The sequence below is a fragment of the Pecten maximus genome, chromosome 19 (genome assembly GCF_902652985.1).
Source record: "Pecten maximus chromosome 19, xPecMax1.1, whole genome shotgun sequence".
Lineage (NCBI taxonomy): Eukaryota > Metazoa > Mollusca > Bivalvia > Pectinida > Pectinidae > Pecten > Pecten maximus.
The window spans coordinates 20,191,932-20,251,070 of NC_047033.1; the positions used below are offsets into that span (position 1 = coordinate 20,191,932).

General features: G+C 34.7%; 1 protein-coding gene across 1 annotated transcript; it reads left to right on the plus strand.

Annotated features, from left to right (window-relative positions):
* Window positions 1-17,106: 17,106 nt before the first annotated feature.
* On the plus strand, window positions 17,107-57,093 carry LOC117317770 (A disintegrin and metalloproteinase with thrombospondin motifs adt-2-like). The gene is made up of 17 exons (XM_033872702.1): window positions 17,107-17,666; window positions 27,785-27,978; window positions 29,072-29,155; window positions 29,451-29,571; window positions 37,731-37,881; window positions 40,211-40,289; window positions 40,602-40,679; window positions 40,950-41,101; window positions 41,920-41,954; window positions 42,836-42,941; window positions 45,508-45,690; window positions 46,092-46,233; window positions 49,765-49,884; window positions 51,613-51,664; window positions 52,663-52,779; window positions 53,470-53,619; window positions 54,488-57,093. Exons 1-17 carry the CDS (start codon window positions 17,570-17,572, stop codon window positions 54,676-54,678), a joined length of 2,052 nt encoding a protein of 683 aa, XP_033728593.1. The 5' UTR covers window positions 17,107-17,569; the 3' UTR covers window positions 54,679-57,093.
* Window positions 57,094-59,139: the final 2,046 nt, after the last annotated feature.

A 59,139-nucleotide genomic window follows, 5' to 3' on the forward strand; every position in this document is an offset into this window, starting at 1 on the left:
CATGGATTTTGAATGTTCGCAGTAGTACATCTAATTACATGGTATACGGTAAATTGGACAGATTCCATCTAAAAATTGAAGTTGGAGTAAAAAAAAGAATGGGGAATAGACTTAGAACAGGTGAAATTCAATTATTTACTAAATTGTAGAAATAAATGTATAAGTTGCACCAGGATTCAGTTTTTAGCTCTAAGTAGTTATTATGTATCCAACACATGTTGAATGATACTGGATTTAATGATAAATGGGAATTCCGGTTACCTTGTACAATTGATAGAGAATACATTAAAACCATTATTCAGCAAAGACTACAAGATGGATTTATTCTAAAATGGTTTCATGATATTGAAAGTTCGTCGCGAGGACAAGTCGATTCTTTATGTAAATCTCAGTTTAACTTTAAACCATACCTGTTGAAACAATGATAACGAGATGCCTTTTTATGTAAATTTATCTAATTTAGAAGTCTCCTATATTATAGAAACAGGAAGATGGAATAACGTCCCTCGCGAGGAAAGTTTATGTCCTTTATGCACAAACTGTGTTGGAGATGAATACCATTACATGTCTCTATATGACTGTAATAACAAATCTGTCCTAGCATTACAGCTATTACTATGTTAATCCTAATTTTATCAAAATAAAATGAATGTAGAGTAATGCGGGGCCGCGGTGGCCAAGTGGTTAAGGTGTCCCGACACTTTATCACTAGCCCTCCACCACTGGGTTGCGAGTTCGAAACCTACGTGGGGCAGTTGCCAGGTACTGACCGTAGGCCGGTGGTTTTTCTCCGGGTACCTCCGGCTTTCCTCCACCTCCAAAACCTGGCACGTCCTTAAATGACCCTGGCTGTTAATAGGACGTTAAACAAAAACAAACCAAAACAAACCAAAAGAGTAATGCTTTGTGCAGTTCAGTAAGTCGTTATATACAGAGATTAATTAAGCTACTTAGTACATAAAGAAATGAACCTTTAACAGAACTATTCTAATATGTAGATGATACAAATGTATTATATTTGCCAATTTTTAAAGTTGGGGAATAAATCAAATGTTTGGCGATTTAATGGGAATAGAAGACGAAACCCGCAGAGAACCCCCATTCCATCTTACATTGTATTTCCAACAATGGTGTACATACATGTATGTAATTAACAAGGAAATGAGACCAATAATTGAAGGTTTTGCGGGAAACATTGTACGGCAAATGCCATGTGAAGAGTTTCCCAGACATTTTCGGGCGAGTCGGAAAGTTCACAGTCATCTTCTCGAAAATATGAATGGACAGTTGACAAAAAAGTCATCGTGGAGGATATAAACCAATTACTTATGATAAATACTTTTCTAAGATAACCAGAGGGTGATAGCAATGCTATTTGGAGTTGGCGAATGGGCCGTAAGTTACACAACTATCAAACATGCAGCAGTCGTATTGAGCTAGTTCAGAAGCAAGTGCATTATATTAGTTGGCCCAACAACGACCGCGAGGCGTAAATTGCTACTGTTTTTTAAGATATGTGCAGGATTAAATAGCGGTGCGATAGATGGGACACACATAACAATATTCCTTTAGGCCCTGGTCCGTATACTCATAATAAAACACATCAATAATTTCAATATAAATATGTATAATGTTTATTGTAACCTAGCGATGGGTATACACGGCAATGTAACCTAGCGATGACTATACACGGCAATGTAACCTAGCGATGGGTATACACGGCGATGTAACCTAGCGATGGGTATACACGGCAATGTAACCTAGCGATGAGTATACACGGTAATGTAACCTAACGATGGGTATACACAGTAATTACAATGCAACCTAGCGATGGGTATACACGGCAATGTAACCTAGCGATGGGTATACACGACAATGTAACCTAGCGATGGGTATACATGGCAATGGAACCTAGCGATGGGTATACACGGCAATGTAACCTAGCGATGGGTATACACGGCAATGTAACCTAGCGATGGGTATACACGGCGATGTAACCTAGCGATCGGTATACACGGCAATGGAACCTAGCGATGAGTATACACGGTAATGTAACCTAGCGATGGGTATACACGGCAATGTAATCTAGGGATGGGTATACACGGCAAGGTAACCTAGCGATGGGTATACACGGCAATGTAACCTAGCGATGGGTATACACGGTAATGTAACCTAGCGATGGGTATACACGCTAATGTAACCTAGCGATGGGTATACACGGTAATGTACCTAGCGATGGGTATACACGGCAATGTAACCTAGCAACGGGTATACACGGCGATGTAACCTAGCAATGGGTATACACGGCGATGTAACCTAGCGATGGGTATACACGGCGATGTAACCTAGCGATGGGTATACATGGCGATGTAACCTAGCGATGGGTATACACGGCAATGTAACCTAGCGATGGGTATACACGACGATGTCACCTAGCGATGGGTATACACGGTAATGTAACCTAGCGATGGGTATACACGGCAATGTACCTAGCGATGGGTATACATGGCAATGTAACCTGGCGATGGGTATACATGGCAATGTAACCTAGTGATGGGTATACACGGCAATGTAACCTAGCGATGGGTATACACGGCAATGTACCTAGCGATGGGTATACATGGCAATGTTACCTAGCGATGGTATACATGGCAATGTAACCTAGCGATGGGTATACACGGCGATGTCACCTAGCGATGGGTATACACGGTAATGTAACCTAGCGATGGGTATACACGGCAATGTAACCTAGCGATGGGTATACACGGCAATGTAACCTAGCGATGGGTATACACGGCAATGTAACCTAGCGATGGGTATACACGGCAATGTAACCTAGCGATGGGTATACACGGCAATGTAACCTAGCGATGGGTATACACGGCAATGTAACCTAGCGATGGGTATACACGGTAATGTAACCTAGCGATGGGTATACACGGCAATGTAACCTAGCGATGGGTATACACGGCAATGTAACCTAGCGATGGTATACACGGCAATGTAACCTAGCGATGGGTATACCCGGTAATGCAACCTAGCGATGGGTATACACGGCAATGTAACCTAGCGATGGGTATACACGGCAATGTAACCTAGCGATGGGTATACACGGTAATGTAACCTAGCGATGGGTATACACGGCAATGTAACCTAGCGATGGGTATACACGGCAATAACACCTAGCGATAGGTATACACGGCAATGTAACCTAGCGATGGGTATACACGGTAATGTAACCTAGCGATGGGTATACACAGTAATTATAATGTAACCTAGCGATGTGTATACACGGCAATGTAACCTAGCGATGGGTATACACGGTAATGTAACCTAACGATGGGTATACACAGTAATTACAATGTAACCTAGCGATGGGTATACACGGCAATGTAACCTAGCGATGGGTATACACGACAATGTAACCTAGCGATGGGTATACATGGCAATGGAACCTAGCGATGGGTATACACGGCAATGTAACCTAGCGATGGGTATACACGGCAATGTAACCTAGCGATGGGTATACACGGCGATGTAACCTAGCGATCGGTATACACGGCAATGGAACATAGCGATGAGTATACACGGTAATGTAACCTAGCGATGGGTATACACGGCAATGTAATCTAGGGATGGGTATACACGGCAAGGTAACCTAGCGATGGGTATACACGGCAATGTAACCTAGCGATGGGTATACACGGTAATGTAACCTAGCGATGGGTATACACGCTAATGTAACCTAGCGATGGGTATACACGGTAATGTACCTAGCGATGGGTATACACGGCAATGTAACCTAGCGACGGGTATACACGGCGATGTAACCTAGCAATGGGTATACACGGCGATGTAACCTAGCGATGGGTATACACGGCGATGTAACCTAGCGATGGGTATACATGGCGATGTAACCTAGCGATGGGTATACACGGCAATGTAACCTAGCGATGGGTATACACGACGATGTCACCTAGCGATGGGTATACACGGTAATGTAACCTAGCGATGGGTATACACGGCAATGTACCTAGCGATGGGTATACATGGCAATGTAACCTGGCGATGGGTATACATGGCAATGTAACCTAGTGATGGGTATACACGGCAATGTAACCTAGCGATGGGTATACACGGCAATGTACCTAGCGATGGGTATACATGGCAATGTTACCTAGCGATGGTATACATGGCAATGTTACCTAGCGATGGGTATACACGGCGATGTCACCTAGCGATGGGTATACACGGTAATGTAACCTAGCGATGGGTATACACGGCAATGTAACCTAGCGATGGGTATACACGGCAATGTAACCTAGCGATGGGTATACACGGCAATGTAACCTAGCGATGGGTATACACGGTAATGTAACCTAGCGATGGGTATACACGGCAATGTAACCTAGCGATGGGTATACACGGCAATGTAACCTAGCGATGGTATACACGGCAATGTAACCTAGCGATGGGTATACCCGGTAATGCAACCTAGCGATGGGTATACACGGTAATGTAACCTAGCGATGGGTATACACGGCAATGTAACCTAGCGATGGGTATACAAGGTAATGTAACCTAGCGATGGGTATACACGATAATGTAACCTAGAGATGGGTATACACGGCGATGTAACCTAGCGATGGGTATACACGGTAATGTAACCTAGCGATGGGTATACACGGCAATGTAACCTAGCGATGGATATACACGGCATTGTAACCTAGCGATGGGTATACACGGCGATGTAACCTAGCGATGGGTATACATGGCAATACAGTTCATGATCATCATCATACACATCACCTCTCACTCTATTACACATTATACACATTACTACACTCTTAACTACAATAACCGTCAACTAACAACACTTAACCTGAAAAACAGACGGGTTCGTATATCATTTAGTTACTTTTCGTCACAAACATAACATGTTTATATAAAAATAAACACGTGTGAACCTGCTGGTCTCCCCTCGCTGAATGACCACGTACTCCAATCTCCAACCTGCACGTGCAAAAGCGCATAACTGCACCACCTATGAAAAACTCGCCACCTAAGGGAAAATAATTTACGTATAATTCACTTCGCTCAAACTACGGAAATTGCATGTGAATTGTCCAGTGGGAGACAATGGTTACAACAACAGGAAAGGTTCCACTCAGTACAGTTACAACTTATAATTGATTGCATGGGTAATTAACAATGCGTATGTGGGTTGGCCTGGATGCACATATGACGCGAGGGTTCCGGGAAATCTTTCAAGTTACGAAGATATTGAAAATGAAAGAATTGGCTCTCCCGGGAAGATATTGCGATGTGACGGTCCATATCCTCAGCGCAGGTAAATGATAACACCTTTAAGAGACAACGGAAAATCAAAAAAAAAAAAAAAAAAAAAAACATCAGCAAGCAAATATGTTAAAAGAGCAAAACCCACCTTAAACTACGATTCCGAAGATTGCAGAAAGTATACTGTAAATGCGTGGAGGACGTCTGCAAGATCGCCATGTCCTGTTGTGTTTTACCAAGCTGTGCATTTTGTTTTCAGATTAGTGTGAAGATTTTAACGACATGGATTTGGAAGATGATGCTAACAACTACCACGACCTCTTCAATAATTTTCCACCAGGACAACGTTTAAGACAAAACATTTCAGCCAATTTATAAAAAAAAGTTGGTCAGTTTTTCTACATAACGAAAGAACACATCATATCCAGATGATCTTTTATGAACCTGATATAAACGCAATTTTTGTCAGAAGTTTATATCAATTTTATATAATTTCGGTACATGTACATGATTAACCATATTAGTCATATACTGGAAAGTGCTCTGTTAGTAATGAAAGTAAAATAAAACACAAATGTTAATTATTCTTTTATTCGTAATTGACGCATTATAAATGTGGTTTTATCAAAACCATTTAAATTCATCAATTGAATAATGTATGCCGACTTCAAAACAAAATTTGCCATCTAACGGCAGAAAATTTCAACATATCACTTATGTTTTATGATAATGATATGTAAGGATTGCATCATTTCCAACATTGCATATTTAATAATTATCCCCACAAACCGCAAAAATATATATCTGTACTTCCAGAAACACCATTTAATTCAAATAGCAACTTTACATAAACCAAAAACCACAGTCTTTCTCGTTCATTTTGAATTTGCGTTGATTTTTTATCGACAAATTATAAATACATGAACTGAATCATGTATACCAAATTCAGAAGACTTTTTGCCATCTCATGGCAAAAAAAAATTAACACATGACTTAGTTATTAGTTTCATGAGAGTAACACGGAAGTATTCTATCAAGATAATACATGTAACATTAACAAAAATAAATATTTCCCGTCTTCCAGTAATAACATTAAATTAGAATAAGAACTTTACACAAAGCAAAGATATTGATCTGAAAGATATCACAGTGTTTTTTGTTCATTGTTATCGAACGTTGAAGGAACTAAGGTCTTTATTTTGGCTTTTACCTAAAAATAGTAAAAAATGAGAGAAAAAAAACCCAACCCAAAACCCCGAAAAACAACAATGTACATACAATTGAGGAAATGTTGCCATTATTGTGTAGGCTAATTATTGGTGAACAAGGTGATTGCAGGTTTTAATTTAGTACAAGGTCACTAATGCTTTTTGACCGCCTTCTTAATGATATAATGATTCACATCATTTTCTTCATCACTATTTCCCTAAAAGTACGTATGGGTTTCGGCCAGACGGACATTGCACCTTTTAAAATCTTTGCTTCTCTCACAGTCTATTAATGAACTCATTTATCAGAAGCATATGTACGTTCATGGGACATGGACTACATGTAAATAATGACGTTCATGGCTATCACTTCCTTAAGAATCAAATATCAATTAAATTATAGAAATACATTTTCTGTGGTTTTTTTTAATAATAATTTTATTTGTATACACATGTGGTGTTTTAACTAAATTCCAGTATTAATTCCAACTTAATCTGATGGTAATATTTACTTTTCTCCGTGTTAAGCGGACTAGTAAGTAAGATGGGAACACACATGGACCTAGGAAATAGATAGATGTGAATGCATGGTCTGAACTCATTTATAATTTGCATACTGACACAACGTATGTGTCACATCCCTCGCACCTGTACTGTCTTAACCCCGCTAACCTGAAGCATACAGTCGTTTTAAGATTTACAAAGTTCATCATGAACATCATAAACTTTGTGCTAAGGTCATGGAAGAACGTTCGCTTGTACGATCAAAGGTAGCTATATATATATATATATATATATATATATATATATATATATTAGTTTTAAAATTAGTATAGTCACTGTATAGAAAAATTACCTATTTTCAAAATTATCTATACAAATTTATATTTAAATATGTGTTTAATGTTGAAAATATCTTTAAAATACCACCAAACAAATCAAATTGCATAAGGAAACAAAAATGATGAAAAAACACATCTTCGTGATCGAACCCCGAAACTTTGATAAATATTTATGCTTTAAATATTGAAACTATCTATCAAATACCACAAAGAAAAATTAAATAGCATTAGGAAACAAAACAAAATATGTAAAAATATATCTTCGTGATCGAACTCCGAACTTATGATTTGCTAAGCGGTGGTTGTACCATATGAGATATGCGTACTTATTGAACTGTGAAGTTTATGTTATCAGTTATAGTCAGTCTGGTTAATGCTAAATAAAAATATTTCATTACATTTTTTTTTTCAATTCTTTGATATCAGCACATCGGAAGACCACCTGTTTTTGGAATAAAATTTTAGGTTTCTTTTGGTTCATAGATAAAATGAGACATTGTAAATGTTGATTTTCCAATGCGCTCTATGTCAAAATATGATTCGAATGCGGGCAAAATCCCCCTCGAAAGTTGCAAATAGTCTAGACGGAGCAATTTTGAAAGGACTGATCAACGCAATTTAAGCGTTTTCTCTTGTTATCCGATGATCTCTGTTCAAAAAGTTAACGTCAAGTAAGTATTTTGTCAAAAACTAAATTGCATATAGCGAAATCGGTGCATATTTGACTTTTCCACGAGGTAGGCTAACAATAGATGACTAAAGCGTACAGCTCTTACGAAACATTCGACCACGTCACTACTAAATCAGTGTCAATACACGCTGTGCTTGACAACCATAGTTAAATATTCACATTTCCACTGTGTGTTCTCTATATGAAGGTACTAACAAAATTAGCGTTCATTCCTAGGTGAACAATTAACCTGCCGCGTATGAATACATACAGTACATTGTTGACGGTGCCAATGCCGAAGTGTGAATATAAAATCGCGTTTGATTACACATGAAATAATGTTTTATCAACTTTAAAACTTGTTAATAATTGTAAAATTGAAGACAACATTTCAATATTTTTCTTTCATGATGATTAAAATTGTGAATTTGTGTGGAACTATATCTTGTGTACTTGTGTACTTGATTACCTTTCCCGCCAAATAGGAACTATCTGTTACGCTGTTACATCGATCATTCAGCTGTTTCGTCACTTACGTATAACGAACGTAGAATACTGTTTCTTATGATTTTTTTCAAAGATTACGTTGAAAAATAGTTTTGAAATATAAATATAAGAAATAATTCGTATTTTTTGTTGTTCACTGGTGTATGAACGGCATTTTTTGACAGATATTTCAACATGACGCGCTGACAGCGCGTCATTTAAAATATCTGTCAAAAAATGCCGTTCATACACCAGTGAACAACAAAAAATAACAATTATTTCTTAATTCGAGACGCAAAACTGTGGATTATGAATATCACAATTTACTAAAAACGCAACAGGTATTTGAAATGTTAAGTTGTTTCTTTTAATTCTATTAACAATACTGGTGTCTTTACGTAGATTCAATGGAACTATATTATCTAAGAGACCACAGCTGCCGTAGTTACCAACGTCGCAACACATCCCGACTTGCATGTTCTTCGTATGGTATTTCAACGGTTAGTTTGATGTAAATATATGCATTGAACGGTGTTTCTATTGCGTTTACGGTGGTATGAACGCAATGGAATACAGACATATTCAAAAGATAGCTCTATCGTGCTCTATATAATATATATGTATTCCACTGCGTTCATACCACCGTAAAAATACAACAGAAACACCGTTCATGTATACCTATATCAATAACCATAGGTATTGCTATTGACATTTAATTTGTTAAGATGTTTGTTTATTTTGGCAAAACATGCGAAAAAACATGTTACATGAGAAAACAATTAGATCATGTGGATCACATATATTGAACAAAATATCCATGCTGATATGCTAACCGCGGTGGCCGAGTGGTTAAGGTGTCCCGACACTTTATCACTAGCCCTCCACCTCTGGGTTGCGAGTTCGAAACCTACGTGGGGCAGTTGCCAGGTACTGACTGTAGTCCGGTGGTTTTTCTCCGGGTACTCCGGCTTTCCTCCACCTCCAAAACCTGGCACGTCCTTAAAATGACCCTGGCTGTTAATAGGACGTTTAACAAAAACAAACCAATAGGGACATTTGTTTGACCGGATATGACGTTCTTCACAAATAAACATTGATGTTCTTATGACGTTAGGTGAAAATGGTTGTTGTTATTCTGCACCAGAGTAGTGATTTATAGGCTTGTGGAAATATTATTGGATATGCTATTCAGATGACCCTTCAGTATAGCATTTAAAAGTGATTAGATTGTCTTCAAATTAAGGAAAGTGATATACATAGATAAATGCTGAATACATTTTAATGTCATACTACCAGTACCCATTTTATTTGTGACGTTATTATCTATATGATGTTGAAGATATTAAACTTAATTTCTCATCAAATATAAGAGATGAATCAGTAAAACACCGGTCCAGTTAACGGACACGTTTCTATTGCTTCATCTGGCCACCACGTGGTTTACTTGTGGACTTTATTAATTACATGGGACAGTTTTCTTAGAGAAAATCTATGTCAGTAGGTTGATAGGATGCCAAAATGTTTTACTGAAATCAGTCCCCCGGGGGTGTAGGTTCCCTGTGTACACACGGTTGTGTATTTAACATATAAACTTCTGAGTGCATCACGCCTCGCTTTCAAGGAATAAGTTGTCCGCCGCATGATTAGCTTCCCAAATCATGAATAAAAATGTCTATAACGGACCTAACAAATGCCTTTTTGTCCTATCCTTCTTATGCATAATTTGCCTTGTAGCTATTTTGGTTGAAATCTTATAGATATGACTTTTTTTTCTGAATTTCAATATTTCTGAAGAATTTAGATGGAATATATTATCATTATGACGTCATCTTGAGTTAACAAGGCTTTGAACTGCAGAACGGAGGGCTAGGATATCTGATGCGGAAACTAAATTGTCGCGTGAATCATGGATGAACCGAGTGGTTGGAATTTTGTCGAATGTTTTTTTTTTTTTATTTGCCTCGCACCACTATGGCCAGATGAGATGTCCAGCCTTAAGCTCTCCTTCTATGAGTAAGTTGGCGTCTAGGGACTTTCCCTTGTAATTCTAAAAGATGCATTAGACATCGGGAAAACCATTTCGAACCTTAACCACTACTTTATGATTCAATATAAGATGAATCCTGATGATGATGCTGATTCGGCGAAACTGATAAAAACAAACACCAAATCAGACGTAGAGCACCGTCATGCGTATTGTGATAAAATATGAGCTGATCGGAAAAGTTGAGCATGACTTACAAATCGATCGTAGCTAGTATATATGTAATGGGGGTGGGGTGGGGGGATTGTCAAATATGCGAATCTCATAGTATGCATAAGGTACGTCAGGTTTTTACTTTTGGAAACCTGTAAAGTTTTGTTTGTTTGTTTGTTTTTGTTTAACGTCCTATTAACAGCCAGGGTCATTTAAGGACGTGCCAGGTTTTGGAGGTGGAGGAAAGCCGGAGTACCCGGAGAAAAACCACCGGCCTACGGTCAGTACCTGGCAATTGCCCCTAACCCAGAGGTGGAGGGCTAGTGATAAAGTGTTGGGACACCTTAACCACCCGGCCACCGCGGCCCCTACCTGTAAAGAGGTAGAGATTAATATCAACGACATAATTTTAAATCCCTATTGAAAGCAGTATATCAATTTTAGATACACCAGTTAGACGGCTTATAACCTGTATATAAAATGATACGTAGATAATATTGGATAAGAACGGCAAAGCAAAGGAAATATTCATCGCGGTTAACCGTTGGCCTGCATGTCACAACTAACCTTCTATTCCTATCTAGTGGAGTGTTAATATGCCTTTCATCAAGGCGGCCGGGGTTCGATTCCCAGATCGTACATGAGAAGATATGGTGCTTCCTGACCAACCACGTTTGTTTTCTCGAACACAGAGAGAACACTGACTACAGTCGTTGAGACGAAACGGTAGTGTGCCACCAAATAAAATTGTTCTTTTGGGATCAATATTTACTTAGTCCGTGTTTTAATTGTTTTCTTTACTTGTTTACATATGTCCCTGGCTTCTGTTATTGTTTTTTTCCCTTCGCCTACTCCTAATTCTGCCTTTCCTTTTGTTTTAATATTCTCACAATGCTTTTGTTACTTTTGTTTTGAAATTCCGTCTTTTTCTGTTTTTATGTTTCCCTTTGTTTTGCTATATCATCAACTGCTGTTGTCGTCTTTCCTATTGTTTTAAATATGTCCTCGGCTCCAATTGTTGTCTACCCTCTTGTTTTAAATATATCCTCGGCTCTTGTTGTAGTCTTCTCTATTGTTAAGATATGTCCTTGACTCCCATTGTTGTCTTCCCTATTGTTTAAAAATGTCCTCGACTCCCATTGTTGCCTTCCCTATTGTTAAGATATGTCCTCGACTCCTGTTGTAGCCTTTCCTATTGTTTAAATATGTCCTCGACTACTATTGTAGTCTTCCCTGTTGTTTTAAATATGTCCCCGGCCTCCCTCCTTCTCATTAATTTTGTTCTTACATAATTTCGGTTCCTCCTCTTTTTCTCTTGGTATCTTTCTGCTTCCGTATTTTGTCTTTCTTTTGTTTTTGCGTTTCAACGGTTTCCCGGCGATTTTGTTTTTAATTTCCATTTTGTCAGCTTTAAGCTGAAACTGGATTGTGTTTATCGAGATAAAGACAGGAAGGGGACGACAAAATATAACCATGACATACAATTTCTTAACACGATAAAATAATAATCATAAAGGGTATGATTTAAATCAAATGTCAACATTTATCTTCTTTTCCTATTTAGAACACATCTCCATATTTTCGCCGTATGCCTTACTATGACACCATATAACTCTGCTGTCTCTCAGATGTAGTTACATGTATACAGGTGTTCACATCAGTCGTTAAGTGGGGGTGTACGTCAAACAGGACTGGACGAATATATAGATAGGTACGGACAGCGTGACTTATGTGTATTTTGACTGGAGACAGCCATGATGGACGGACACAGATGTAAAGGTGTTATACCGTCTAACTTAGTACATAAATACATATGCATGCTATCATCCTGCATATTTCTATATCTTTATATACGCGATTGGTACCAAGGCTTTAACACTAAACGACAATAATCAATACATCGCCATTTGAATCACTGTTTTTATCCTATGTGTGTAAAAACGGTTTTTTTCCCAACTGAGTCAAGAAACTATATTTTTATCATTTTTATAAATTTGTGATGTGTTACATCACGGATCTGTAGAATATTGATATCTATCGTATCGTTTCGTCATGACAAATTTTCTTTCTTAAAAAAATAACTGTTTAAATTAGTTTAGTGAGTTACCTAATTTAAAATGGTGTAATTGTGATATGGTTTTCCTTTTAGTTTTGTTTTTCCATTTCATCATAGGATAATTCCTTTTGTTTTGGTATATTCTAATTCTTTTACTAGTTTATCCTGACGGTTTTGGCAACACTCCGACATCCCTTCCAGATCATTTTTCCTGGTGTTTTTCTTTTTTGTTTGTCATCTTTTTTACTTTTCAATATGATTTATTATGACCTGTTGTTATGCTTCATTTTTGTTTGATATTTTACTGTTATTGTTTCGTTAGAACATTCCTATTGTCGTTTTTTATGAGTGAATTCCGTTGTTGTCTGTCGTTTTAGCTGGTTAGTTTTTGTTGTGGGTCGTTTTAGCTGGTTTCATCCAGTTGTTTATACTTTTAGCTGGGTAGTCAGGGTAGTTTTCGGTGCTGTCTTTCAGTTTAGCTAGGTAGTTTTCCTTGTGGTCATTCCATTTGACATTTGTTGTCGTTTTGTTTTGATATCCCCTGTTGATTTTGTCCATTTCAGTTTTTTTTTTGAATCTCCCCAGTATTTTGCTCTCGTATTGAGATTGTCTATACTTTAAAGTAACATAGCATTCAAGAACGACTAGCCTCAGATTTCGAGAGTCGCTGACTTCTTTCTTTTTGTTTACTTTGGTCGATTCACAGTTGTTGGTGTTGTTTGCTTTTGCGTATTTATCTCGAGGTAAGGCATACTTTAGTGACAGAATCGCCACAATAATTATCCTGACTGACTCCATGGGTCGATGACTTCTTGCGTTTTATTTTAGTAGATCCCCAGTTATCGTTAATGTTTTTGCTTTTTTTGTGTATTGATGTCGAGGTAAGCAATACTTTAGAGGGAGACTCACCACAATAACGGTCCGGATTGGATTAATGGGTCGATGACTTCTTTCTTTTTTATTCTATTAGATCACCAGATGCAGTTATTGCTTTTGCTTTCGTGTATCGATGTCGAGGTTAGTAATACTTTAGAGAAATACTCGCTGCAATAATAGTTTTGGCTGACTCCCTAGGTCGTCGATGTCTTTCCTTCTATTTGATGTTCCTACGATTGATACTGATCGATTTTTTATTGACGGCACTCTCCAGCGTCCTTGTATGTAAGTAAGGTGACTATATGCTTTATGGTGGTCTTTGTTGATATGTGTACTTGTATTAACAATGCACGATACTTGTCAACAGGTGGTAAACAGAAACATGTAGAAGGAATCCTAACAATGGAATTCAGATTTCAAATCTAAAAGTGAACAAAGAAATTCAGTAACGAAAAAAAAGATCAGTAAAAATTGGCTTAAATTTTCTTTTCTGGAATGTTGACGATTAGTGATCATTTTGTAATGAATTGTATATTGGTGCTGTATTTAATGCCGTTTTTGAATGGAATATTGAACATTTTAAAATTTATTAAAAATAATATTATAAAAAAAAAATATATAAAAAATATGGATATTTTGCACCTCATCATCCCGATTTGTGATATTTTTATCGAATTATTTCGAGTTTTATTTTGGTGGACACCACCTTCCATCCATACTTTTAGTATCACTAACGAGACAGCTGTATGATGAAGTATAATTCATTTTTACTCTACAATATCTATCTCCCGCTATGTTTCCATATGTGATACTATTTTAAGTGACTTTTGTACAAAACTTGTAGTAAGTGTATATATGTGTACTTAATATACATACTGCATTTTTGTTCTCTTTAATTTATTTTATGGTACATTGTACGTAATTGTTTTTTTGTTTTTTTGTTTAACGTCCTATTAACAGCCAGGGTCATTTAAGGACGTGCTAGGTTTGGAGGTGGAGGAAAGCCGGAGAACCCGGAGAAAAACCACCGGCATACGGTCAGTACCTGGCAACTGCCCCACGTAGGTTTCGAACTCGCAACCCAGAGGTGGAAGGCTAGCGTTAAAGTGTCGGACACCTTAACCACTCGGCCACCGCGGCCCCTTAGTACGTAATTCCTCTACATGGAATCTGATAATGTTGTATATTCTTAATGTCTTTTTCAGATAATATTATCGACATTGAGAATTATATTTATATATCTTTAGCGTTTGTAGTGTGTTATATCGCTATTTTGTCTATACAAGTTGATATTGTTGTTTATTTGAATTCCTGTCCTTGAGAGTTAAGACATTATATATCATTTAATAACTGTGTATTATTATAAATCGTGTGTGCGGGTATTATACTGGTTCATGTGAATTGATAAGATGATTAATTACTTTTCTATGGTGAGATGAATTAGAATTAAGTTTATTTCATTTAATGTGATATTGCATGAAACGAGTCTTAAAAGTTCATATTCGCGGGCTTTTGCGAGCAAAATTTAACATTTCGAGTCTTGTTTCATATTATCGCATATACAATAAAAACAAATTTATATACATTTTATCACACAACTTAGAAAACATGCATTTTGAAAGGTTTTCATGTCAAAATCAAACACAAGCAGCCATTTAGTTTTGCCTTTACAATTTATTGTTGAGGGTACAATTAATTTACCAATGAAATGCTTCAGACTATATTACACTAGTAACTGATGTTAAAATATTTCATGGGCAAATTCACTGGATAACAAGTCAATTATATGATCAAAGTATTATTGATAATGTTTTTTCTGTTTTGGTACTATGATGAAAATATAAACATTCTCCTCAAATTAAAATAAAACGAACTGATTATGTAAGAATTGTTTAACTTTAAAAATATTTCGATCGGTCGGTCCGCTCTTCTTTTGTAGAATTTACAAAAATTGTTAAAAGAAACATTTACATAATTATATTAAAAGAAATAATGTATTGCCTAATGTAATGTATATGTAATGTAATATGGAAGAGGATAAGCGTGGGGACTGTAAAGAATGGAGTTAATATTTCAAACAACGCATTTAAATCAGGCATTATATCATCCGGGATGGGAATTAGAAGACGGAATTCTAAAGTGAGAAAAACAGGACAGAACAAGTATATTCTTCATCATTGTGACCAATCAACATTCAGAACAATAAAAACAAACTTTTCTGTCACATAATACTATCTACGTCGCTGTTATTGATAAATATTCTCAAAGATGGGAGTGTTTTTCCTTGTTTTTTATACAGGCGCGATTTTATTGGACAATGGTTAAAAAATTCAAAACAATAGGGAACGCACCTCAGAAGGATGGTGTCGGAGTAACTTTGTTATTTACAAAGTACAGATGTTTAACGGCCTCTGCTTTCACATATGATGATATAGTACGAAGACGGCCATTTTATCAAATCATTATTTTTGGCACTGTGTGCTTATGCAACAGAGGTATTATCTATCTAAATAGAAGCGTAAAACGCTTGTATATTTGATGACAAACGATAAAAAAAGTTAAATAAAACTCATCAGCTGTTGCTGTCCCTAGGCCATTGGAAAGCTTTCCGCATCAATTAAACGCTTATATCATCAACTAATTAATGAAAACGTACTGTCCTTATTTCCGGAATTACATCGCTACTGTCATCAGCGCTTATATTGCTATTTACAGAAACGTTTGTTGTATTAAATGTATCCGTGCCTACTACGAACACCTCAGACTGACAATACTTATACATAACTTGCCCTAGTGAAACAAATACAGAAGATATGTTTTGTGGAGGTTGTTAGCAAAGGTGTAGGTCTGGACAATATCTTATCACACCTTTATGAACGAGTGACCTAGGGTTAATTTCTTGTCTCTGCCCCGCTAGGCACACGTCAATCCGGGTCCCTTCGTGTCTATATAGCGCGCTCTTTCTGATGGAGAGGCAGATCCAAAGTAGACTCTTTGCTACTTACATTTACCTGTGAGAGGCCTATACGGGGAAACTTACCTGTAATGATATTCATTACTTCATTTGATGTATCTCTGAGTTTTTATTTAAGAAAGCGTTTATATTTCCTTATTTATACATATAACAAATAATGATACCTTTTCATTTCTCACTTTTATTCCTCAACCATACAATTTGTTTCGTTTTACATCCGCTGCCAATTAAACTAATATTGTTTTAATGTTGATTATGTAAAAAAAAATATTTTAACAAGTCATAAAACATTTAAATTTATATATTTTGCCTCGTTCATATCTATATTTATAACTAATTATAGATCTGTTATTTGTTCTGGTGATTCTGAACAAATAATCCGTTAATGACAAGTCCGCGACAATAAACCTGTCATTCCCCTGATGTTCCCAGCTCCCCTCGCCGTGCGTTTTGTCATTCTACCTTTGCCCATAGTACAAAGCCTATATACATCTCTCTACTATATTACAGGGCGCAGTGTACGGCCATCGGACTAGCTGACCAGGCGGACTTTCTATGTCGCAAGGATCCTCCAGACCTTCGGACAGGAAATAAGACCAATTGACCACCATTTATATGGAACTATCAGACACTGGACAGTAGTTTTATTTTTTTAATTGCCTAGCTAAATTTTCAATCAAAGTTTTGGATATAAAAAAAGGAAAAAAAAAGAACGAGCGAATTTTAGACAAAAAGTCCTGGACAGGGATGTATCAGAAAGACAAGTTCCAAAAGTATGTAATAGTCAGCTGAAAACAGTCCGAACAAATGAATGGACCATTTGAAAAGTGCCAAATGCCACCATCACAGCAAAACGTATACTCCTTAAGGATTACCACAGGCTAAAGGATTGCTGAGGAATTCACTTAGCATCTAACCAAGATTTACAGATTTTTATTTATACAACCTCCGAATACTTAACTATGACACGCGCAGCAGCTTTATCATTAACATTGTCAATATTTCTACAACTTCTGGGATATTCGAGGACATCAGGATCTAGGGGAGATAATCAGGAAGGTAAGTCTCATTGTGTGAAGATTATTTAGATGTACTGGATCTACCTGCAGTCAAATATGAAAAATATTAGTAAGAATTTTCGGCAACAATATATATTTGATGAATATAGTGTTTCTTGTGAAAATTGGTGTTTTTGATGGCTTTGTTGCTTGTCTGTACCATGGTTCTCTCTTTGAGGACGTGACGCTTCAAAGACTTGACCTAGTTTCGGTTATGTCGTTCTGATTCGTTAATCTCCTCTTACATCTAGCATAATTCTTTGTTTCACGTTGTTATTGTCTCACTGATTTGAGGATTGACAATTTGCCTTTTTAATTGAATGTATTGCATGTCTTTTGTACAAACCGTTAAGAGTGAAGGTGGTAGACCTTGCTGTTGGATCTTTATTCCCGAGGTCTATCATAATCTGCTTGTCACTCTTTAATTAATTTAGATAGCGACACGGTTCAAAAAGATACACATGCACTTAACATTACTTTGAATGTAATGAAATATGTTGAAATTATTGACTTTTTGCATCCCCTCTCCCATTCTGAGTTTGACATATCTATTGACATATTTTGAGACTTTTGGTCGCTCCTTATGATCATTTTTGGCCCTTAGCATCATAGAGTAGTTCTAGAAGGGCGAAACAACAACATATATCCTTGTCCAAACATCATTAAGATATTTCCCTTGTATGTCCTCTGTCGACATTACGGGCATATATCATACATGACGAAAAGGAACACCACCGAATGACAAATTTATGCGTGTTCAACACAATTAAGTCTGCAGAAGAAAATTCGGATGAGACAATACCACATATTTTCCATACAACGGCGATTGTATAATGCCAATTCTTTAGCATTGTCAACTTGTTTCATAAGATGTTAATTATATATGTTACTGGGTCCTATTTTGATGCAAATAATTGCCTATTACAAGCATGTATTTCCTGTTTTCATGCAAAACCTACATGTAAAGTTGATATTGTATCCACATATTAGCTAGTTACAAATTCATTATTATATCGGGGTCATTCGGGTTGTATTAACAGTTTACTGATAATTAATGTACATGTATGTATGCAATAAGCGTGTGTCCACGTGTTTGGTGTAATAACAATATACATAACAATGTTTTATGTACATTCCTTACACAGACATATGTGTGGATATATTGCTCCATTTCGTCGAGCCTTTCTGGTCGATACTGTGGTTCATATCACACAAGAAACATCAACCCTGATCTTTGCTTACTCTATATCCGTTCCGATACATTTAAGAGGTTGAGTAACCTTACATTGTGCCAGGCCTTATCTTCATTGTTTATCATTGTTTTTGTTCCATGTTCTATGTTTGATGTCGTCTTTTGCTTACTTCTTTGGTTTTGTGTATTCGGTAGTGTTTTATTTCATGCTAAGTCCGTTAACACGGTATCTTTATATAATAAAATTACTATGTTGTGTTTTACTATTAATCAAGTCTTGGACGACAGCAATCTCTTAACTTCAGCTTGGTAGCACTTTGCATTTCATCTGTATATATACTCGTGTGATTCATGTACGTAAACAGGGCACTTATGTACATTCCCATCATTTGTATTGTGTATACAGGTGACATGCTATTGTTCATTGTGTAACTTCATTGTCTTGTAAACTACTAATTTCATTGCCACATGCTATGTATAACATGCTGTAGTATGACTTCATTAGTTTTTATTTCGAGAAAGGTCACTGTTTACAAGTTGTACTATGTATCATCTAATTAATATTATTTCCCCCTCATGCCATTAACTTATAAACTTCCTAGCCATATCTATTACACATGTCTTTTGAGAGTGTTTTTAGAAGAGTAGAAGAACTATTTCATTTCCTCAAGTCATTAACTAATACACCTCCTCATCATATTTATTACATATTTATTTTAAGAGTGCTTTGAGTAGAGTAAAACTATTTCACATGTCTCTATGGAAGACGTTGAACAGTATGGTAACTAATTACGCCTAGAACCAATAGATTTCAATGCAGGAGGGACTCAGTTTAGCCATTTCTATTAAAACCGTCAAGCTCTTGTTTATTACTCTGATGTTTGTATTAATTTGTATGAGTCAGTCATTATTAGAATATATGTACATCTTATAATTAATTGGGCACATTGGTGCCATATCGGGCCACAGTGATTCATTCAATTACGAGAGAAGCTTATTGCAGATTATCGACTAATCTGACACGACGATTGTCTACCTGTCTCGAGCTGACAAACTGTCGCTCTCTTTTGATCGATGCATTATTACCTATATAGTGTTGACGTCACAAGGCGAACAGGAACAATGCATTATGTATACCAGCGACCAATACTAGGCACGTATACCATGTTGTAAATGTGTATTGAAAATAGATAAATATCATGTGGTCAAAAAGTGTTTCACAATCATTTCATTGACATTTTCAGATTTCAAAGACTATAACACAATTATTTGTGACGTTTTCCCACATTAATATTGATAACCGTTGATATTGCGTTTAATATCCTTACTTATCAGATGTTGGTTGTCTTCGGCTGTGCGTTGCAGTGAGGTAGCACTATAAAGACGGCATCAGTTCTGCGCTATCACATGAAGACAAACAAAAACATATCGCAGTTTTTCTCAAACACACACACACACACACACACACACACACACACACACCACTCACATGTATTCTCTTGCACACACGGCAGGCCGTCCTAAAATGACAATAGCTGTTGGTAGGACATTCAACAATACAAACACAACATTAGATCTTTTGAGAATATTTTTTATTGATGTCGCCTGCTTCTAGTCATCTATATCTAACTTCCTGTCTGTGAAATGCTTTAAAATATATATATAAGCATACATTCAATGTTTGGGGGAAATCCGTTATAAGTTTTAACATAATTTAGATAGGTTTCATATCAATCATACTGTACCGAAACATCTTTTTGAAATGAATATATCTGTTTTTTTTCGGAGGATCCATAGTTTGTCGTTCGTCAAAGCTTTCAGTCAAAGCAAGTATTTTAACAAGTAAGCTTTCTTTCGAAATTATTGAAAATGCACCCCCCCCCCCCCCTCCCCCCTTGTTCACTTTTGACTTTTGTTGCTTTTGTTTGTTTGTTTTTGTTTAACGTCCTAATAACAGCCAGGGTCATTTAAGGACGAACCAGGCAACTGCCCCACGTAAATTTCGAACTCGTTACCCAGAGGGCTAGTGATAAAATTTCGGGACACTTTTGTTGCTAATCTGAGATCCTGTACCGTGTAGATCTTTATATTACCTATGAATGTCGCATTAATGTCACTATTTATATCATCGCATAAAGAAAAATGACAAATGGATTAATTTGCATGTGAAAGCTTTATTTTAAGATAAATTTGTGAAATCCTGATATAATGCTTGCATTCCAATACATAGATTATGAGTCATGTCAAATATATATATATATATAATTATTACATTACGAAGCCAAACTTTTCTTTAATAAGATATCACAAGTTGATGAATATTTGAAAATTATATATGAATAAAGTGAAAGGGAATTTGACCACAAAAGTTTTTATTGGATTTTATTTCTGTTATAATTGAAATGCACTACATGTTTAGCTGTGATTTATGCTAGGGCAATTCACCACATCACACACTATGACAGTGATTTTTATAAGACTTAAGTTTATATTTCACTTTTTTTGTCAACACCAGGTATTCGTGATAGAGTTAAGTTATTTTCTGTGTTACACCATTATCTCAGATCTGTGGTATATACGTATACTTCCGTACATTGATATCTGATATGGATGACATGACGACATGTTGTATATTTAATGACGCATTTAATATGTTTTTTTTGGGAGAGAAAAATATTTTTGCTACTGACCTATATCAGAGATAACAATACAATATATCTTAATTGCAACATGCCTATCAATACATATAATTGTTATCAAGTATGACAATGTCTTATCAACCATGTCTTAATGATCACCAACTAAATATGTTTTTGCTGTTGTTTTATTGAGGAACTCTTTCACAAGGAGATAGTAATGTACATTGTAGCAAGCATCGTTAGGTGATTGTTGGACAGTGAAGGATAACTATAGCCCCGTAGGACTGGCCAAGTTATGCACGATGCGCAATGGGGAAATTTTTGCACATTCATCATTTTCTTATATATGGCATATATATTAGAGACAAATCACAATGCCCTTGACCAATATTTTATAGGTGACTATTACTGACCGCAAGCAAGGGGGAGTGAGGTCACCAATACAGGATATACATCGGACATGATACAGCATTGTATGATTATGAGGTCGTTATTCAAGAATTAAACATACCAAATAAAATATGTTAATGTCAGTATTATCTGCTGTTTTAGTATACCGGAAGTGCTTTCCGATCTAAAACTATACAATTTTTCAATTTCGTTTGTTTAATCGATAACGTCAATAGCTCATGCGTAAGAAATAACCATATTTTTCATACCCTCAATTGCATTCTTTATTTGTATGTGCGTGGTTTACCTCTTCGGAGCAACAATAAATATTCCAAATAAAGTAATCAAAATTCTACTCAAATCTTTAGGATTTTCGGCGGATGTAAAGGACCAAAGGTATGGTAATTTAGAGGATAGAGTAGAGAAATCAAAATCGCCCTTAACAATCATGAAAATATAGAAGGAACTATGCGCAGCCACAAAACTATGAAATTGATTGCACAATACTTGACTTCGAATAGCTTGAAAACAAGACATCAAAGACTTGTGTATAGTTTGCATAGGTGTAACAATTTTGTCCAAGAACTTAGGATAAGTATGTCAAAAATACGATGAAATCATGATAAAACATATTTCTTATTCGGCATCATATCAATTAATGATCACGCATTTCCGGTTCTGTTCATGCCCATATACAGAAAGGCCTTGGCATGTTCACGGATCATTGAACGCATGATCAATCAGGCACGAATAAACACAAGTAGATGGTACATAATACACACAGAGCGTAGACAACAGTTTTTTGTATACGTATGTACATACATAAGTGTTATGATACCACCGTGCGCTATGATTAATAGACTTTATAATTGATTAAGAACAATAGTTCGGGAACAATATCGCAAAACATTTATGAGATTAAGTCTTCTTCGCCTCCATTAGTGTTAATGAATCTTATTGGTTTAGGTCTACATATTAGGGGGCAGTGGCATCATTCAAGAGATCTGACTCTCTTGAAATTTAGATCTACACTAATTTCTCCTTACGAAAACCCCGGAAATCAGGAAGTTCACTCATAGAGTTATACTTATTGATAAGACATCGATTCAGAACACGGACATTCGATTTTAATCTACTCATGTAAAAAATAAATGTATGTAGTTTATCCAACATATTAGCCAATTGCCCAGCACCGACACGTTTGCTCACTTGTAAATAGGCACCTTTCATAGATCTCGCGAGAGTTTTCGTAACGATTAATAAATTTATACCAAGTATACGGTAAGCTGGCTTAAAAAACTATAAATAACCTGATTAAGTGTTTTGCTGGCCTCTTTCCCTTTCACTGTGCTTCTGTTGCATTTCAAGCCAACTTTGGTATATCCCTTAGATTGACGATTTGGTTTGGTTTGTTTTGTTTAACGTCCTATTAACAGCCAGGTTCATTTAAGGACGTGACAGGTTTTGGAGGTGGAGGAAAGCCGGAGTATCCGGAGAAATACCACCGACCTACAGTCAGTACCTGGCAACTGTCCCACGTAGGTTTCGAACTCGCAACCCAGAGGTGGAGGGCTAGTGATAAAGTGTCGGGACACCTTTACTACTCAGCCACCGCGGTTAGCATATCAGCATGGATATTTTGTTCAATATATGTGATCCACATGATCTAATTGTTTTCTCATGTAACATGTTTTTTCGCATGCTTAGCCAAAATTAACAAACATCTTAACAAATTAAATACCAATAGCAATACCTATGGTTATTCATATAGGTATACATTGAAATGTGTTTCTGTTGTGTTCTTACGGTGTTATGAACCCAGTGGAATACATATATATTATATACAGCACGATAGAGCTGTCTTTTGAATATGTCTGTATTCCACTGTGTTCATACCACCGTAAACGCAATAGAAACACCGTCCAATGCATACATTTACATCAAACTAACCGTTGATATACCATACGAAGAACATGCAAGTCGAGATTGACGAAATCACTAAATGACATTTTGTGAGGCCTTCAGTTTTAAAGTAACAAATTCAGAGTAGTTTATGCAAAATTTGAGCTATATACGTTTCCATTATCCTATAATTGATATAATGTTGATGTGATTCTGCGAAATGTCGGAAATGTTAACATTTCTCGCGCGCTATAGAGTCGGGTGTGTTTGGTACTCGTTTATAAATTTCCGATGGTTTCGTTATCGCTACCCTTGTTTTCATTTTGAGGAGGTGGCATTATTTTGATTTGACCTAGGTTTGTTTTTTATAAAGCAGAATACGCTTACCCGTTCGAAACAAAGATCTGATTGTTGTATACTTTTCAATGGTCTCCATGTCAGAATTGCCATCGTGTCATCCATTTTGAATTAGAATTACTCTTTTGGTTCCATATCGATGTTCTTATCTATATATTTGTTTATAGATAATTTTGTTTCACATACATAGTATTAGGATCTTCATAGAGTCCACAATTATGTGTATCGAGCGAGCGCGTATGTTATTACAGCGCTTAATACACAAACGTGGATCTAGCCTAGCGTGTGACGTCATCATGTTGTTAGTCCAGTCGTCAAGGCAATAATTGTCACCGACTATGACGAGTATTGGCACTAGCTATGGCCGTGAGCTATTTTTATCACACTTATTTCTGTCTGATGGACGTCAGTCTGTATAGGTCTGGTGTATCATGGCGTAACTCTCACTTCCTGTGATTCTCGTCATCTGAAGTACTTGTGTCTGCATGTCTCGTAAACAGAGCCAAAAATAAATATTATACAATATACTTTAGTCCAAAATTAAATTTGATTCCAGCAGTTGATCATACGATGCTAGAGTGTTAATTTATCAGGGAAGTTACGATATACATTACTTTGCAATATAGTAAGATTGTGCAATACAATAACACACATTATCCGAAGCCAGAAAAAAAGCAAAACAAAACAATAATACCCCCCCCCCCCCCCCCCCCCCAAAAAAAAACCAACAACAACTTCGCATTACTTCACTTTTACACGGAGCAACAGCAGTGCATCATCGTGGTTTTGGAGTGCAATTAGTGGACAAGCAATTTAAAAGAATTATATGAAATAGATAAATGAATTAAAAATTTATATTATAATAATCTAATTGATAAAGAATGAGCAACTAAATAAGATAAAAAAAAAGTACAAAAAAAAAAAAATAAAACAAACAAACCAAAACCAAAACCAAAAAAAAATTCCTCAAACACACAAAAGAAACAAAATACAAAATCGCTTAATACATTTCCTTTAAATATTTAGAATCGATATATAATGTTTTTATGTTGAATATGGTAAACATAAGTCTTTAAAATGAATATTACGTATCTGGTATATATATAATAAAAATGATAAATGATAAAACTTTTTAAAAATATTATCTTAATATTGTCAATAACCTTACAGGGTCCATTGATTTGCTTCTACAAGCTGTCGAAGTACTGATATTTTAAGTTCGGTGAAGTTAACCAGTAATCTATTGTGAGGCAACATACCAATCACATGACGCGAGATACAATTATAATAATATTCAGATTCCATACAGAGAACAATATTAATCATATTGATAAAAAAATTTGATAACCAATAAAATACAGTATTCCACAAGATAATTATTCAATATACAAATGCCATAATTATACCAATTAATCAAACATGTCTGTCTGTTTTTACGGTATTAAGACACAATAGAAAGCATAGCCAATCCTATATAGAAAACATTCTGAAGATTTTGATATTTTTTACGAATTACTGCACTATAGAGAACCGAGAGTAAATTGCCTCTAGTGTCTTTGATAAATAATATAGTCTTATATGCATGCTTGTTCAAATGGTATAGAAAACATTGCTAGAGATTGTTGAACTGTAATTAGAAATATGTTTAATAATTTTTGTTTTGTTACAGGATGTTGCATTTTATCATTACTGCACTATACAGACAAACAACATTTGTATTCATATAAGGCGTGTTAGAAGCATTCTAATCTTACAAATGTACTTAAACAGTTCCCAGACTTGAAATTAATACCATTACACTGGTGTAAATTCGTGGTAACATTAAATATACAGTGCATTTGTATGTATTAAGATATTACGTTGAATACCAGAAGTATAAATATCACCGCGTTGGACGATGACGCCGCCGTCGCTTTTATTTACAAAATTTAACAGTAAAAAGTCAACAAACCTATCAATTGTTTTTATTCTTTAATATTAAAACGATAAATACATGATTTATGTTTGCAGTGATAATATTGATGAACATATCATTATTTAATTGGTATAACGATCAAACTTCGTTATCGCGAATTCTCATAACTTCAAAAACCTGCTTAACTCGAAGTAAACATCCAGTTCTGAGAGTAAAAATACTAAGAATATACTCGACTACCGCGAATACTCGGGATTTCTCGAGGTGTTTTCATTGCGCCACTGATTTCGAATAAAGAGATTCGACTGTATGTTTTAAATAAAAAGAACCTCTGTTAGTTTTTACCACTATTTGTAAGTTCTAAATAAGACATTGAATTGTGTGTACCGAGGACGAACAGCTGACGCAAGCGCTATAGACTATCGTAAAATTCTCAAGTAGCACACGTCCACAGGAACCGGTGATTGAACGCCCTCTGGCGAGCAACTGACGGGTCCGCTTCATCAACACCGGTCTTCAATGGCGATCTCAAGGTCGATGTCAATAAAGTCAAGGTCACGTGTCAAAATCGAGACGTCATATGTCACATCCGATACACTATAGGCTCTCTCTGTTTCTTCTAATGTTTTCTGGATTACACATACAGATTGTGTATGGGGTTTTCTTATTAAAAATACATAAAACGCTGTCTGAAGTCTCGTCTGAAAGGGAAAATAGCACAAACACGTGTACTTTTGAATACACATTAAGATATTTCATTAGAGAAGTACGCACGTACACCACTCCAATAAAACAGTTAAAACAAAAATAACACTCTTTCAGTGTGTGGTTATAAAACGATATTAAGGAAAATGTAACATATGCTATTCAATATCTTTAACACTTTGATTTTTATTCAGTTTTACAAGATAGCGCTTCCGTCTTCCTCGACGTAGTGCATCGATGTAATTGTTGGAAACTAAAGTGGGCTGTCACTTAAGCATGGAATTGTTTTGTCATTAAAGTGTGGTATTGTTTTGTCATTCAAGTGTGGTATCAGTTTGTCATTCAAGTGTGGTATTGTTTTGTCATTAAAGTGTGGTACTGTTTTGTCATCAAAGTGCAGGATTGTTTTGTCATTAAATAAGGTATTGTTTTGTCATTGAAGTGTGTTTTTTGGTCATTAAAGTGTGGTATGTTTAATCATTAAAGTGTAGTATTGTTTTGTCATTCAAGTGTGGTATTGTTATTTTCATTTAAGTGTGGTAATGTTTTGAAATTAAAGTGCAGTATTGTTTGTTGTTAAAGTGTGCTATTATTTTGTCATCAAAGTGTGGTATTGACTTGTTATTAAAGTGTGGTATTGACTTGTCATTCATGTATGGTATTATTTTGTCATCAAAGTGTGGTATTGATTTGTCATTCAAATGTAGTATTGTTTTGTCATTCAAGTGTGATATTGTTTTTTCATTTAAGTGTGGTATTGTTTTGTCATTGAAGTGTTGAATTTTTTTCCCCATTAAAGTGGGGATTCGTTCTATCATTGAAATGGGCATAGCACTGTCCTCAAAGTGATATATTGACCCAACAGACAAGCTTTCATATCAAACTTCACATTTCATGATATTTGGTGTGCATGAAGATTAATTTTGTTGAAGATAAAATAATGTATATAACAATGTGCCACATGACACATGAGTTGTAATCGATAAAGTGTTTATTTATAATATTTAAACTTATTTCAGGTACATCCAACTACAACATCCGTATCAACGAACATTCAGTGACGTCGTCACATCCAAAACACATGAATTTTGTGATAGAAGACCAAGGTCGAACCGAAACATTACATCTTAAACGTAAAGACAATATCGACATCAATTCCCCTCTCTGCTCCCTAACACAAGGACATACACTGTGTGAGGTTGGCGAGATTGACGTAAGTGAACTTTATTGGAAGCACAGGTTCAAGTTTGTTATTAGGTTCATTACCAGGGTCGCTCAAGGACGTTTGTAAATGTCCTATCACAGACACACTCGGTGTGAGCTCGGCGGATAAAGCTTGATAACATTAACATGTTAACCAGATCACGCTTATGCAATATAGCACTTCCCTCGCCTCAAGTCAAATTCAACTGTGAAATAGAAAATAGCCGATTTTATTGGATTTCCTTTTTGTTTTCCTAGCATCACTCATGTCTTCTAGAATGATTAAAAAAAGCTTGTGATGCTGTTTTTCTTTATCATTATATATTCCCATTGATATGTGCTATCTTTATAAATCGACATTCAGGAAGGGCATCTAGATCCCCGACACATTGGTATGTATCGACGGATGACAAACATATACTTTTCGTTTTTAGATATTCCTATTTATGAAATCTTTCAAATATGGTGTGTACACAAATGAATCTTTTTAATGATATTGGACGAATGATACATTTATCTAATAGATAAATGTAAACATTCCTTAAGCGATATAAAGTGTTTCACGTTTTCGATGTCTTGGATTGCTTGGAATTTCGCTGTGATTTCATTTTTTCTCCTGACATTTCCTGGATTTACTATTATCTGCATGACGAGTTTCGTCGACCAAACAGACGACTTAATCTCTGGAGTATCTGATCTTTTTCTCCACGTAATTTTCCAGTGAGGGTGAGGGGAACAAAATTTGGTTTGAAAAGAAATGTGTCCCTGCTTCATTATAAGGTTTAAAGCCTCTTGCTTGTTTCGCCATGAATATAAACAACTCAGTTTACCCGTTAAGTCCCTGGAACCGAGAGTAAATTGCCTCTAGTGTCTTTAATAAATAATATAGTCTTATATGCATGTATCATAAACGTTACTCTAATGGACAGATTGACAGGCTTTAATTTATGTTAAGTGAATAAAATACCATATCAACTCGTATTTTTACTCAATACTTACATTTTGAATTGAAAGAATGCATTGTTCTAATTGTATAGAAAACATTGCTAAAGATTGTTGAACTGTAATTAGAAATATGTTTAATAATTTTGGTTTTGTTACAGGATGTTGCATTTTATCATTCAAAAGACAGAGTTGGTGCATTCTCTGTAAAAGTAAATAAAAATCGAAGAAAAAATAAACAAATAGTAAGTATATCTATAGAAAAGGTTTTAATTTCATTATATGTTCATGTTGGATTATGTTATAGAGTTGAGAACCTGAAACTGCACTTCGTTTTTTTTCGTTAAATCAAAGCTAAATGATTCATTGTTCTCATTATCTATTTTATTCAAAATAACATGTTTTTAACGAAGTAAACAAAATCATTTGTAAAAAATGAAATGTTATGATCATAATCGTTGATGATTGGCTGAAATGTATTGGAAAATACAAGGTAATGCAAGTATTTACTTTGTGTAATATTAATATTTGTTTCCTCAGGAGGGTGTATTTATATCCGAAGATAAAGCCCACATGGTGGCGCCATCATCTCCACTGTCTCATCACCTCATCAACGAATCAACACATCATATCACAAAGCGGAGTAGTACGTTCGTTGCAAGTGAGTGAAACGGCTTTGATATTCATACACGGTAATAATATCAACCTTCATACATAGTTATATCTAACTTGAAGATATGTGTACTTGGATGTTTCTACTACTGAAATATCCCTATCAACTCAGTATCAGTATACACTATGATATCTCCAAATTATAATCATTTGACGCTTAAATTTTATATATCATCTCCATATTTTAGTCATTCGTAAAAGTATAAAATAATTGATATCATTTTTATGTTAGCATTTTAAGATATTTAGATTTTTAAACTTTAATACATCATATTTATCATTACTGTATTACAATTTATGTTTTCAAATATTAATTTTAGCAAATCCCTAGTTCTAATTCTTGCCATTTTTTTCTACATATATATTATGTCGGTGCTGATCCTTATATACCGTACTGTACTGTTAGCATTCCTGTTTATGTCTATATAATTAAGAAACAAACGCTGTCTGATCTTGCTCTAAAACATTCTTAAGATTCATATATTTTATTTAAATTTATCTTCATTATCTTTATCATTATTTTTTTCATGTTTGGGTTGTCATTATCAAATATATACGGATTTAATACCTCGTTTGATAATACCTTATCCTATCTTTCACATCTATCAAGACAACGTCTGGATTCTCTCACACATGTTATAGAAACATGACGTATACTGGTTGTGCTTGTCCCGGCGTAGATAACACAAATATTCCGTTGATGAGGTTTTTGGCTATAAAATACGCATTAGTATTTAAAACTTCAGGAACTGTCATTATTTCAACTCCTAGCAGCCCATTTTATATTTTATTACGTAAATATTTTCACTGCAATGCTATATGTGGACGTTTGATGGCCACGCATTCTTCTCTAATTTGCAGTGCTAATTCATCAACGATTAACAAAAGGATAGTGTGATTTCGTTATGGCAAGAAATATAAAATATGTTCGTCTCCGATTTGAGCCGAATGCGCTCAATCTTTATGAAAAGAATGTCTTTTTCCCTGGATCGTCTTATTCTCATGTGTATACTTTCTTGGGTTTCCACATAGATCACCTCTTTAACCAAGCCTACAGATATATATGTTTATACATTTTCTTGCTTCAATTGTGGTATCTGCATTTGATACTTGGAATCGCTCATACAACAGCTGATGAAAAAATATAGTGAAAATGTTATGTTTCAAATTCAATTTCCGTGTCTGCATTTGATTTATACTGGGACTCACTCAGAAAAAAAGGTTGGCAAAAACAACAGTCAATTTACTGTGGTCTTTAAAAATAGAAATTGAGGGAAAATTATGTTAAAAGTTTTGATACTCGGGACTCCATCTTATACAATAGAATATATTATTTATAAAAAAGATTGACATTAACATAAATGATAACACTTCTAATTAGTACAGGTAAATTAAACGTTTGATAGATATATAAGTATTAAAATTCACATCACACATAATTCGCAAAATTCTTGCTTTTCCTAAATAAGGTCTGATGTATTTCTCACAAGAGAATTTACTTTCTAAATATAGAATAATCATAACTTTGCATAAGATCTCAACTAACAACCTTGTCTTTGCTTACAACCGTAAAACAACCACAAGAAACGCCTACATCAGATCTTGGTTAATAACGTGACAGTCACATCACATCACTGTGTTTAGTGTATTGGGTGACGTTAAACATGCTTCAGGTTCCTTGATCATGAAACAATTTTATTCATAAGTTTTGGCTTAGCCGATCATGAAGTCACTATGGCTTAGTCAAAACTTAATATAATTTTAGACTTAAACTTGTTTGATGATCCTTGGGCCGGGTTCTGTATTCCTTCTGAAAACTATTGCCATGTGATACGGCCACCTTTGTATTCTCTATAAGGGGCCGCGGTGGCCGACTGGTTAAGGTGTCCCGATACTTTATCACTAGCCCTTCACCACTGGGTTGCGAGTTCGAAACCTACGTGGGGCAGTTGCCAGGTACTGAACGTAGGCCGGCGGTTTTTCTCTGGGTACTCCGGCTTTCCTCCGCCTCCAAAACCTGACACGTCCTTAAATGACCCTGGCTGTTAATAGGACGTTAAACAAAAACAAACCAAACTGTCACTCAAGCTATTGTTTTGTTTGGAGCTGAGATGATTCCCTCATGTGTTGACACTAGCAACTTTTGGCTATTTTAAGGAATCCATAATGTCTTTTACCATAGGACATTGACATCCCATCGTAAACAATTTTGCTTTACTCAATGTTTATTGGTTACTTGACGTCCTCTTCAAGTATATAGGTAGCTGTCATGCGTTTGTCTGATCAAGACTATATATTAAAAGATATCCACATGAAGACTTGTTAATAGCTGTATATTTTAGGCGTATTGGAGTAAGCATTAATTGACGTTCATGTCGTGTTTATATGCTGAAGTATAGTAGTGAAGGTTAGGAATTTACGCACAGATGGCGTACATATTCTTTCGTGTTTATTCTGAGGCTTTCAGGTGCCGTCTGAGGCTTGATTATCAATTTCTTTATATGTGAAAGTTTAATCCAAACATTGATGTCAATTTTTAAATTGCCAGATGAAATAAACTGCAAAAATTCCCAAATCAACCTTGATAATTTTTGCGATTTTTTTTGTGTGAAAGCAATATTGAAAACACCATCTACACTGAAATTAATATTGTGCTAACAAATAACGTATTATATGTTAAAATAATTATCTGCCGGATACATTGGACAACCTTTATTTATTTTGTGACGCCCCTGGGAGCTAAATACTGCATCTGTGCCAGTATTATGGGGTTAGTGTGGTACATGTTACCTAAGGGGCTCCAAGTTAAGTTAACCGGTCACTGATCACCCCGACCTAACAACACGTTTTCACCCATTAATCAAATGTAGGTGTTAGTGTGCCAATAACCGTTACATATTATCATAACTAATGAGATGTCATCATAACTAATGAGTTGTCTCCCCTAGATGACGCATTTGCACTTCATCGGGCCGTTAACCTATTACGTAGCAACTGGGTAGTGATATGCAAAGCGAGTCAAGTTCATTGACTTTGAACTGTAAATATAAAAAAAACCTAAACATTTTAAAATATATATATTGACCTTAACTAATATTTAAAAAAACATGTATATTTTTCAAATTATTTTGCCAGTGAAGGTAATGAGTTTTGACAGAAATACTATCAAGACATCGCGACAAAAACGATGACGTTGTACTCTCAAGTAGTTATTTGGATTATTGAATCCCATGAGGTAGATAACCTATTATTCAAATAGAGGTACATAACCTGCTATATACATGTATAATACCATTTATACTGATATACAAATATACCATTGTACAGGTCATTGGCAGCAGGGTCAGACTGATGGAAAGCTAAAATTCTGCAAAACTAGACTAAACTGATAATTGTGACGTCATGGTCTTACGACCCTTAATGCCCTATTTGGTTCCAGTCTGCTGATCGTTAAACTATGAGATTATGTACAATACACATTACAAAAGATGACATTTTACGCTGGACTTGTACATTTGAATATATTATACTTAATTGTCCATCGGCTATGCTTGGATAGGGCTTCATTAAGTTAAACAATGAGAGTGTTAAATTGCCATAAAAGAAGCGTTACAAATGTTTGAACCTTTCAAGAGTTGTCGTTAAAGTGATGTGCAATGATAATTAAAATGTCAAATGTAATTGTTTATTATAACATCTGAGAAACCCTACAACTACAGATCTTATTGTTAGGAACTATTTATGATAATTATTGTGCCTCAAATAATCTATTGTCTTTGTTATCATTGTCTCCATACTGTGACTGATATATCACGAATACATACAATGTCGTAGATTAGAGGTTACGTTAGTACTAAATTAACCATAATGAATTTTACCATGGCCAATTATGACGTATAATAATAATTCCAATTTGTCAGAAAAAAAGAAAGAAAAGAAAAAAAATTCACAGAACACCAATTCTTCCCCGACATAGAACGACACTGAAGGAACACACTATAGACCAAGATTACGGCATCATATCCTTTTAAAATCGAAAATTAGCATACACCTTAAATCCAAACTTTCCATTTTCCCGCTAACAAAAATATATCTAAGACATGATGGAAATATTTTCATTATACTGCTTTCTTAGAGATCGCTGTGCTATTGTTAAAGATTTGCCAGGTTTATGACTTTAATTCATTATTGATGTTTGATAATGTTTCTGAGTTTTGATAATGGTTTACGTGAATCGGAACTGTAAGCATGTTATCTTACTGCTGAATAGGATTTATATTCGTCGAAATATCAATATTTTGATTTATTTATGTTTGTAGAAACAAAATATAACACAACAAAAAAAAAAAAAAAAAAAAACAATGACAACACAATGAAAAACAATGTCAACACATGTACAACAAATACAGTCGCAGAACATCCCGATAATAAACATGTACCAATTGTACCACATCATCACTATACCGTGACAAAAAGCGGCCTTAACGTCGATACACCAGGACAAAATGTACTATGTGTTATCACATGGTCGAAATACAAGGCCAAACAGTTACTCTATCTGCATCTTCAATAGAAAACTAATTCTAATTAATTTTTACTTTTTGTTTTTCCTGGTATTTGTATATAAATATGCACACCTGAATGAAAGATACAAAAAACATCTGAGATTGTGTAATGCAATGAAATTCTGTGTGTAATAAATCATACCATCTCTCATACATTTCTTGTCAAGCATTAGAAAATGTGTAGGCGTCTGTTCCCTTGGCAGTAATAGTTTGACCTATGATAGTTTTTGTTTCTTTCTGGTCAAAGTGTAAATGATCAAGACGACTGCCGATGGTGCGGGAAGGATAAATGCTCAGCGATAAGAAATAAGACTTTAAAGTTAGAAATCATGGCCTCAGCTTATAGAAAACAATGTTTTGTCTATAAATGTAAATAACCTTTCATTGAGAAAATACATAAACATTGACTGAATCATATATATGGAAAACATTAATGCAACTCCTTAGCAAAGTGAAGATCAACTGATCTATGTTTGAATGTTTTCCAGTTTCAGTATTAATGCGAGACTTTGTTCTAATATGCTCTACCATTATTTTCAAAGTGGATTAAAAATACTTCTCAAATCTTAGTAGCAGGAATTTATTCATTTATTATCAAGACTAGCTGTTGTGTTCTTTATGGCAAATCATTCAAATCTTCTGAGAGAGCAGAAAATAGCCGTGAAAATAAGAAATTAGGTAAGCAATGGTAACAAGCTAAATGATATGAAATACTCATTGACATAGTCATAATCAGATATGCAAAATGATAAAATAATACAATAAAATAAATCTAGTTACTGAATTTCAGAATAGTTTAAAGTTAAAATATATAAATACAAGCATATTTTGGAAAAACGATAAATGATTGCATAATATATTGTTCACCTACAATAATACCTTACACAAGATTGAATGCATATCTTGTATATATTCTTATATGGCATATGCCAACCAATATACCTAAAACATGTCTTGAATACTCAACAAACACCATCATATGATATTTATTTATTGCATACAGTGACTTAGATGGTATATCAAGACAACAGATACACACTTATAGATTCCTATCCGCATGGCATAACCAATATTCACCAAACATGTCTTGATTGCTAAAATATCACACCAAACGATGTGTTAATTGACACCTTTCTAAGTACTGCAGTTAACACATATAGTCTTCATTATTAATGGTTTTAAATGCTGACTATGTATATCTATGGCTCTACATTGTCTGGATGCCACGGCGAGGGTAAGAACCTCGGCTGGACATGTCCAGGGAGCTTTTTTTATTGAGACGGTTTTATTTACTCCTCCACGATAAAACATCCGCTTCTCACCTTCTGTCAGTAGGGCCATATAAATCACGCGTGATGTTCTTCCTGGCACTATTCCGTGTTATCTAGAGTGTTAACGTCACGTGCAGGACACATCTCTGACAGTTAGATCTCTTAGCATATCTGTCACACCATACTGGAATTGAAATGAAACAAAAATGCTTTTTTTGTAGTTATTGTTTTATCATTACTCCGTTTTGTAGGTGATTTATAGGTCAAGAGCGAGCATCCTTAATACAGTACGGTACGATGCTAGTGTCTAAAATAGCTGATCCGGAAAGCATATCTAAAATAAATGCATTTTATAGTAAGTTATGTAGTACATTATACAGTTATTGGTAAGCGGAGAAAACTAACATTGGTGCTAACGCTTACCATTGTGTAAAGCAATGTCGTATTGTTTTGTCTTACGATTCTATGTCCTTTTGGTTTTTGTCTTATAATTTTTTATTTTGCTAGACAGTACAGCCACTTTTATACGTTAAGGTTATTCAAACGGTTTTATTTTGGCATTGTTTAATGATAGAATATTTTCGCAAAAGATAAAATACCACGAAAAATATTCCTCTTTGCTCCTATCGTTGGCGAAATCGTAAAAAAATATAAATATAAAATACAAATGTAAGAGTGTATCTTTTTTTGTTTCTTTTGTTTTTCATATCTTAATGTGTGTTTATATACAACTTATGTAACACTGTTTCTATGTACAAAAAGATATAAAATCTGATATATTGACATCATAGGCAAACATCTGCGATATAGCTCATACACAAAAAGCAGGAATGGTACGTTTATCAAACTTTAAGTGTTCCTTTGTAATTGTTTCGTAAGATTACAACACCAATGCTACAATGTAATTCATATCTATTTTATATAAGTAAAGAAACAGCTTTCGGAAATAAGAGTCTACATTTTGGAATAATATTTTTGAGGCAACAGTTGTCCATTTTCCATTGCTATTATTGTAGTTACTGGTAATGACAAATGTTTTCTGTTAAGCTAACATTATGTACTGAGGGACATGGTGTGCACGTACACTGACCAGCGGTCAGATATACAGGGAGTAACCATTTAAAGTACAGTCATCATCAGATACACAAAAAATCCGGCCACCTCGGGGGCAGTGCAGATGTAAACAACTTAGAACGCATAAGGACACCTATCAACCCTAATTAAACTACCTATATCATACTCTCACAGCTAGACTGCAGGTGCACGCGAAGACATATGCGAAATTTTGTGACACCTGGATCATAAATCTAATTTCTAAAGTGCTTTTTGATCGGTCGATTATAATGCTGGTAGGATAATTTGTTGAACGATCCTAAATGTCGTCGTTTTCACATTTATTCCGATCACGACAATCATCCCATTAAATTGTCCCAAGCAGTAGATTAGAATATCCGTGAAGAATAATCATACATGTATCTATAAGAGTTTCCAACTTGTATATACATGTATATAAACGCAAAATATGCTTCATAGCCGGAGTCTTGTATCAGAATGACACTGCATACAAATGCAAAATAACAAAACAGTCAAAGAATTTGCTCTCCCTATATATAACTGCATTACATAATACAAAATTTCAATATAGTTAAAGATTTTTCTCTTAATATATAGTAATTGCATTACATTGCCAAGGTTTTCTATCCTAATTCCGTATAAAAATACAAAATTGCAACATATTCAAGGATTTTTCTCTCGCTTTATATAACTGCATTACATAGCCTTTGTTTTCTATCAGACTACTTTTGTACAAAAATACAAAATTAGAACACAGCCAAAGATTATTCTCTCTCTAAAAATACAAAATTACAACACACCACAGGATTTTTCTCTCAGTATATAACTACATTACATTGCCAGGATTTTCTACCTATACTCCTTATATTATTGTGTTGTTGCTACATGAATAATTACACTGTCTACTTTGATTAAATACTCTTTGTTACTGTTAATTTGTTCGTGTGTGACCTAAATTCGCTACTGGGTTAGAGCGAACACCTTATGACAGAAGTAAGGGAAATGTATGCATCTGGAAACCTCTATTGGCAGATGTACTGGCATATCACAATGCATTTTTGATGCATCTCCAGCGCCCCCGTTTTTATGTGTGTTTTTTTCAACTAATGTCGGTATGGCTAGTTCTGACATTGTGTATTGATGATGTAGATGTATATTCCTATAACATTTTCATTACATATTAAATGACAATGTTGATTCGTAATTGTGATGAACATCGACTGTTGCTTTCATTAAAGGTGGACGAACTGTAAGCATCCTTGGAAGACGGATGGTAAACATTGTAGAGTCCTCAAATCGCGTGAATGAGTATTTGAATGAACTGAAGGAAGAAAACAGCGATTACATCGTAGAAGTCCTCATCATGATTGACTACAGTCTCTACAAAAAGTAAGTTATACTGTACAGTAATGGTGTAACCTGTTGGGGGAGTCTCCAAAAAACAAACATAACAAGAAATATCTTTAAAAAAGATAAGCGGCATAGTTTTAATGCTGGTGGTTATAATGTAAACCTGCTGGTGAAATAAATTAACGAACTAATTAAGAAATGCGCAGTTTCAGCACGGATAACAAAATTATATCAGTTTGAATCATTTTTGGTGATAACAAGACAGCATTTGAATCAGGAATATGATATTATTAATGTGTCATTTGAATAGATACATCTACTTATTCAGCTTGCATTCAATATTAATTTTGTTTCGTCTTTAACTGCATTTCTGCATTTTGCATTTACCGCTACATTGACCAATCACATACTTCATCTTGACCAGTAACGCCACCTTTCGCGTCACATCCGGGGCCAAAAGAATATTATACGGCTATGCCGAAAAATTGGCGGACACTTAAGCGATATGGGCACAGTGTATCACCCTCATGTCAGGGCGTCATTGTATTTATTCAATAAGTTTTCTAATGTGAAGCGTCTCGACCTTTTATGCATGTGACATTTCAAATCTAAACAGGATTTTATGAACTCGACATGCAATTTGCATGCTGTAAGATTCTATTAAGCATACGAAAACTCATTCTCATGTGAATTTTCATTACTTAGACAGCCAATTGACGTCTTTTTTTGTACTTGTACCCGTGTGTCTAGTTTCTATAGCATCCTATCTTAAATCATAAAACAGGCTAGGTATGTGGCGGATATATGGTTCCGTCTACAGAACCAGGGAAATTTAACGCTGTATAAACCAACTAAATTTTGAAAGGATCAAACACAATATCGCAGGAAAATAAAGAGACCTCTTATATGTAGCGATGCCAGCCATTCATCTATTGCATGTATGCACTGAGAATTATTTTTGTTATTCATATTCGTATCTTAAGAATGTAAGTTAATTAAAGAAACAATCGACATGAACAAAGTTTAATAACCGTCAATAGAACAATTTCGTATCCAATTCGATAAAGTTTGTTTTTGCAAAGCATAAAACATATACCACCTGTTGAGGTTAGACTTTCATCTTCCCTTCAAACCTTTAAACAAAATATGATTGGAAACGCTTACAGGACAGTTTGATTTATTATTTGGACTACTTAATCCTTAATATACCCTAATTCATTATTTTGACCACTAAATTCTTTACATGTATATACCTTATTCTATCATTTTGACTACTAAATCCCTTATTTACCATAATATATTATTTTGACTAACGAATCCTTTATATATCATAATCTATTATTTTAACAGCTAACTCCTTTATTTACCGTTATATATTATTTTGACTACTAACTCCTTTATTTACCATAATATATTATTTTGACTACTAGGTCTTTATATATCATAATCCATTATTTTGACTTTAAATCCTTTATATACTGTAATCTATTTATTATTTTGACTACTAAATAATTTATATACCATTCTGGTTGTTTTCTCAACTCTATATTAAAGTGTATAAACAAGCAAAAGATACATATATACATCTTTTTTTTCACCTTAGAAGTATGTTAAATATATATGTTGTATTTGATAGAATTGGTACTAAAGCATAACTCGTGATGGAGATGACACGTAATTTTAAAAGTTTTCCGAAACTAGAACCACTATATACTGTGTATATAGATTTAGATGTGTATATAAGTTGTCTCCCTTCAACGTGTATGCGTATTAGAAGAGATATTCTGAATCTGTAGATTATTTTCGTTGAAATATCAAAATATTAAAAGGATTTTCAACGGTAATCACAATGTTGTAGCTTTGTAAAATGCATCTATATGTGAAAAAAATCTACAGCATGGAATTCTTCTAACTTTGTCAACCACCCAAATTAGAATATATTAAATGATATATATATATTTTTTATGTATCTAACTTAACACAATCTGTCACAATCTCAAATATCACATAAATTGAGTTCAATTTAATAAATGATGGTATATTTTCATTTCCATTGGCTGTTTTACTTTAAACATAACGTCGACACAATTATAATTGAATACATGTACATATACCTAAATGCTTAAAATATTCGATAATGACGTCTTCAACAAATATGACGTCAAATGGTTCATCGATATGACCTCTCTCCTACACTGATGTCACGGGAAAAAATAGAGTATTAGTTAATTAAACTGATGATATTTACGATATGACGTGTGTTTTCTCGAAAAGACGAAGAAGAAGATGTATTTAAAAAACACAATCACGAACGAATTTACGCATGCAAAGTAGATCCAATGTTACCCTCTCAACATTTTTGTTGTAGATTTTTAGACAAGGCGAGCGGACAGGACAGCGAGGCTTTGACTCAACTTCGTTACTATTTCGCACATATCGTTAATGGGGTAAGTGGTCTTTATAAATGTAAGTAAGTTGAATGATATCAATGAAAATATGTAAAATAGTTTTACAGAAAATCAGATAACCAAATTGTTAAAATATAGTTATAAATCTTCCAGTATAGGTCACGCAAAACATATACAATGATACAATATTCCAATAGATCTTTTTAAAATTGCTTGGTTTACACGTTTTAATTAGTTCCTATTTAAAGCATTATTCCATCAGTATAATTTAGGTAACGTTTCACATACAGCGTTATCATGAAGGAGTTTCCTCCCTTTGTATAAAAATTGCACATTCCTTTCCAATTCCAGATGGATCTCCGATATTCCTCCATAAACAACACAGACTTCAAAGTTTCTATTAGATTAGCAGGATTTTTTGTTGCAAAAGTGAGTATTCCACGCTCTCAACTACAAAAAAAAAAAAAAAAAAATTATATTTTATGATTTTATTTCTGTATCTTTTTTGTGTATTGTGTCCTGTTAATTAATCAGCATATCTGATGAAACTAAGACCTTTAATGATAGGTGTAAAAAAATTGAAATATACGACACCATGCTTTACATGGTCTTTTTTATAAATCATATATTAAGTATTAGAATACAATAAGTACTTGACCATTGTCTTTTTGCCTTTTTAAATTGTCGTATCATTTTTAGAATAAAACAGACCTGCCGTTCGTACTGACTTTCCGGCAAGGAGGTGATATCCGGTCAAAAGTTGACGGAAGTGCTACACTTCTTGGCTTGACAAATTTTTTGAAAGGGAAACCGAATTTACCTCACCATGATCATGCTATGTTATTTACAGAGTAAGTATTTATATATTTTATGTACATTATTACATTTATGTATTATGGGTAATTAAGAATTATCACAGTACATTTAATTTTTTTTTTTTCAAAAGTGGGACATACTGTTAAGGTTCATGTATTGCGATTTTTTTTTTACATTTTGGTGGCAAAGCCACGATATAAACTAAGTAAAAAGATGTGCAGTCTATGTGAGCATACTTGACACATCAATCCATGCCGCGCATGAATATATTCACCCACCGGAACTACTTGTAACTAACGTAAACAATCTTGGCTCTATGAAAAAAAGCTTAGGACTATGTCGTTTTTTTTTATGTTAATTAAAAAGTCTCAAAAAAGAAATGTTATACAATATTGTTACAAATGATAAAAAATAATTGAACAGATTGTTTTTTTCGTATTATTACAATGCACTTTTTTGTTTGCCAATCAGCATGTGACAAATGAATTTTGAAAAAAAAAGGCTGTTCCATTTGTCGAACCCCATTGACGAAGTTACTGAATATTGGCCTATTTTATTTTTAATTTTCAAAAATAGCAAAAAAATATGTTGAGAATGTAAATATAAGCATTAAACTGTCATTTTTCGGTGTCTATGGTCAACATAGATGCCAGAGCTTTGCAAACAAACGTGTCATATTGTGCTAGCGCACACAATATGACGTTTGTTTGCAAAGCTTCTGGCATCTATATCGACCATAGACACCACAAAAAGACAGTTAATTCTTTAATATTACATATATATTATTATGGTCACTTTTTTTCTTTTCGCATACATTTATATATATTTATTTATATATGAATTTTATTTATAGGCACGATGCAACAAACGGCCGAGGACATATACTTGGTAAGTATTGATACATCATTTTTGTTAAAATCGGGTATCATATATTCTTACTTAATGGTTTAAAAAAGAAATATTTTCGATAATGTATATGATGAAGTCAGACATACGGATAAGTAAAAACACTTTACCTATACGAGCGTTGGGTGAATTTTATAAATCTGAATACTTCAACTGGTTGTTGTAATGGAATTAAAAAAAGACAAGTGCAGTTGTTTAGTCATATAATAGTGCAGGCCCTCTTGTTCTTCTGACATGCGAACTTGCGAACTTACAATCCACGTTAGCATCGACATTATACAGCATGTACAGACGAAGATTATATTTTAATTTTGTTTAGTTTGTACATTATTATGTATCTTTACCCAAATATGGAGGTTATGTTACTACACTGGTAGTTTTTCTAATCTTGCAATTTTAGATAAGTCGAAGTTGTGTTCTTAACTCCTAAATAATTTTAACAAGATACTTGATATTCTTAATAGATACAATTTTTTAAGTGTCTCGTAAGCCAGATATGGCTGGACATTTTTACTCTAATTGGTATTTTTATCTATCATGACTGTGTTTTTACCATGTTGTAAAAATGTGTGACACTCTAATAAATAAAATATTGTATTGTGTTATTGTATTGTAATGTGAAATAAATATTTCCGTAATTGGGATATTTATCGTCGAAATAATATTTAAAAAAAGTGGACTATATTGTATCTCACATCATGAGCTCTTATTAAAGAAATAAAAATTTAAAAAGGAATACAGATATTTTTTTAATGATTAATTGAATTCAATAATTAAAATTTTAATATGTATTCTCCGTACATGTAACTGTATATCCCATACCGTATAGTTTTTTACGCCCTATACCTATACTTCCTCTATAGGTACCAGTTACCTGAGCGGGATCTGTACACCTATGAGTACATCGGTGATAGTAGATCATGGCTCCTACAACTCAGCCGGTATAGCAGCGCACGAGCTCGGACATAAGTAAGTTTACATAGTAATAACACACGCGCATAACAGCGCACGAGCTTTGACAAATAGACATTATTTCTATGATAAATCGATGAGATCAGGACGGGATAGAATTATTTCTTTTCCAAAAAGTCCCAAACCACACGTACACTATCTTCTTCCGCGATGGTCGAAACCGCATGTTTAAGATAAATATAAATTATATAAAAACCGTTAAATCATAGACAATGGCCTGCTTTATCAATGAGTTGTTACGCTTTTTGCTGCCTGTTTATGTAAGGGGAAGTAACTCGTAGATACCAAGCTCGTTTAATGAGGTTGCTTGGTTTGAAGCAGTCACTAAAGATAATATGTCTAACATGATCCAGATGAATTAATACACGGAGAAGACATTATCAAATTGATTTAACGACCTTGAAAACGCAGAAAAAAATATGTAGGACAGTTATTTACGGTAATCTTGTAGAGAATCGAGATGTGGTGTATCAGGAATGTGACGGACATTTTAAACCCAAAGATCCACCGATCTAAGAATTAAACTGAATAATAGTATGCCAATTCAGTGAGCTATAAAAAGTAATTTTGCATCCTTCAGCAGAATATTAAAGTAACAACAGCTTTTTAAAAGTCAATTAAATTCCTTGAAATGAAGTGATCTTGAGTAAAACATCCAGGAATGCAAACAAAACAAAAATGTCTTCTTCTTACCTGCCATTTTATATTCAAATACTTCTTGCTTTTTGTCCTTTATTTCGATCCCTAATGCACGGCACCTATGGCCTTGGCACTTTGATTTTTTTTGTCAATGTTTCTCTTTGTTATATTAACAAAGGTTTTTGTTTCATTTCCCTTACATATTTCACCCGGAGTTAGGTAGACATATTCATTAACTCATCAAGTGCACGTTGGGGCACGCTATTCTAGGTTGTTTGTTTTACAACAGACATCTGCCTTTAAATGTGGTTCTCATCAAATTCAATGAGATGATAGTGTGGTTTAAGTTCAAACTGCCACTATATCCCAACAACAGATACTTTGGCAACGAATGCTTGAATTTGAAATATATTAATATAGGTAAGGAAATAGATGCTGAGGAAATTACTTTACGTGCTTTGTTTGGAACAATTTCTATTTCTTTTATTTTACTTACACAGTAAATGATTAAATTAAGCGGTTCGTATTCAAACGATTATGGTTATTTGGACAAAAGTTTCAAATTACGTATCGGCATTTGGTGTTTTAAATTAAATCGCAAAAAGGCCCGATTTATAGAACTGTCTAAATAGTGGGCTCTTAATGTCAATCTCCGCGGTTAAATAAATTGAAGTTATTAAGTGAATCCCTAGAGTATCGAAATGTAAGGTTAATTCCATGCCACAGTGTATTGGTGAAATAACAACGTGATATTTTTGGTAGATTTCAATTAAAAGTTATATTCTCAAATCTGCTCACGAGATTGCGTCCGACATCTGACATGCTGGAAGTGATTACAAATGTCTTGAGTCTTGCATTCAAACAACAACCATTGGATAGCTACATAACGGTAGATATAATTCCACAGGGTACGCTCTCGTCCGTTAACGAATATGTATTCCAAACAGTTAAAAAATGTTATAAGGCGGTTTTTATTATAAAAAACAAGAACAGAAAACAAAAACGATAACAAAAAAAAAAAAAAAAAGAACTATACACTGACATTAATGTAATGGGAACCGTACGCCTTATACAATGTAGGCCAACTTATTCTATTTGAAAAATAATTTTAGCGCAAATCTATATACAGTAATACATACTCTATTTATGATCTATGATTGTGCCACAACAGTCCCTATCGGCGACTGTACATTATCAGACGTTATAACGTAGCTATAGGCGATTTTCCCTGTGTATTATTAGTATTTTACGGATATATGTAGTCATTGTTTTTCTCGATAAATATACACCAAGAAATACCTTCCCTATTTACGTTCGTGTCACTGCTGCATGTATTGCAGAACGTGCATCTATTTTTGTAGCTTTCCTTTAAAAACACTCGCGTGATAAATGAGCTTTTATCAGGTGGTCTATACTAGACAATGGCCGCCATTTTGCTCGTCAAAACTGGCAACAAGATAGGTATTTCGGTGTCGACATTTCTTTGAAAAGTGGATAGAAATGGTTCTTTTATAACTTGTCCAGAAGTCACAAGTGAAATGTGTGTCATCCGCCAATGTTTTGAGTTGCATCCGGGCATTTATATTGGTACTTAGTTACATGAACATCCTTGGACCTACACGACCTGCACGATTACCTATACCCTATGACATTGCAACTTTGCAAATGTCCATGTCTATTTTATTATCCATCATCACGAAAACATACATTCAAGTATATGTATCTTTTATTTTGAAATCAATATTATGAAAGTATATATTTGTAAAAATAGCCATTGTAACTGTCAAAATAATACACTTCAAGAAATTGCATGGTTTAAGTTTGTGAAGCACTTAAAATATTTCAACGAATTAGAATATTTTTTTTATGAATGACTGTAGTTTTTTTTATGTATATATAAGACTGGCCACTTTTAATGTTTCAGTTTAGGGGTTATATACCACGACGGAGACTCTTCTGCGCTGACATTGGGATGTCCTAAGGAGTTGAATTACATCATGGCTCCTTCGTCGGCTATCATCAACAGCAAAACGAAGGAGTACAGCTTTAAATTTTCTGATTGCTCCATTAGACAGATTGAACTGCAAATGAAAAAGCTTTCAAACAGGTAATGGAAATAAAACGATGGTTTTAAATGAGTGATAAGAGCTAATATTTTTGAAATTGTAATTTGCTGGAAACCGTAAAAATATAGACGATGGTTATATATTGTCCCTAACAGGGAATCATAAGCCGTTTCCAATTAAAATAATTGCAGAAAAAATGTAGCAAAAAAGGAAAAAGGGACGTTAAATTTCAAACAATCATGTATTACCATCAACAGACAAATTGAATATTGATTAAAGTGTTTGAAGGTAACTTTTAGTAATCATTGTTAGTTAATGAGAAAGGGAACGCCAGGAGTAAACATCAAGTTGATAAAATAACGGCGGCTAAGAGCGAGGTAATAATGAAACCATAAACTGAGCATTAACCATTGAGAAAACGTTAATACAAATTCCATTACAGAAACCGGAACTGTTTGGCAGAGGACACAGGGCCGTCACTGGCGACCATAGTAGTGAAGCCATATTTGATGATTCCGCCAGGACAAATAGAAGACGTACATAATCAGTGTAGGGATGTGTATGGCAATGCATCGTTCATGTGTGTAAGTAGGTCACAGATATTAGGGAACATATAGTAGGGAACATATAGTAGGGCACAGATAATATAGTACAGATAGTAGGTCACATATACTAGGGAACATATAGTAGGGAACATATTGTAGGGCACATATAGTAGGGAATATATAGTAGGGAACATATTGCAGGGCACAGATAGTAGGGCACAGATAGTAGAGTACAGATAGTAGGGAACACATAGTAGGGAATATATAGTAGGGAACATATTGTAGGGCACATATTGTAGGGCACAGATAATAGAGTACAGATAGTAGGGAACATATAGTAGGGAACACATAGTAGGGAACATATAATAGGGAACAGATAGTAGGGAACATATAATAGGGAATATATAGTAGGGAACATATAGTAGGGCACAGATAGTAGGGCACAGATAGTAGAGTACAGATAGTAGGGAACATATACTAGGGAATATATAGTAGGGAACATATTGTAGGGCACATATTGTAGGGCACAGATAATAGAGTACAGATAGTAGGGAACATATAGTAGGGAACACATAGTAGGGAACATATAATAGGGAACAGATAGTAGGGAACATATAATAGGGAACAGATAGTAGGGAACATATAGTAGGGAACAAATAGTAGGGAATATATACTAGGGAACATATAGGGAACATATAGTAGGGAACGTATACTAGGGAACATATAGTATGGCACATATAGTAGGGAACAGATAGTACGGAACATATAATAGGGAACACATAGTAAGGAACATATACTAGGGAACATATAGTAGGGCACAGATAGTAGAGAACATATAGTAGGGAACATATAGTAGGGAACATATACTAGGGAACATATAGTAGGGAACAGATAGTAGGGAACATATAGTAGGGAACATATAATGAGGAACATATAGTAGGGAATATATAGTAGGGAACATATAGTAGGGAACATATACTAGGGAACATATAGTAGGGAACAGATATTAGGGAACATATAGTAGGGCACAGATAGTAGGGAACATATAGTAGGGCACATATAGTAGGGCTCAGATATTAGGGAACATATAGTAGGGAACAAATAGTAGGGAATATATAATAGGGAACAGATAGTAGGGAATATATAGTAGGAAACATATTGTAGGGCACATATACTAGGGAACATATAGTAGGGAACATATTGTAGGGCACAGATAATAGAGTACAGATAGTAGGGAACATATACTAGGGAACATATAGTAGGGAACATATTGTAGGGCACATATTGTAGGGCACAGATAGTAGGGAACAGATAGTAGGGAACATATAGTAGGGAACCAATAGTAGGGAATATATAGTAGGGAAATATTAGTAGGGAATATATAGTAGGGAATATATAGTAGGTAACATATTGTAGGGCACAGATAATAGAGTACAGATAGTAGGGCACAGATAGTAGGGAATATATGATAAGGAACAGATAGTAGGGAACATATAGTAGGGAATATATAATCGGGAACAGATAGTAGGGAACATATAGTAGGGAATATATAGTAGGGCACAGATAGTAGGGAACATATAGTAGGGCACAGATAGTAGGGAACATATAGTAGGGCACATATAGTAGGGCACAGATAGTAGGGCACATAAAGTAGGGAACATATTGTAGGGCACATATAGTAGGGAACAGATAGTAGGGCACATAAAGTAGGGCACAGATAGTAGGGAACATATAGTAGGGAACATATTGTAGGGCACATATAGTAGGGCACAGATAGTAGGGCACAGATAGTAGGGCACATATAGTAGGGAACATATAGTAGGGCACATATAGTAGGGCACAGATAGTAGGAACAGATAGTAGGGAACATATAGTAGGGCACAGATAGTAGGGAACAGATAGTAGGGAACATATAGTAGGGAACATATAGTAGGGAACATATAGTAGGGCACAGATAGTAGGGAACATATAGTAGGGCACATATAGTAGGGAACACACAGTAGGGCACAGATAGTAGAGAACATAAAGTAGGGCACAGATAGTAGAGAACATATAGTAGGGAACATATAGTAGAGAACAGATAGTAGAGAACATATAGTAGGGAACATATAGTAGGGAACACATAGTAGGGAACAAATAGTAGGGCACATATAGTAGGGAACAGATAGTAGAGAACAGATAGTAGGGAACACATAGTAGGGCACATATAGTAGGGAACATAAAGTAGAGAACAGATAGTAGAGAACAGATAGTAGGGAACATATAGTAGGGAACAGATAGTAGAGAACAGATAGTAGGGAACATATAGTAGGGAACACATAGTAGGAAACATATAGTAGGGCACAGATATAGTGGGAACAATAGTTAGGAAACATATAGTAGGGCACAGATAGTAGGGCAAATATAGTAGGGCACAGATAGTAGGGCTCAGATAGTAGGGAACACATAGTAGGGAACATATACTAGGGAACATATAGTAGGGCACAGATAGTAGGGAACATATAGTAGGGAACATATAGTAGGGAACATATACTAGGGAACATATAGTAGGGAACATATAGTAGGGAACATATAATGGGGAACACATAGTAAGGAACATATAGTAGGGAACATATACTAGGGAACATATAGTAGGGCACAGATAGTAGGGAACATATAGTAGGGAACAGATAGTACGGAACATATAATAGGGAACACATAGTAAGGAACATATACTAGGGAACATATAGTAGGGCACAGATAGTAGAGGAACATATAGTAGGGAACATATAGTAGGGAACATATACTAGGGAACATATAGTAGGGAACATATAGTAGGGAACATATAATGGGGAACATATAGTAGGGCACATATTGTAGGGCACATATAGTAGGGAACATATAGTAGGGCACATATAGTAGGGAACACATAGTAGGGAACACATAGTAGGGCACATATAGTAGGGAACATATAGTAGGGAACATATAATGGGGAACACATAGTAGGGCGCAGATAGTAGGGAACATATAGTAGGGCACAGATAGTATGGGACGGTTGTAGATGACAGTGTAGGGCAGGTAATGTTGGGAGAAGGTAGAGGGGTACAAATAATACAACAAATAGGTAAATAAGAAAACAAATACTTGATACCGTAGCTTATAGTTCTTGTTGTCGTAATGCCGGATAATGTAACTCTACACAAAGGTAAAATCCCGGATAATGTAACTTTACAAGAAGGTTAAGTCCCGAATAATGTAAGTATCAAATCAAATTAAAATCCCGGATAATGCAATGACAAAGCAAGCTGTCAAAATACATAAAAATACAACTCAAAAATCCAATTGACAAAACACTGCATTGTGTAACAGACAAAAGAGTTTGTCAAAATACCGGTTAACATAACTGACAAAACTTCCTGCGTATGTGTTTAAATCTTATAATCTTGTGGCGAAGGTTGATGAAATTTGAATTCTCAATGTGAAATAAATGTCGCAAACCTTGATTGTATAAATTTTCACTAGAATATTCCATGCGAGTTTTGATTAACATCATCTGTAGATTTGGCCTAAAGAGTGCATTTTATTTTGTAGCCGCCATCCTCAACTGAGGAGATGTGCTATAAGATGTATTGTTACGACCCTAAAAGGAAGATCTGCATCACAGCCAGTGAGCAGAGAGCGGCCATGGGGTCTTCTTGTGGAAATAAAAAGGTATGACACCCTAATGATTAGCTCACCATATCGTTGCTTTTCAGGAGAATGTTAAAGGTGAGTACAAAACGCTCGAAAACACATTTTAAAAGATTCTTTACCTTTTTTTCAATTTCATGGGAGCATTTTCTGTCTTAGACATTGTAGCTGTTGTGAGGCCTAAAAAAGGAAACACTTCAATATATCATATCGAATTTAGAATTTCTTTCTGGCCTTTTTGCACTTTTGATTGATGCGAGAAAGCAATGTTTTGACACAGTGTGTCGATATATTCGCTATTGCTCCCCTGCCCTGTCATGTTAACCTGAGTAATTGTCAACACTTTATATGTTAAAGCCATTTTAAGTACCTTTGTTTCTTGATACAAGGGTGTTTTTTGTTTTAGTTTCTTGGTTGCCATTCGTTTCTGATGTTTTCTTTAGCATTATTTTCGACCATACTCTACGAATATGTCTTGACAACATTCTACATTTATTGCATTTATCTCTTCTGTTGCATCTGAGGCAAGGTTTCCATCACTATAAAGCTCTATCTCTGGTCACGCAATCCAAATGTGTATGGAAACATTGCTGAAGAGAAATATACTGGTAATACAAATCATAGGAAGATACATATTCGAAAATTCCGTGTCCGATTTAACATTGATGTATACATGATATTTACATGGCTACATAGTTCAGTTGTGTACTATTACGTTCCTTGAAAGCATTGATGGGCGTTTGTATAGTTGGTTTCATGGATGTCTTTCAGGCGATGGAAATAGCACAGAAACATTATAAAGCTTGCACTAGGTGTCTTTTAGAGAGCAATATTGGAGAGTTTTAAATCCATCGAGATTAAAAAAACTATTTCAAACACAATAAGTGCATTCAGCAAAACACTAAAAGAATGGTGCATAGTTCAAAGTCTAAAAGTAGAACGATAATAACCGACAGGTTCACTACATTCGACAAATCTTTAATTTGATTTATTTCAGCAGTCTCCATTTTACGCTAGCGTGCAATACCATGTTTGCTTGGAATTATGTCAATTGTATCGAGTTTGATAGCCATAGCAATTAACGTTCCCAATATATGTATCTGTCAGATATAGATAACATTTTAACTAAACTTAAAAATAAAATATTCAATACAGACAACGTGAGCATTCCGATTATTGAGCACAGCTGTCGCAGTCCTCGTGACTGCAATTACGACGTCATATATAACACGCTGATGAGTGGGGCAAAAATAGGATAAAATTGACTGAAGTATATCAGGCATCAGGTGACCGTTAAGGCCCATAGGCCTCTTTTACGGGTTAAGGAACAATTACCAAAGTCTCTCCCTTTGTTTTCACGTTGTCTAATTATTTCATTGTTTCCTGTTTTTGTCCGTTCAAGCCGACGTTTACTATCGCCATTGTCCTTTTAAATACACATAATGGTAAATTGTCGTTATTTTGGGATCTCTGTTAGACTTTCATCTTATGTACCTTAAGCTAGAAGCGAGAGTGATTATCCGATACAATTTGTAGTAGGAAAGAGTAATAATACCCTGTCCGGGCCGGGCTTCGAACTAACGGCCTTTCACTCTTAAGCAAACATAATACCACTAGGCTAAAAAGAAATTCCCGCTAGTCTGAGCTAGCAAGGTGATTTTTACTCTCTACTTTTACACGATTATGGTATTGTTTTGTACATTTGTGATTGTCTTTCCTCAAAATATTTCATTGGTGTTTTTGTTTCAGTGGTGCAAACTAGGAAAATGTGTTTGGGATGACAAAGCACCATCTGTTCCAGGTAAGTTTAACATGGCTATACTTTATTAGGCCTTTCCAATAAGAATTTGCCATTTCCTTCAACCTGTTTTGAGGCTTCCAAGTCACCTCTTAGGTTTCTTAGGTGGTCGGGTGGCACAGTGGTAACACACTTGCTTTTCACGTAGGCGGCCGGGGTTTCATTCTCCTATCGGACCTGAAAAGGTATAGGGTCACCTGCCCGACTACGTGGGTTTTCTCTGGGTTCTGCGGTTTCTTCCCACAGTAAGACCTCTCGCGCTTCCATCAGGCCCAACAAGTGTGATAAGTATAAGTTGTAACTTATTTTGCAATATTAGTAAAATGAATAAAGTTTGCATTATCTCTTGGGTTACGCTTTAAGCCCTTAACGGCACTGAAAAATAGATGCATATAAAGACGAAACATGACAGATTGAATTAATCTAGGTTCTGCTGTATCTAACCTCCAGCTTGTATTGAACAGAGTTTATTAAATGTCGCACGAATCAATTAAGTGTAAGTGAGGAAATTAAGTGAAAGTGAGAAAATTAAGTGCAAGTGAAGGTATTAATGCTAAAGGAAGAGAATTTATTTATTTTTATCCGTCTTTCGTGCTTCAAGCAGAGTTATCGCCCCTCACTTAACTTCATTCTTTCTGTGACACTCCTTATTTGTCGCCCCACTAGCATAGAAAAGAGTTTATATGTTTAAGCTTATGTCTTTAATACATTCATCTTAATTATTTTCACTCTTGCTATTTAATAAATAATCAATTTCGGTTTTATTTAATTAATGTGCATCGTTACAGGAACTATAGATTGCTTGTTAATATGATATAACATTAGTTAGTTTGATTAACTGTTTTCGTTATATTCGGTTTTAAGTTTCTAATATTGATGACTTTATAAGTCTAGTTGTAGCCACAGTGAGGTTCGGGCATTGCGCTAAGTCTTAGCATATTGGGCACACCTCAGAATTGATTTATGCGTAAGAAGAATCATGATTTTATTCCTATTGACAGCTGATTGCCCGTTCCCGGACGTGCCGCCCTCGCGGACGAAATGTAGCGAGGAAGCTTCACCTTTTAGATGTAGAGACCCAAGCTTCTACAGACGTTGTTGCGAGTCGTGCAATAAAAGTAATTAGTAAAATGCATGCATTACACTCCTACACGCATCAGTTGATATCTATATAAGGAACGGTACTGAGAGAGAAAAAAAGTCGATTTCAAAGGGAAATTCATAACATTTTATGATAAATAATCTTTTACGTGGGCTGCTCAGATGGGAGCTAGATGATTCAAATCTTCTGTCTTATATTCTTATGCTTGTCAATTTCGCGTCCGGCAGGGAATGTATTACGGGAAATAATGAAAGTGATTCAGTATACCTCTGGAAAATATATATCTATTATCAGTTGTCCATCACGCTTGTAAAAATGTTCAGTTTTGCAACAGTATGTCATTTGATGAACGTCAAGTGAATGCTCATTTCTCCCATTCGATGTGCTTTTCAGGCTTTATTTATAAGTGAACACTTTTGATCGTAGCATTTCTCATAAATGCTCGCATATCCAATCCCGTTGAAGGAAGGTGTACGACATTACCTATCATTTATCCACGGGAAGAATAAATAAAGACCGATGTTTCTATTTATCACACAATACGAGGGCTAGTTTCTAAAATTGTATTCATTATCACGATCTCTTCAAATATTTTATCAGTAATATTGCAAAAAACATAACTAAAAACATTTGTGAATCCTCAGTTAATCATGGGAAAAATAGGATATCTTCCAGCAGTAGATTCAGTTGTATTTTTTTTTTACAGACTTTACAAAAGAAGAATCTTGTAAAGACATGAAAATTCTTATCAATGGATTACAATGTGGTCAATTTATCCAGCGATATGGCACTGATATTTGTACCTTGGATCCAAACGTGATGAACTTTTGTTGTAAAAGCTGTTCAAACCCACCAGGTAAATTATTTCATTACCATACCTTGAAGTTCAATTATTTTTACATCATTTGATATTTGCCCAGACTGGGAGCCCCTGGATCAATCGCCCTATCTAAATTCAATCTCGCACATGGCTATTTTTGTTTATTCTTGTATCATATTCATTTTTCGTTTCTTCTCTTTTAACATTTCAATATAATACATCGCATTGTAATTGAATGGATATTAAGTAGCATACAGCCGCCTTAAATCAATGTACATGCACCAATGGACCTCGTGTGCAGAATAAAATACATACAAGTTTATCTACTGTATGACATGAACTATTGGCTGTGTTAAATACCGATAGTATTCCTGGCTGCTATGAAATAAGATGAATAAAATAGATACGGCTAATTTAGTCTTTATCATTTACTATATTTTATTGCAAATGATACATTATGATACCGAATGAGAGAAACATACTGAATATTCTGTTACATACAGTATTTTTTTAGGTTCAAAACATAATCAAATTTATTTTAAATACTTGGTATTTGTTGCAAATTTTCAGCAACTTTTATCAATATAGGTATAAATAGGTCAATCGCAATCGAAATTGATTATCAATTTATAGCTTTAGCGCCGACTGTGTCGCCTAACAAACAAATTGCTATTCACACGTAATAGCTCCAATAATAAAATAATTTATCATCTATACAAATGATACATCCACTTATAAAGATAAAAATATTGAAATTAACATAAACCAAGAATTTGTCATTGTATTTAATTTATTACTAGGATCCTTGTTATTTTCACCAAGTACTTGTAAAATAAGAATAAATATGTTTCCACGAATATAATTTACTATTCCGTGCCTAATTTTATCGGGATTTTTTTTCCAGCGCCTACTGTCTCGCCAATAGAAAACAATTCCTATTCACACGTGACAGCGTCTACATGTACGGATAATAATTTTGTTCGGATAAACGGATTGGAATGTCAGGACTTTATCTCTCAGAACGGACGACGAGTGTGTGACAGGGACATGATTAACAAACACTGCTGCGCCAGCTGTTACTTATTGAGAAGATAGCCCAAAACGAATTGGAAAATTTTGTGTCAAGCTTCAATAGTTTAAAAAATTGTAAAATCATCTTTTTCCAAAAATGTCTGCAAAAAAGGACAATTCTTGTGTACATTTTCTAGGTGTGATCGTTTTGAATCCAAGGAGTTAGTTGTGTTGATGTTTTAAGTTTGAAAATCTATCAAATAGTGATTGATAATATAGCTTATCATTTTTACTGATACGACAGAGAACGAACTGAATCTTTGTTAGTAATTTTGTATGCTAAAGCTGAAGGAGCATGACACAGCCGAGTCAGTAAACATAAAATTGAAATATGTTGTTACCTCTCGACTAGCTTCACTCATTAAATTCTAAAGACTTAAACCACTTTTGATGAGATGCTCATGAAATGAATATGTCTTATTTGAAACTGGATTTTGGAAAGGAAACATTTGCCTCTTCTATACGCATTGACATTTTTTGCCGAAAGTAGTTACGAAGAAAAGTTGAAGACGATTTATTGACGTGATTTACAGCAAACAAGATACACATCACTTTTTGCTTAAGCGAATCAATGAATAGAAATTACTCAGTTTGTCAACCAAATGCATTAGATTGGAAATTCAGTTAAAGTAAAATGGTGATGTTCTCTACTTGAAATATTGTTTTGGGGAAACGGAATATAAACAAGTAACGCAATATGAACATGTCCAATGCAACGATGAAACCATTTCAGATTAAAGGTAGAAATTGTTTCCATTGCCATTGACAATATATACTCTATTGTTTAAGGGACTTGCCAAAGTCGAACGATCATCGGTCTTCCGTTGTTTATGTATCAATAGTATCATTTCAGCGATGTTAGAAATATGTCAAGTGCCATATATCCAACTGTGAAAAGATCTTCATATAGACGTTTCTAATGTTGATAAAAAAAAAAAAAAAAAAAAACCCAGATCACTCGTTCACGACTGTTTTGATTCTTTGCTGCTAACGTCTAGAGCTCTCCTTGTTCTGTGTACAAATCAACGAAAATCCATTGCTATTCTGGTTCATGTATAATCAGGTTTAAATGAACAGTCAGCGTATTTTGTAATCATGTTGATAATTTGGTTACCATGGACGCTTGTCGCAATCTTTGCTATTGTTAGAAAAAATATATAAGACGTAATATTGTAGAACTTCGCTTTTGTAGGCGTAATAAATTTATAATCATTTTCCATATTATCTTTTGAAGAATTGATAATTTTTCGTTAAAAGTTAATCCTTAAACTAAAAGGTGCAAAAGATAAAAAGAAAGTGTTTGACTCTTTGAAGGTAAGGGCAACGAATTCGTAAAAAATGAATTTAAAAAAATAAAAGTGAGGTTAAAATACATTCGCAAATGATGATATGCGCTAAATATGTTTTGATTAAGGTCGAAAATATTTACCAGATATGATGTAATATTGTTAATGTTTTGACGAGAATCAGAAGATGGTGTTGTAACCATGGTTACGTATCTATTGACTTTTACATTATTTATTCAAACGAGTCAGTTACATGATCTCGTTCTCCAAGGAAGTGCTGTTTTGTTAGTTTTGTAAGTATTGTTGATTATTAAGTATTGATTTTGAGTTTATTCGACTTGCACGTAAACGGATGAATATGTGCTGTACAACTGATGATTAAGTGTGAGTGTTTGTTGGTGATATATACGATGTTTATCCCATAACTACGCCCGTTTCACAACTGATATGCCACGTGATAAAATTCGTAACAGTATGTTTTGCTTACTAAACCGCGTTGCGGAACCATTTTTAAAGCCTCTGATTGGTCATTTCTGACATCTAACAATTCTGATTGGCTAATCTCTGGTCTTTGATTACGGACTACTTCTACTACTCTCACTTAATATGTTTGTTGTCTGTCAAAGCATCAACATGGACACGTTTTTGGCTTTACCAGTGTCAACTTTGGTATCACTTGGTTAGAGGGACGTCTTCATGGAAAGGTCGATTAATCTTAGGTTTGAGTCGTACGAAATAAAATTTGATGGTAAGATAGACTACGCACAGAAGTGAGATTTCTCATTGATCATGGCGAACAAAAACTGGCCAAGTTATGGGATAAACATGTTCTTCAACGAGTGACAGATGTTTATATAACTCCCGTTAGTTTATTTTCAAACTAAAAACTTTGATAAGGAACTAACACGAGTTAGATAAACAATCGTCACTTGTTAGGGAACATCTATAGTACTTACTGTGTTTCTTTGCGTTGTGCTTTGTTTGTGTTTAGTAATAAAAACAAAACGACTAACGTCGTCTTAAAATACATTATGTTTATGCATGTCAGACTAAAATCTGCCGAAGTGTTGAGTATAATTCTTTGTGATGTGATTTTCCTGCGAGATAGATTGTGATGTTTTATCGCCGAATAAACACTGGATACCTTTATGAACCTAAACTGTTGTCCATTATTTTATTCTGGATAAATAGCAGTAACTGTTTAAGGATTATGATCTCGGTAAAAGAAAAGTTACTGTCGGAAAACCGATATCTTACATTATTTATCGAGATGTTTGTGTACATAAATATTTATTGAACTCCATTAAAAAGACCCACATGCAATTAGAAGTGATTAATAATAAAATAGATGTATATGATCTTAAATATGAAAGGGCGAAAACAAATGATAAGACATTTTTACTTGAATTTGTGTGATCCTGTAGAGATGACAAATGCGCTATCAAAGAACAAAAAAAAAAAAAAAAAACATTAAAAAAAAGAAAGAAAAAAAAAAGGAAATTTGTCATGTTTAAAATGGTACATTTATGGAATTGTTCATCTCCCATTGAGGTGAGACAGAGAGATCTTAGCTAGAGGAGGAAGATGCTTAACTTGCCAAACACGAGGAAAGTCTCGTGCTTGGCAACTTCAGAATCTTCCTCCTCGGGTTGAGATCGGCCTGTCTCATCCCCAAGGGGGTGAATATTATTTCTTCTGTTTACTCTCTTATGCATCTTAACTCACATCACATGAAGTGATTGGATCGTCAACGTCGACGAAATTGTAGTGTTGCCGTGACGTCATTTAAGGATTGAATAAAGTTATGTTGAGGTGTATTGGGGTATAAACCTCAATAGGTCTTGAGACAAATTTATTATGAACTGTTTCGCAGTTCATAATAAATTTGTCTCAAGACCTATTGAGGTTTATACTCCCATACACCTCAACATAACTTTATTCAATCCTTATATTTATATTTTTTTGATATTTTGTACAATATTTTGTCTTTGACAAATAGGGACTTGTGCAAGTCTACCACAGAACTTACCGAATTGTGCGTCATCACTCTTCGTCTACATATGGTTAATACTTTTAGGATTTCTTTCGTGAACAAACTTAATAGCGAATTAAAACAAATATTAATTTTAAAGGAATTTATTTCATATAAATATGATCACTTTTGAAAAGGAATTAAAAAAATATAGTCCAAGCTCAACAAATGTATTCCTACGCCGGACTTGATATAGTTCATTGAAAAATGACTCGAGTTAACTTTGGTAGGTTCATTGAGTCTGAATTGAGTGGAAATATAAATATATGATTATGAACATATGTACCTTGTCTCAACCACAGGGATGAGGTACATGTGTACGAACCCTTGGGTTGAGATTCCCCTGTCTCACCCCCAAGGGGATGAACTATTCTATTAATCTCAAATACACATACACAAACAACCATGAACATAAATATACAATTGACTTACCTTAAATTGTTTGACTCAATGCTATATAGTGTATTTTGATTCTCAATTTGTGTGTCGTTAACAGTAAATATCATAATTCTAGATACGTATCTAGGGGTCGATTACAAAGTTTCAGTCAAATAAGATATTATTGATATTCTTAATTCAAGAACAAATCATAGAAGAGATTCGCAAGGTATATATTCTTAACACCAACAAGTGTTGACAGGTGTGACGAGCTTTGTGGTTTACGATCATATCATATATATTACATTCATCCGTGTTACAAATAAAGATATCATTTCAAGATGGTGAAGTCCATGCGTACTGTGTTTTAAAAGGTTAGAAGTATAATGGGTTATCCGCCTGTCTGTCATGTTTCCTGATTGATTCTTCCGGTGTGTCATCCGATAAATAAGATGAGAAATACATAGAGTGTGGTGTCCTTTCTATTCCCCGGCTTATTCTTTAATTCCAGACAGACATTATTAGAAGTGAGCATCTTGTATGGCATTTTGAATTAAAGAGCTATATTAGTTGAGCGTGAGTGATCACGTGATGGCGTGTACTTATGTCCTCAGGTTAAGAGAATATCCAAACGCATGTCGACGTAAATATAGAAAAGAGAAAGTATTTCAGTTATAATAGATATATATATATATTTAAGGATTAACATCAATTTTTTTTTCTGTTAGACAGTCATAACAGAAAAAACTGGAGTGTACTCTAAATAAACCGCGAAGCGAAGCGGTTTAT

Bases quoted from the DNA above. Each gene is read 5' to 3' on its own strand.
- LOC117317770 (XM_033872702.1), top strand. From the start codon at position 17,570: ATGACACGCGCAGCAGCTTTATCATTAACATTGTCAATATTTCTACAA. The intron at 27,979-29,071 runs GTAAGTGAACTT...GTTTTGTTACAG, and splicing joins GTGAGGTTGGCGAGATTGAC to GATGTTGCATTTTATCATTC. The intron at 29,572-37,730 runs GTGAGTGAAACG...CTTTCATTAAAG, and splicing joins GAGTAGTACGTTCGTTGCAA to GTGGACGAACTGTAAGCATC.